The sequence below is a fragment of the Vigna unguiculata genome, chromosome 4 (genome assembly GCF_037176805.1).
Source record: "Vigna unguiculata cultivar grain cowpea cultivar isolate G323 ecotype 2 chromosome 4, ASM3717680v1, whole genome shotgun sequence".
In the NCBI taxonomy this organism is placed as follows: Eukaryota; Viridiplantae; Streptophyta; class Magnoliopsida; order Fabales; family Fabaceae; genus Vigna; species Vigna unguiculata.
The window spans coordinates 19720876-19792964 of record NC_140795.1 but is presented as its reverse complement, the minus strand read 5'-3'; the positions used below and the strand labels follow the sequence as shown (position 1 = coordinate 19792964).

Here is a 72089-nt window from a genome sequence, read left to right as displayed (position 1 = left end):
AATTCTTACTTTTTGAAGCTTTCCTTTTGAACTTGGAATTTAACTTCCTTTTGTTCCTCAAAACTGACTGCAAATTCTTTTTCGCAAACTTCCTCGCTTTTTTACCCAACTTTCCCATTAGGTAGCAATATCAACAGAGATTCTAGACATAAAATAATTACAAAATTTCAAGAAGAGATGCAAATCAGTTTCAAAGCACATAACAGACTTTATCTATAAAAAAAAAAAAGACAGAAGATAGAATCTTTATACTTCTTTGTCAGTCAAGCCTAGTATTTTCATATCAAACACCTATTTGGACAATAAATTGGATATTTAAATGCCCAGAGGTGATTGGAAAACTCTTCATAATAAAGGAAAATGTCTCAGTAATCACCGTAAAGGTGAACCAAAATTTCCCCGGGTCAACGTAGGATTCGGTGTAACCCGGTGTAGCAGATGATTTGTGTTTTCAACATTCTTGAAAATAAATTTTCAATAACATATATAGATTAAAGTGTTAAACTCTTTAGGATAATAGTTGCCCACAAGAAATTATCAGAAGCTTGCAGAATACTCCAAGCAAAAGGATTAGCAGAAGTTCAGAAAGGATCAAAAAGTATTGGAAAAACTGAAATTAATTCTCTTTTAAAGTTTACCAAGAGAGAAGTAACAATGAAACTCGAGTAAACACTTGGTTAGGGATTTAACATGAAAATTTTGTTAGGGATGGAAACTGCGTGAGAATGAGTAAAACTCGTTAGGGATGGAAGCTGCGAAAACATGACAACGAGTAAACTCACACCGTGGAGGCTGCAATGGAGCATCAAGATGACCAGGAGGGCGGGAGCAACAAGAATAAGTTGCGAAGATACTTTAGGGTTTGAAGTTTAACCCAATCTTTCAGTTTTTTATGTGTTACAAACAAATTTGTCTATTTATTAGTATATTATATTACATAAAATATTATATTATGTTATATATATGCAGAGGTTAAAATATTTTGTTAATTTCAAGGTTAAATTAGTCATAATTTTATTTTTATTTTTGTGTGTAAATAATCTTAACTTTTGTCAATTATCTATCTATAATCTATAATAATAATCTATCTATATCTATAATCTATCTATCTATAATAATAAAGGAAATTCCTCTTTTTGTGTCCACATTTCATAATATCCATTTTATCTTTAGTTATTTTAAAAATTAATTATTTTATAAATAATTTACTTTTAATCATTTTTCTAGGTGATTCCTCTTTCTGTGTCCACATTTCATAATACCCGTTTTACCCTTAGTTATTTTAAAAATTAATTCTTTTATAAATAATTTACTTTTAATCATTTTTCTAGGGGATTCCTCTTTTTGTGTCCACATTTCATAATACTCGTTTTACCTTTAGCTATTTTAAAAATTAATTATTTTATAAATAATTTACTTTTAATCATTTTTCTAACAATATAAGGGATTCCTCTTTTTGTGTCCACATTTCATAATACCCGTTTTACCCTTAGTTATTTTAAAAATTAATTATTTTATAAATAATTTATTTTTAATCATTTTTCTACAAATCTCTTTTGTCTTAAATCATCATTTAAATTTTCTTTTTACATACCTTATTTTTTTATATATATTTTTAAAATTATATATATGTTATTGATCTTAACTTTCTTGAAAATTAAAAATCTATCTTCTATAACAATAAAGGGGATTCCTCTTTTTGTGTCCACATATCATAATACCCGTTTTACCCTTAGTTATTTTAAAAATTAATTATTTTATAAATAATTTACTTTTAATCATTTTTCTAGGGGATTCCTCTTTTTGTGTCCACATTTCATAATACCCGTTTTACCCTTAGTTATTTTAAAAATTTATTATTTTATAAATAATTTACTTTTAATCATTTTTCTAGAGGATTCCTCTTTTTGTGTTCACGTTTCATAATACCCGTTTTACCCTTAGTTATTTTAAAAATTAATTATTTTATAAATAATTTACTTTTAATCATTTTTCTAACAATAAAGAGGAATTCTCTTTTTGTGTCCACATTTCATAATACCCGTTTTACCCTTAGTTATTTTAAAAATTAATTATTTTATAAATAATTTACTTTTAATCATTTTTCTACAAATCTCTTTTGTCTTAAATCATCATTTAAATTTTCTTTTTACATATCTTATTTTTTTATATATTTTAAAAATTATATATTTGTTATTGATCTTAACTTTCTTGAAAATTAAAAAACGCGAATACACAGGCGCGACATCGCTTGTGTGTTCTATAATATATATATATAACAATAAAGGGGATTCCTCTTTTTGCATCCACATTTCATAATACCCGTTTTACCCTTAGATATTTTAAAAATTAATTATTTTATTAATAATTTACTTTTAATCATTTTTCTAGGGGATTCCTCTTTTTGTGTCCACATTTCATAATACCCATTTTACCCTTAGTTATTTTAAAAATTAATTATTTTATAAATAATTTACTTTTAATCATTTTTCTAACAATAAAGGGGATTCCTCTTTTGGTGTGCACATTTCATAATACCCGTTTTACCCTTAGTTATTTTAAAACTTAATTATTTTATAAATAATTTACTTTTAATCATTTTTCTACAAATCTCTTTTGTCTTAAATCATCATTTAAATTTTCTTTTTACATATCTTATTTTTTTATATATTTTAAAAATTATATATTTGTTATTGATCTTAACTTTCTTGAAAATTAAAAATGCGAATACACAAGCGCGACAGCGCCTGTGTGTTCATTAGTGTTCAATTAGATCATTTTTTTTGTTAAAACCGTTCAAATCATTAACGGTCATGAAATATGACTGTCACGTGTCACGATTTTTTTTTAATTCTTTTTAATTTTTTAATTTTTCTTTTATTTTTTTAATTGTTTTAAATGTCCATGTGTCATACTATCCGTGTTTACGTGTCAGAGACAATGTTTTATATTCAATTTGGTCTTTATATTTGTTATTTTTATTCAATTTAGTCTTAATTTTAGTTAACATGAACCAATTGTGTCCCCATCGAGGATGAGATCAAATTTAATTTTTATATAAAAATTATAATGATATGAATTTTAATCATTTTTCTACAAATCTCTTTTGTCTTAAATCATCATTTAAATTTTCTTTTTACATATCTTATTTGTTTATATATTTTAAAAATTATATATTTGTTATTGATCTTAACTTTCTTGAAAATTAAAAAATGTGAATACACAGGCGCGACAGCGCCTGTGTGTTCACTAGTGTTCAATTAGATCATTTTTTTTGTTAAGACCGTTCAAATTATTAACGGTCATGAAATATGATTGTCACGTGTCACGATTTTTTTTTTAATTCTTTTTAATTTTTTTATTTTTCTTTTATTTTTTTTAATTGTTTTAAATGTCCATGTGTCATACTATCCGTGTTTACGTGTCAGAGTCAATGATTTATATTCAATTTGTTATTTTTATTCAATTTACTCTCAATTTTAGTTAACATGAACCAATTGTGTCCCTATCGAGGATGAGATCAAATTTAATTTTTATATAAAAATTATAATGATATGAATTTAATATATTATATAAAAATATTTATTTAAAAGTGTGAATTTTAGTATAAAAATTTAATTTAATCTCATCTTCGATAAGAACAAAATTGGTCGATTTTAACTAAAATTTGGACTAAATTAAACAAAAATAACAAATATAAAAACCAAATTGTACATAAAATCTTCACTCTGACACATGGCACATTGTTAGATTGACACGTGGACATTTAAAAAAAATTAAAAAAAATTAAAAAGAAAATAAAAAAAATCACGAAGTGACACGTGGTAGTCATTGTTCATGACAAAAAATGACTTAATTGAATAAAATTGACAAAAATTATGACGTATTTGAATACAAAAACAAAATTAGGATTGATTTGACAAAACTTGACGAAAATTGAGACAAAGAAAGTATTTTAACCATATATATATATATATATATATATATATATATATATATATATATATATATATGTGTGTGTGTGTGTGTGTGAATTTTAATTTAATAGAATTTGTATTTAAAGATAAAATTGAAAAAAATATAAACACTAAACTTTTATTTATATATATATATATATATATATATATATATATATATATAAAAAGAGGATATCCTCTTTTGTCCACAATTCATTATTTTAATTTTACCCTTAATATTAATTTAAAAAGTTAATTATTTTATAAATATTTTATCTTTAACCGTTATTCTAAAAATTTATGGGTTTGAAGTTTAACCTAATCTTTGAGTTTTTATATGTTACAAAAAAAATTATTTATTTATTAGTATATTATATTACATAGAATATTATATATATATATATATATATATATATATATATATATATATATATATATTAAGTTTAGTGTTTATATTTTTTTTCAATTTTATCTTTAAATACAAATTCTATTAAATTAAAATTTATATCTATAACAATATATAAAGAGGATATCATCTTTTATTTTCACATTTCGTTATTCCAGTTTTACCCTCAATATTATTTTAAAAAGTTAATTATTTTATAAATAATTTATCTTCGTTATTCTAAAAACTTATTTTGTCTTTAATTTTAAAAATGTATTGTATCTTACTTTTCTAACTAGTATTAAACTTGTGCGTACTCACAGGTCATTTTTTTTTCTTGTTAAGTTTAGATTAAAAAATTTAATATATTTATATATATATTTTGTGAATTAATTGAAAATAAATAATATTATTTTAATTATAATTTCTTTATATTAAAAATAATGGATTATAAAAAATATAACTAAAATAATAATAATAATTGTAATGGATTATACTAATGTTAATATTATTAATATTAATAATAACAATACTAATAATATAAAAAATAATAAATTTAGATTTATTTGTTTTAGATTATAAAATTCACACTAATTAACTAATTGAGTAGTGATGTGTAGTAAAATAATATTATCATATGATCAAAATTTATAATTAAAGTTTTGAGTTATATATTATATTAAAATGATATATATATATATATATATATATATCGTATATCAACTCTAGTTCTACATTAAGGTTTACACTTATTTATATACCGTGAATTGGTTTTACCTCTAGTCCACGGGAGACCTCCAAGACACCTCATCACATCAAAGCATACACATATGCAACGTGAGACTAACATTAATGGATGGTCTTATAAAGAGACTAAATAGCATGTGGAATAATAGACCTAACAAATAACAATTTTCACTATGATAGACTTTAATGTGACTCTTATACCCTGTTAAGAATTGAATTTTAGGACTCAACTTCACAAAACAAAATTATAAAATGAAGTTTGCACACACTTATATAATGTGAATAATGTCTACAATTATTTTTCAATTTTATCATTTAAATAAAAAAATCTTAATTCAAATAATTATTTTACCAATAACTGATCATTTCTTTAAATTTAACTATTTTTTACTATTTGACCACATTTTTAAATTTAACCATTTTTATAATTAAAAATTACTTGTCGGCCAAAGAAGAAAGCCTGGAAATTTTGAATAATCACCGAGCAAAATTGAAGACAAGTTTTTAATGTTTAAAGTTATCTTGTAAAATAAGTTAATTGTTGTTGTAAAGTAGTTTAAATTAAATTTGAATCAGGAGCATGATCTTCATCTCTGTGGGTTGCCTCATTTTTGTAAAATCCATAGTGATAATCGATTATCCTTAGTGATAATCGATTATCTCCCAGGATAATCGATTATCTCTTCGAACTTTTGTTTTTAGAAAATTCACTAGAATAATCGATTATCATAAATGATAATTGATTATTGTTAAGTGAAAAATGGCAAGTGCACCGGTCGCACGTAGCAAGTAATAAATATCGTTCTCTTCACAGGGACTTGTGCAACACATGACAACTCTCGCAATTCACAACTCAAATAAACTACAAAGCTCACAAAAACACAAAGAAACTCTTTTTGGTATTTTATCAAACAGTTGGTGTGCAACATAAATTTAACATAGATTATATACAATTGTCAATACTAGATTTCATTCACTTTATTCCCATGCATTCACAAACATCCCAATTCCAATTTTATGCCAAAATCAACTCACAAAAATACTTAAATCCTATTTCTAGTGACTTTGAGTCTATGATAACTCATCAAGTTTCAATTCCTTGAATCATCAACAAGTGAAATCATGCATTAAGTTCAAGAGTCTTAAGATTACTAATGAATTATATTTTATCCCTATATACAAGCTCCATTAGGCATTCAATTTTAGTTCTAGGTTCAAAAGACATTTTTCAACACCTCAAGAACCACAAATCATGCATGGGTGGCAAAACCAAAGCAAGCATTAAGCATGGAAATCAAATGCTAACATAGAAATGGAAAAGCATATGGATTAACATCACAAAATACACAAGAATTTAGTTCATTACATATAATCTCAACAAATGCGTTTAGCTCTCCAGGGTGGAGAACCTAGGTTTTATAAATTAGAGAGATAGGGAAGAGATGGAAACCAAAGAGAAGATGAAAACCCTCTCCCAAGGTTCTTAGCAGCTGCTCCATGCTTCAATTGCGCCTCCCCTTCGCATCAACACCTCCAATTTGTAACCCATCTTCCTCTTCAACCCTAAAAAGGGGAAAAACCACCATGAATGGAGGAGAAGACCTAAGGAGGAGTGGGAGAGTTTCGTAACACCCCTACCAACCTCCAAGAGGCTCTCCAAGCACCCAAAAGTGTTTCTCTATTGTGCAAAATGAGGAATGGACCAAACCCTCGCGAGAAACAAGTTTAAAAACCCATTTTTTGACATGTCAGCGAGCCACCGCTCAACCTTGTCTCAACATCTCTCAGCGCCAAATTCTGCAAATTAAATGCCGCTCAGCCCTACTTTCCACCGCTCAGTCTTGTGGCGCTCAGCCATAGTTCGCCACCGTTCAGCCTTGAGCAGTTTGACAACATTATGTATTTGAAGCACTAAGCGTGATTCCAGTGGCACCCGACGTGGGTATTTGCTTCAAAATCAATGTTTTCTTGTCCAATCATGTTCCTTTGAGTTCTTGCTTGTTGTCTTCCACCACAAATGCTTCCTATTAACTTATTTAACGCACTTAAAAGAGAGATTAGAGGCAAAACAAGCATACAACAACTAAGACACAAAACAATACAAAACACACTAAACTTAAGGATATAACAAGATAAAAACTAGAAAAGAGTTGATTTATTCATGACAATAAACACATAAAAAGAGGTAAAAATGGACATTATCAATTATCCTTCGCAGTTGGAAAATGTTTGTTCAGTTTTTAACCTAATTTTCGAAACCCCTATTTAAAGAACTGCAGTGTTACTTTGAAATTACCTTTTTGAGAGTCAAAGTCTTAGTGTTGTGTTTGCAAAGAAGTTCTTTGAGTGTTCTTAAAAGAGCTTTGAAAAGCCTAGTGTGAGTGGAGCGATAACTTTTCCTAAAAGAGGTTTTATGAGATTGAGTATTGTTGTTGTTGCTATAAAAGTTAGGTCAAATTCTCTATGTGATTCAGAGAAATTTACTTTTATCTCTTGTGTCTTCAAGAGAGGTGTTTTCTTTTCCTTATTCTCATTTTATCTGATTGTAATATGATATTTATAGTGATTAAGTTAATCTTTTTGTTTACAGAGATTAACAACTGGACGTAAGATATTTTGATCTAAACCAGTATAAATATTTGTGTTGAATCTTCTTTTTTATCTCTTTAATTTATCTGCAGTTTCATTTAAAGGAACTAAGAGTTTAAATTAAACGGTAAAATTTTGGAAAATTTTTTAAAGTAATAATTTTATTACTAAACCAATTCACCTCTCTTGGTTTTTGTCCAAACCTAATTATTCTGCTGCACGTTTTCAACATGACCTACAATACCTTTTACTATTTAACCATATTTATAATTAAATTATGAAAATAATTTATATTTAATTTTATAATATCTCTTTATTTTATCTGCAGTTGCATTTAAAGAAACTAAGAGTTTAAATTAAACGGTAAAATTTTGGAAAATTTTTAAAATATTAATTTTATTACTAAACCAAATCACTCCTCTTGGTTTTTGTCAATACCTAATTATTCTGCTGCATGTTTTCAACATTACCTACAATACTTTTTACTATTTAACCATATTTATAATTAAATTATAAAAATAATTTATGTTTAATTTTATAATTATAATAATAACAATAATTATTATTATTTTATTTAAAGTAAAATAAAAAGCGTATATGTATTTTCACTAATTTAAATTAATCATACAAATTATATAATTCACAATTTTACATATACTTGACATAACTTATGTACTTTTACATGACTTTATATAATCAATTTATATTTATAATACTACAATTTTACATAGTTTAAAATTTTATATTAATTTGTATAATTTTATAACTATTTTTATATAATTTCATAGGTTTGTTATATAAACTAACTTCATAATTTTATTTATATAGTTTACAATTTTATAATTTGCATCATATTAATAATGTTAAAACAATGTGTATACTTTTGAATATATAAATTATATTGTTTAAGTAATTTATAACTTTTATCATATATATTATTTTATTATAGATTTTTTACTTTATAAATTTATTATAGTTTTATATTATAACATAAACTTAATAAAAAAAGTGTAAAAGTTTGCAATTTTAAAATTTATTATAGGATTAATTAAATATTAAGTTTTTGAAAACTTGTGTACATTCTCTTGAGTTTGTTGAAAACGCGCAACGGAATGATCAGTGTTTCGACAAAAACTAAGAGGGAGGATGAATTGGGTTCTTAATAAAAATTGTACTTTTAAAATTTGTCCTTTTAATATCAAAGATCAATTAAGATTATTTCCTTTATTTTAATAAACACAATAAAATAAAGAAAATAGAAAAGAGAAAATTGCACAAAATATTTATATTAGTTTGGATCAAAAGATCCTACGTCCAGTTGTTAATCTCTAAAAAACGAGATTAACTCAATCACTCAAATAAACCAAACTTACAATCATATTAAGAAATATTATGTTTAGAAAACACCTCTCTTGAATCACATAAGAGATGAAGACACCTCCCTTGAAATCCACAAGGGATGAAAACACCTTCTTTGAATCACATAAGGAATGAACACCTCTTTTTAATCACATAAAGGATGACTGACTTCTCCTAGCAACAACAACAACACTCAATCACTCAAGATCCCACTTGATGAAAGTTATCGCTTTACCCACTTCAAAGCCTTCCCACAGAGAGTTCTCAAATACTCAGACTTCTCTAACTTTTGTATTTGATAATAAAAGCCTATCACTCTATTTATATAAGCCTATTTAGAAATTAGGTTAAGAATATGAAAAGTTAAGTCACAATTTTCATAGATAATTGATTATCATAAGTGATAATCGATTATCACAAAAATTTTTCTAAAAGCATTTTTCTCGCTGTGATAATTTATTATCAGCCAGAATAATCTATTATCAACAGGCGATAATCGATTATCAACAGTAATAATCGATTATCACATAGGCTTTTCTAAAAAAATCAGTTTTAACTAAGATAATTGATTATCACTAAGAATGATCGATTATTCCAGTGAGTTTTGCAAATAAATAAAATTCTCTTGCTGCTCTACTACTTGGGTTTTGCCTTTTGACTTTTAACATACTAATTTAACTATTTTAAATAACATACACATATTACAAGACCTAATAACTAAACCCCTAAGTTTTCAGTGTATCTCTTTGAATCCAAGCATTCTTTTAAGTCTTCAACATTTTTTCATGCATCATCATCAAGTCTTCCATACTTTTTTATAAGTCATCGTCATCATCATTAAAACTCCTTATTGAAGGAAGATGTCCATCTTCTTCCTTTCATCAACAGAGTTTTTAATTTTGTGTTATTTTGATTACCAACAAATTTTATATTTTTCATTTTAGGTAATTAAGTGATGTGACTATTATCTTTTATTCAAATAAGTTTATGCTATATTAGACATCACTCTCATTATATCTTCACATGTTATTTTGTAGTTTTATATTTTGTGATTTATAATTTTATAATTTATAATTTATAGTCTTATAATTTAAAATTTGTTTAATTAAATTTTAAGTTCTTGGAAAATTTAGAAACTTTCAAATGAGTCATTGTCTCGTTGATGTAGTTGTTATCTTGTCTAGCCACCTTCACATGTAATTTTATAATTTTATAAATTATAAATTTGACAAGGTTTAAATATGTTTTTTTGTCACTTAACTTCCGGTGAAAATTGGAATTATTTCATATTTGAAATTTTGGACCAATCCTCCAACTTTAGAAATATGGGAGTTTAGTCATTTTAACCACATTTTTTTTAATTTATTTAATGTACATGTTTGAAGATAACATTTCAACTAACATTGGATCATAAATGTGTTAAAGTCAAACGATGTAAATAACTCAAATGCTATCATGAAATTATATGAATCTTCAAATACATTTAACAAAATTTGGTTAAAATAACTAAATTCAATCATTTCTAAAGATAGAGAACTAAATTAGATAAATTTTTTGAGAAATGACTAATTTTAATTTTGACTGAAAATTAAATGATAAAAAATATATTTAACCTTTTTTATAATTATGTATTTTTATAATTTTACAGTCCAATATCAATAATCCTTAACCTGGGTAGCACTAGCAGAACTTAATTATGACACAGGGGAGACCAAATTTTTTTAATTTTATTTTTAATATATATTTGTATAAATTTTAAAAGTATATTTATATATTATTATATTATTCATAATATATGGGTATACTATAAAAATAGAAAGATAAATCATGTAAAAGAAAAAATTAATTGTATCATTATATAATAATATATTAAAATATTTTTAAATTGTAAACCTTTTGTATATTAGTGCATGATTATGGATTTAAAAAATTATTTAATATAATGTTTAAATTAATGAGGCTTAATTAGTAATTTGGTTTTCAATTTGATTGAAAAGTTTCAAGTCAGTTGCTACATAATTTTTTGTTTAAATTGAGTCTTAATTTTTCAAAAATTGACTCAATTAGATCATTTATAAAAAAATTATAAATTAAGTTCAATTATAACGTATTACAAAATAAAATTAAAATGTAAGTATATTCTGATATATGAATGATCCAATACAAAACAAAATATAACATGCAGATATAGATAGTTAAAATATAAAAAAACTTAGATATATCGAAAGATTTTGTTAAAGTAAATATGTAGGCATATTGTAAAACATGATCACGTACAAAAATGAAAACAACATCAATATAATGTTACTACCAATGCTAATATAACTTCAAAATTCAAATAATAATATTAACAATAATACTAATATTAATTGCAATATCAATAATAATAATAATAATATTATTATTATTATTGTTATTATTATTAATTGTACCTACTCGGCCCAGCTAAAGATTTGTCCCACTTTGGCCCAATACCTCTAGCTTGCTATATTCGGCGAGATATGTGTATAAGTAACACGTATTAACGGAATGAACGCACTCAGGGCACTACGCACTTAAGGCACTACACACTCAAATAACATTCAATAAGATCTCCTATGATATCAGTAGATTGTTAATATCCTCTCATCCGACTTTTCCGCAAAGCTCAAAGGCCAAAAGTTATTATAAATACTCTTTTTCCTTAGCCCTGATTTTTTCCTAAGGTGGGTTTTGTTGGACAATGTTTTAACCTCAAAATAAATAAAAAAAATCCCCTTTAGTTTTCTTTATATTTTCCCCTTTGTTTTTCTTTATATTTTTTCTACTTGTTTCCCTAAGCTCTTGCTATGAATATACACTGAAACAACATCAATGTTAAGCCCTCTTTACTGAGGCACTAAGCCCTTTGCAACGAGGAATCAATTAGGTACTTCAAACCCCTCCACAAGAACCTCACCATAACCACTCGCAACAAGAAAATAAAGTGCAAAAGCGTTATGCGAATGTCAATAAATTTTTTTACTTAGAACAATAATACTTGTTCATACTAATACTTGTTCATGCAAATTAGTACAACTTTAGACCACAGGTGTTGCAGGGGCAACTACACCGTTAACTTCCATATCTCGAGGCCCATGCCCGCCTACAACAACACCCTCCTTGTTGGTCGGTTCCTCCGCAAAACACCCTTTTCGTTGGTTGGTTCCTCTACAGGCCCTTCCTCAGTCAATTCCCCACCCACCACCTCCTTCTCCACATCAAACTTCATCAAATCTACCTTAGGAACAAAGAAAACGACTTGTCTTTTTGCCTTCTCGAAACATGCAACATAGGCTTCTTGCCCCCTTTTGTCAAAGTGGCAGTCTCCTCCCCTAGGCGTAACACCTCAGCCTCGAGATCGGCAATTCTCGCGGTGGACAGGTTGGAAGCCATCTTGACCTTAACCAGGTCCGACTCAAGGCTCTCCATAACAAGCTCAGTCAATCTATTATTTCTATTTAATAGATTTATTCTATTAAATGAAATGTTACAATATTAATTCAAATTATAATACTAACAATGTTACTATAATACTAATTGTGATATCAATAATAATAATAATAACACTAATAAATTTATTATTACTACTAATAATATTAATAATAATAAAAAAAAGTAATTGAAATGTGATCATGTAGTAAATAAAAATAAAATAAATGTACAAAATAAAATTAAAATGTAGGTACATTGTTAACTATGAATGATCCCATATAAAATAGAAATAATATAAATTTGATGTTAAATTTTGTAAATTAAAACCCATGCAGATATAAACAACTTAAAAAGCTCAAAATAAATAGTAATGCCAGTAGTATCAATGTTAATAGTAACTAGTATACTGACCCGTGCGTACGCACGAGACATATATTTGTTTTATTTTGTATATTAAATAATAAAATAGTGAAAATATTATGTAATGAAATATTATGAAAATTAAGTTATATTATTGTAAATGTTGTTATTCAAGTAATGAAATAGTAAATTTAAGTGATGCAATAATAATTTCAATTTTAAATATAATAAATAGAATTGATATTGCAATATAATATAATTAATTGAGCGGACATTTTTTTACTTTTTTTTATTTTTAAATTTTTTAGAATAATAATATAATTGCTATTATATTTATTTAACCATTAAAAATACTAATAATAATATTAATATAAATTATAAATTATAAAAATTTAAAAAATTAAAACTCTATTTAACAAAAGTATTTAGTATAACAACATTTTCTATAATTAAAAAAAAGCACACTTATAATAATAACACCATTATGAATAGTAATAATAATAATAATAATAATAATATCAATAATAATAATAATAATATTTATGTTATAAATATTAATATTAATATTAATATTAATGCTAACACTAAGATTAATGTGAACTATAATAATTTATAATTATATATAAAGATATACATTAATAACAAAACAAATAAAAATGACAAGTAATTGAAATACGATCCCGTAGTAAATTAATTTAAGATGTGTGTCTAACTATAATAATAATAATAATAATACCATTATAATAATATCTCGTAGTGATAAAAATAATAATAATACAATAACTACATATATATATATATATATGTATGTATACATACATATATATATATATATATATATATATATATATTTGTTGTGTCCTCTTTTGTTTATATAATTTTATCCTCTTAATTATTATTTTTTAAATTAAAATAGTTATTCTAATAAAAATTATTTATCTATTTTATCATTTTAATAATTTTAGTAATTATTTTTATAATTCAAATAATTACACAAATATAAAAATAAAATGAACAACAAAACAAATAAAAGGTGCAAGTAATTGAGATATGATCCCGTAGTAAATAAATGTAAAATGTGTATTTAACTATAATAGTAAGAATAATAATAATAGTAACAATAATAATAATAGATAATGATAATAACACTGAAATAATATCGCGTAATGATAAAATATATATATATATATATATATATATATATATATATAATACAATACAACTACATATATAAAGAGATAAATAAATAAACAACAAAACAAATAAAAGGGTCAAGTAACTAAAAGATGATTCATAGATAGTAAGTAAAAGTAAAATGTGTATGTAAACATAATAATAAAAGCAATAATAATAATAATGACTATTATAATAATTATAGTTCTAGTTATAATAATAATAATCTATAACAATATATAAGGAGGATTTTCTCTTTTGTGTCAACATTTCAAATACCAATTTTACCCTTTAAAATATAATTATTTATAAATTTTTTGAAAATTGACAGTTACTTTTACAAACTTTTTTATAAAATCATTTATCCATGCTCTTCTCTTTTTCTTTGTTTATCAACAGTTATTCTCTCATCTTTTTTGATATATTTCACTTTATTTTTAATAAATATAATTTTATTTTATATATTATAACTTAATAACATTGCATTATCATCACTTACTATAATATCATGTATATTTAAATATAATTGTAGTTAATAATAATAATAATAATAATAATAATAATAATACTTATAGTTGATAGTAATACTAATCATAATAATTATAGTTAATAATAATAATAAATTATTATTATAATTAGAGCTGATAATAATAATAATAACTATAATTAGAGTTATAATTGATAATAATAACAATAATATAAAAATAAAATAATAAATATCATGAAAATTAGGTTATATTGTTGTAAATATTATTATCAATGAAATGAATTTGTAAATTCAGTTTTAAATATAATAAATAAAATTAATATCACAATATGATGTAGTTAATTGATTTTACAAAATAATTATAATAATATATGACTTGTGCGTGTATGCACATTTTTTTTATTTATTTCAAATACGTTTAGAATAATAATATAATTGTTATTATATTTATTTAACCATTAAAATAATAATAATATCAATATAAATTTTAAATTTTAAAAATTTTAAAAGATTAAAAATCTATTTAGCAGAAGTATTTAGTATAATAACATTTTTTATAATTAAAAAAAGCACTTATACTAATAACACCACTATAAATAGTAATAATATTAATAATAAAAGTAATAATGATACTAATAATAACAAACAAATGATAATAATAATAATAATGTTTATGCTATAAATATTAATGTCAATGCAAATACCAAGGCTAATGTTGATATACTAATAATCTATAATTACATATAAAGATATATACAAGAGCAACCAAACAATTAAGAATGACAACTAATTGAGATATGATCTGTAGTAAATAAAATTAAGATGTGTGTCTAACTATAATAATAATAATAATATCATTATAATAATAATATCATGTAGTGATAATAATAATAATACCATTATAATAATATCCCGTAGTGATAATAATAATAGTAATAATAATAATACACTAACTAAATATGTAAAGAGATACACATTTTTATGTCCTTTTTTTGTTTTTACATTTTTATCCTCTTAATTATTATTTATTAAATTTAAATAATTATTCATAATAAAAAATTATTTGTCAGTTTTATTATTCTACTAATTTTAGTAACTATTTTTTTACAATTCAAAAAATACCAAGACATAGAGATAAAATGAATAACAAAACAAATACAAAGAGCGAAGTAATTGTAATATGATCTCGTAGTAAATAAAAGTAAAATATGTGTCTAACTATAATAAAAATAATAATAATAATACCACTATAATAATATCGCGTAGTGATAAAAAAAATATTAATACTACTACTACTAATAATAATAATATTATTAATATTAATACAACTACATATATAAAGAGATAAACATCTTTGGTGTCCTTTTTATTTTATCAATTTTATCCTCTTAATTATTATATTTTAAATTTAAATAATTATTTATAATAAAAAAATTATTTTTCAGTTTTATTATTTTATGAATTTTAGTAACCATTTTTTTAAATTGAAATAATTGTTCAAATGGAAAGATAAATGAACAACAAAACAAATAAAAATGATAAGTAATTGAAACATGGTTCCTACATAGTAACTAAAAGTAAAATGTGTAGGGATGTCAAAAAAATATGTACCCGCAGGTATCCGCAACGGTAGGAAACGAATATTAAAAATGGATACCCACGGGTACGAATATTTTGTATACTCGCATGTTAACAGGGCGGGTACGGGTAAAATAGTATCCGTACTCGTGAATACTCATACCCGTTAAACTTTAATTCATAAAAATACCCATATATGTATATTAGTAAAAAACATTTTAACCTAATTTTTTCTAAGTTGCACATCTTGTCTTCTCTTCTGTCTTCATTCTTCCAACTTCAAGTATTGGTGCATTGTCTTCTTTTAGGTACACCCCTTTGACACTATTCTCTTTCCTTTCTCTGAAATTGGGCATATACATCAAACCCTATATAAATAGTGACGTTTATGGTATGTTTGTTGTCAAATGATGGAATCAAAATAAGAATACTTAACACGTGGCAGTTGAGTTTTATTATTTGTTTATTTTGTTTATTTTTCAGGAATCAATCAGAAAAAGTGAGTTTATTGATCAAAACACTAATCAAAGAATTTTCATTGTGTTGAACGTCATTTTATATTTATTTTTATAATTATTTGGACTTGTATGAACTTGAGTTTATTTGAACTTTATTTAAAATTTATGACAATGATGTATTTTATTTTATTTTATTTGAATTTATGATTAAATATTTGTTTCTTAAATAATTTTGTAAATATCTGCGGGTAACTATGGATACTTGCGGATATGAAAAAAATAGACGAGTACCCGACGAATATGGGTACGAATACGGGCCAAATATTTATCCACCAGGTAGAGTATGGGGGAACTACTACCCATACCCTACCCGCCCTATTGACATCCCTAAAAATGTGTATCTAACAATAATAATAAAAACAATAATAATAAAAATAATAACTATTATAATAATTATAATTCTTAATAATAATAATAATAGTAATATAATAATATTACTACTATAATAATAGAAATAATTATAATTAATAATAATGATAATAATATTTATAGTTGATAGTAATAATGATTATTAATTATAATTGATATTAATAACCTGTGACAGATCTTGACAATTAATTTTGGAGGAGCCAAAATAATTTATAGTAAAAAATTTTGAACTCATCAATAATTTATTCGGAATAAAAATCTCCAGTTATTCCTTTTTGAATGTAAATAATCATATTGCATTCAAGAAATTCATCTTTCATCTTATTCCGAATTTTGTTTTGATAATCTTCGTTGTAAAAAATGAAACATTAAGAGTTAAATAAAATGAATTAGCAAATCAATCTAAGTAAAATATCTTTAATTTGTTTATTTTTTGTCAAAGATTGACATAATTCAATAATGGTCGACAAATCCTTCAAATTTGAATGAGTATGAACATCAACAATGAAATATTGTAGTGAAATTTTAAATTAATCATATATTTATCAATATACCTATTTTTTTTAAGTTTAAGACAAAAAAATAATTTATCATAACTAATAAAAATTGAGATGTAATTACTAACAAAAATATATAATAGTAATAATATTATATATTACAAATAAGAGTAATAACTTTACTACTAATAATGTTAATAATACTAATAGTAATAATATATAATAGTAACATATAATAATAATAACAACAATTATTATTATTATTATTATTATTATAATACTAATATTTGTTATAATTTTACTACTATCACTATAAATAATATTTATAATAATATATTATTAATAATTAGAAATACTAATACTTATAAAAATAATAAAAATAATAATATTATTTATAATTAATATTATAGTTGAAATCATACAGTAAAAAATTTTGGACTCATCAATAATTTATTCGGAATAAAAATCTTCAGTTATTCCTTTTTGAATGTAAATAATCATATTGCGTTCAATAAATTCATCTTTCATCTTACTCCAAATTTTGTTTTGATAATCTTCGTTGTAGAAAATGAAACATTAAGAGTTAAATAAAATGAATTAGACAATCAATCAAGTAAAATATCTTTAATTTGTTTGTTTTTGTCAAAGATTGACATAATTCAATAATGATCGACAAATCCTTCAAATTTGAATGGTTATGAATATCAACAATGAAATATTGGAGTGAAATTTTAAACTAATCATATATTTATCAATATACCTTTTTTTTTTAAGTTTAAGACAAAAAAATAATTTATCATAATCTAATAAAAATTGAGATGTAATTACTAACAAAAATATATAATAGTAATAATATTATATATTACAAATAAGAGTAATAATTTTACTACAAATAATGTTAATAATACTAATAGTAATAATATATAATAGTAACATATAATAATAATAATAACTATTATTATTATTATTATTATAATACTAATATTTGTTATAATTTTACTACTATCACTATAAATAATATATTATTAATAATTAGAAATATTAATACTTATAAAAATAATAAAAATAATAATATATTTATAATTAATGTTATAATTGAAATTATATAGTAAAAAACTTTGAATTCATCAATAATTTATTCGGAATAAAAATCTCCGGTTATTCCTTTTTGAATGTAAATAACCATATAGTATTCAAGAAATTCATCTTTCATCTTATTCCGATTTTTGTTTTGATAATCTTCGTTGTAGAAAATGAAATATTAACAGTTAAATAAAATAAATAAGACAATTAATCAAGTAAAATGTCTTTAATTTATTTGTTTTTGTCAAAGATTGACATAATTCAGTAATGATCGACAAATCCTTCAAATTTGAATGGGTATGAACATTAACAATGAAATATTGGAGTAAAATTTTAAACTAATCATATATTAATATACATTTTTTTTTTAAGTTTAAGACAAAAAAATAATTTATCATGAATCGAGATGTAATTACTAACAAAAATATATAATAATAATATTATATATTACAAATAAGAATAATAACTTTACTACTAATAATATTAATAATACTAATAGTAAGAATATATAATAGTAACATATAATATTAATATTTGTTATAATTTGTAATAGTAATAATATTATATATTACAAATAAGAGTAATAACTTTACTACTAATAATGTTAATAATACTAATAGTAATAATATATAATAGTAACATATAATAATAATAACAACAATTATTATTATTATTATTATTATTATTATTATAATACTAATATTTGTTATAATTTTACTACTATCACTATAAATAATATATATAATAATATATTATTAATAATTAGAAATACTAATACTTATAAAAATAATAAAAATAATAATATTATTTATAATTAATATTATAGTTGAAATCATACAGTAAAAGATTTTGGACTCATCAATAATTTATTCGGAATAAAAATCTTCAGTTATTCCTTTTTGAATGTAAATAATCATATTGCGTTCAATAAATTCATCTTTCATCTTACTCCAAATTTTGTTTTGATAATCTTCGTTGTAGAAAATGAAACATTAAGAGTTAAATAAAATGAATTAGACAATCAATCAAGTAAAATATCTTTAATTTGTTTGTTTTTGTCAAAGATTGACATAATTCAATAATGATCGACAAATCCTTCAAATTTGAATGGTTATGAATATCAACAATGAAATATTGGAGTGAAATTTTAAACTAATCATATATTTATCAATATACCTTTTTTTTTAAGTTTAAGACAAAAAAATAATTTATCATAATCTAATAAAAATTGAGATGTAATTACTAACAAAAATATATAATAGTAATAATATTATATATTACAAATAAGAGTAATAATTTTACTACAAATAATGTTAATAATACTAATAGTAATAATATATAATAGTAACATATAATAATAATAATAACTATTATTATTATTATTATTATAATACTAATATTTGTTATAATTTTACTACTATCACTATAAATAATATATTATTAATAATTAGAAATATTAATACTTATAAAAATAATATAAATAATAATATATTTATAATTAATGTTATAATTGAAATTATATAGTAAAAAACTTTGAATTCATCAATAATTTATTCGGAATAAAAATCTCCGGTTATTCCTTTTTGAATGTAAATAACCATATAGTATTCAAGAAATTCATCTTTCATCTTATTCCGATTTTTGTTTTGATAATCTTCGTTGTAGAAAATGAAATATTAACAGTTAAATAAAATAAATAAGACAATTAATCAAGTAAAATGTCTTTAATTTATTTGTTTTTGTCAAAGATTGACATAATTCAGTAATGATCGACAAATCCTTCAAATTTGAATGGGTATGAACATTAACAATGAAATATTGGAGTAAAATTTTAAACTAATCATATATTAATATACATTTTTTTTTTAAGTTTAAGACAAAAAAATAATTTATCATGAATTGAGATGTAATTACTAACAAAAATATATAATAATAATATTATATATTACAAATAAGAATAATAACTTTACTACTAATAATATTAATAATACTAATAGTAAGAATATATAATAGTAACATATAACATTAATATTTGTTATAATTTTACTACTATCACTATAAATAATATTATAATAATATATTATTAATAATTAGAAATACTAATCTATATCTATGTATCTATGTATATATATATATATATATATATATATATATATATATATATATATATATATATATATATATATATATATATATATATATATATATATAACAATAAAGGGGATTCCTCTTTTTGTGTCCACATTTCATAATACCCGTTTTACCCTTAGTTATTTTAAAAATTAATTATTTTATAAATAATTTACTTTTAAACATTTTTCTATGGGATTCCTCTTTTTGTGTCCACATTTCATAATACCCGTTTTACCCTTAGTTATTTTAAAAATTAATTATTTTATAAACAATTTATTTTTAATCATTTTTCTAACAATAAAGGGGATTCCTCTTTTTGTGTCCATATTTCATAATACCCATTTTACCCTTAGTTATTTTAAAAATTAATTATTTTATAAATAATTTACTTTTAATCATTTTTCTACAAATCTCTTTTGTCTTAAATCATCATTTAAATTTTCTTTTTACATATCTTATTTTTTTATATATTTTAAAAATTATATATTTGTTATTGATCTTAACTTTCTTGAAAATAAAAAATCTATCTATCATTTTTCTAACAATAAAGGGGATTCCTCTTTTTGTGTCCACATTTCATAATACTTGTTTTACCCTTAGTTATTTTATAAATAATTTACTTTTAATCATTTTTCTACAAATCTCTTTTGTCTTAAATCATCATTTAAATTTTCTTTTTACATATCATTTTTTTATATATTTTAAAAATTATATATTTGTTATTAATCTTAACTTTCTTGAAAATTAAAAATCTATTTATCTATATCTATATCTTCTATAACATCTATATCTATCTTCTATAACAATAAAGGGGATTCCTCTTTTTGTGTCCACATTTCATAATACCCATTTTACCCTTAGTTATTTTAAAAATTAATTATTTTATAAATAATTTACTTTTAATCATTTTTCTAGGGGATTCATCTTTTTGTGTCCACATTTCATAATATCCGTTTTACCCTTAGTTATTTTAAAAATTAATTATTTTATAAATAATTTACTTTTAATCATTTTTCTAGGGGATTCCTCTTTTTGTGTCCACATTTCATAATACCCGTTTTACCCTTAGTTATTTTAAAAATTAATTATTTTATAAATAATTTACTTTTAATCATTTTTCTACAAATCTCTTTTGTCTTAAATCATCATTTAAATTTTCTTTTTACATATCTTATTTTTTTATATATTTTAAAAATTATATATTTGTTATTGATCTTAACTTTCTTGAAAATAAAAAATCTATCTATATCTTCTATCTATCTATTCTATAATATATAACAATAAAGGGGATTCCTCTTTTTGTGTCCATATTTCATAATACCCGTTTTACCCTAAGTTATTTTAAAAATTAATTATTTTATAAATAATTTACTTTTAATCATTTTTCTAGGGGATTCCTCTTTTTGTGTCCACATTTCATAATACCCGTTTTACTCTTAGTTATTTTAAAAATCAATTATTTTATAAATAATTTACTTTTAATCATTTTTCTAGGGGATTCCTCTTTTTGTGTCCACATTTCATAATACCCGTTTTACCCTTAGTTATTTTATAAATAATTTACTTTTAATCATTTTTCTAGGGGATTCCTCTTTTTGTGTCCACATTTCATAATACCCGTTTTACCCTTAGTTATTTTAAAAATTAATTATTTTATAAATAATTTACTTTTAATCATTTTTCTAGGGGATTCCTCTTTTTGTGTCCACATTTCATAATACCCGTTTTACCTTTAGTTATTTTAAAAATTAATTATTTTATAAATAATTTACTTTTAATCATTTTTCTAGGGAATTCCTCTTTCTGTGTCCATATTTCATAATACTAGTTTTACCCTTAGTTATTTTAAAAATTAATTATTTTATAAATAATTTACTTTTAATCATTTTTCTAACAATAAAGCGGATTCCTCTTTGTGTGTCCACATTTCATAATACCCGTTTTACCCTTAGTTATTTTAAAAATTAATTATTTTATAATTAATTTACTTTTAATCATTTTTCTACAAATCTCTTTTGTCTTGAATGATCATTTAAATTTTCATTTTACATATCTTATTTTTTTTTATATTTTAAAAATTGTATATTTGTTATTGATCTTAACTTTCTTGAAAATTAAAAAATGCGAATACACATACGCGACAACGCCTGTTCACTAGTTCTTATAAAAATAATACAAATAATAATATTATTTATAATTAATATTATAGTTGAAATAAAAAATAAATGAAAAAATAAAAACAAATTGACTTTTGTAGGATTTGAACTCGGGTCCTTTTGTACCATTGTTTTAAAATGACGAAAAAACTAATTTCTATGACACGTGTCAATAAAAGAAAATGGGTATTGTAGTAATTTTGGTGATATCTTCTTTTCTTGATATGTAATAGATTCAAACAATAATACTAATATTAATTGTAATATTAATAATAATAATAATAATAATTTTATTACTATTAACATAATCTATACCAATATATAAAAGGGGATACTTTTTTATCAATATTTCTTTATTCCAGTTTTATCCTTAATTATTATTTTAAAAATGAATTATTTTATAAATAATTTACCTTTAACCGTTATTTTCTAAAAACTTTTTTTTTGTCTTCAACAGCTATTTTAAAAACTTCTTTTGTCTACATATTTTATTTTTTTAATTTTACATCTAAGAACTATTTTAGAAATTAATTATATATTTTTATTGATATAACTCAAATTTTTATTAAAATTATAAAATACGAACAAACAGGTAATCCCGTAATAAAAATTAATTACAAATTTTTATTTAAATTAATAATAAAATTAATTGACATGTTATATCGTAATAAATAAAAGTAAAATTTTTGTATAAAATAAAATTATAATGTAGGTATATTGTGAAAATGAAAATAGTATAAATTTGATGTCAAAAGTTTTAAATAAAAGCACATGCAAATATAAATAGCTTAAAAATACAAAGATAAAGATATGCTAAAAGGTGATGTTAACGTAAAAATATAGACATAGTGAAAATTATGATCTTGTACAAAATAAACAAGACGAATGCAAATAGTACCGATACCAATGTCAATAATAATTCAAATAATAATACTAACATTAGGGTATCAATAATAATAATAATTATTATTATGATAATAATAATACTAGTAATATTAATTATAATAATAATAATATTTTATTACAACTAATGATACTAGTAATAACAATAAAAGAAATTGAAATGTGATCCAATATTAAATAAAAATAAAATGGACGTAAAAAAATAAAATTAAAATGTAAAAATGATCCGGTACAAAATAGAAATAATATAAATTTGATGTTAACATTTTTAAATTAAAACTCATGTAAATTGAATCATTATTATTTAATGTATTACAATTAATTAAAAAAAACAAGAGATTTTTATTGTTCTATTCGAAAACATAACTGTAAGTAGGGATGGCAACGGGACGGGGCGGGGACGGGTTTCGCTATCCCAAACCCATCCCCGCATAAAAAATTCATCCTCATCCCCATACCCAAACCCAACGGGTATCAAACTTTTTTCCCATCCCCATCCCCACCGGGTAACGGGTATAATCTCGTACCCATACCCGTACCCGTGTTCTAACTACTTCAATATTAATTTTTATAAAAGAAAAAAAATTACGGTAAAGAAAACATAATATTATGAAATATTCAATATTAGGAGGATTTTCTTCGATGCCAAATACCTTAAAATAAATTATAATTGTTTACATTTTATATTAGAATACCAAATAAAATTTCATGTGAACCAAAACATTTGTTAAATTTGCAAACTACAACATTGATGAACTTAGTTGATAAAATTAAAAAATATTTCAAAAAAATATAAAAGGAAAACAAATATTTAAATTAAAATATATTTTAAATGTTTGTTTACTTCAATTTTTTAAATTCTAATGAATATCTTTTTTATACACTAATAAAAGTTATAATATATCACTTGATCAAAATGATACAAAGAATAAATAATAAACATAATAATAAAAGGAAAACAAATATTCAAATTAAAATATATTTTAAATGTTTGTTTACTTCAATTTTTTAAATTATAATGAATCTCTTTTTTATACACTAATAAAAGTTATAATACATCACTTGATCAAAATGACACAAAGAACAAATAATAAACATAATAATAAAATTTTGACATAGATTTTGTATCTTTTGAACTTCAATATATGTTGGATAGTGACAAAAAAATATTCATAGCAATTACATTAAATTTTTATATTGTAGTAAATAAAAGTTATTTATACAATTAAAGTGGAAAAAATTACAGTATGATTAATAGTGAGTTATAAAATAACAAATAGTTAGATAGAATATATCGAAATATTATTCTACATGATGAAAATAAACAATAAATAAAAATATTAAAAGACTAACAAATGTGTGTTTTAGAAATAATTTGAGAGACTATCGAAAGAAATCGCACAAAGGAAATCGAATGTATAATTAAGGTATGATAAAATGAAAAATACCTTACAGAACTAATTATTAAATTATGTTTGAAATGGTTAAAATTAAATAGAAATATCATTAGTGACCAAAAAATTTGTCATTAAATTACATATAAATTAGTAATTAAATTGGTCACTAAATCAAGTACACATTCGATCATTGAATCGGTCACTAATTTAGTCATTGATTCAGACAATAAATCAACTACTACCACCAATGACGAAAAATAGTGACTGATATGGGTCACTAAAAAATTTTATATATATATATATATATATATATATATATATATATATATATATAAAATTTTAACCACTTCAAACAGAATTTAAAGTGAAAAAATTACATTATGATTAATAATGAGTTATAAAATAAAAAATAATTAGATAGAATATATCAAAATATTATTCTACATGATGAAAATAAAAAAAATAAATAAAAATATTAAAAAACTAACAAATGTGTGTTTTAGAAATAATTTGAGAGACTATCGAAAAAAATCACACAAAGGAAATCAAATGTATAACTAAGGTATGATAAGACGAAAAATATCTTAGAGAATTAAGAAAACTTTTCAAATATTAACATATAATTAATGGTTGAAAAATAACGAAAATTATTTTAATGAAACAAAAGAGTTCTTCAAATTAAACAAAAATTAATAATAATAATAAGTAAAGAATTTTTTTTATATTATCTTAAATTGAGAGTATAAACATTCTCATGTGAAAGAAAAATTTATAATAAATAAAAATATTAAAAAATAATATAAATATTCAAATGTGAGGCATAATTTTTTTTTAATTAACATACATCATTTTAACATAATTACATAAAGGTTATGATAAGATAAAAAATATATTGGAGATGAGAATGAGTTTCATGACAAATGAAATAATTAAAAGAAATAAAAAATAGAAAAAAAAAATATATATATAGGGGTTACTTGATTAATTGTGAATATTTTAATAATTTAAACGAGAATGGAGATATGGCGGGGACGGGTATTATGGCGGGTATATGTACATCCCCATACCCATCCCCATACCCAATTGAAAAAGTCGGGGATTCCCCATACCCATACCCATACCCAGTCAATGCGGGGATTCCCCGTCAAAACGAGGACGGGTTCGGGCAATACCCACGGGGACGGGTTTATTTGCCATCTCTAACTGTAAGTCCGTTATAAGAAAAATTAAATTAGTAAAAATCGATTAAAAAAATAAAATTTGGTAGTACAATAAATAAAAAAATTAAATAAAAATTAAATTGATAATATTTAAATTTATAGTATACTTAAAACTTATTTGAAATTGACTATTGAAAATAATTAGATAATAAATGCATCTCCCTCTTTAGTTAAGAGCTTAGTGCAAAATTTCTCTCCCACTTTCCTCTTTATTAATATTATGGAAAATGATATTTTAACCCATCTTTTTTGACCTATTTTTAACCCAGTACTTTAATCACCATTAGATAATCTATTTTGATTATTTTTAATGATGTGATGTGATGATCTAATGGTGATTGAAGTGGTGGGTTAAAAGTGGGTTAAAAAAAGTGGGTTAAAGTATCATTGTCCTAATATTATCCCTCTTTCTTCTTTAACTATAATGTACGAATGCGATGTGTGTATCGTACTCGATAGGTTGATATGTTTATTTTGGAGGAAATAATAGGATATGTAATAGATGTGTAGTATATGAATATTGAAAAATATATAATAATTCTTAAAAACATAATAAATATATTATTATTATTGTGTGAATCCAAATTAAAACTATATTACTAAAGTTGTCAACACAAAAAATATAAACTATTATCGTCATAAAAATACTACTACAAGAAAATTATTAAATAATGATCAATTTTAGTAACAAAAAATATGTTAGAGACAAATTTCCTAATTAGAGAACAATTATTTTGGTAGTCAAAACTTTGGTAATTTTTTAGAAGTGAATTCTCGTTACCCACTTAAATAACAAAGGGGGAAAAATTGAATCAATATTTTCGTGCTTCTCAAGAGTAGTGTGTTGTTTTTTCTCGTTCTCAAATTGGGTTATTTAAAGAGTTTTACTTGAGTTTTCTTTTAAAAAAAATAATTCAATTAATTCAAAAATAAAATCAAATAAATTCAAGAATTAATTTTTATTCTTTGCATATAAAAGATGATTTTAAGGAGAAGATATAGTCAGAGAATACTTGATTTGAAAATCAGTTTCAATTCAAAAGATATTTTTATTTTTGAAAATCGATAGAAACATAATTTAATTAATTTAAATAAAATCAAATAAATTCGAAAATCAATTTTTATTCTCTACAAAAAATATGATTTTTGGGAGAAAATATAATCAGAGAATACTTGATTTAAAAAACAGTTTCAATTTAAAAGATATTGTTCTTTTTGAAAAACTGTAGAAACATAATTTAATTATGTTTTAACCTTAATTGATTATGTACATAAAAAAATGATTTCACTTGTGATGAAAGATGATTTGACTGATAATTCCTTTTATGCTTTCTCTTTATCGAGAATGACTTTACTTGACTCCCTAAATACTCTATATCTTTATCTTGAACTTTACTTAATCTTGTAATATTTTTGTTTGAGTATCTATCAAAATCTCTAGCTTTTAAGGAAATAGTGCTGACATCTTTTTTGTTAACAATTTCATCTATATGATTAAAGTACTAATCTTTTATCTATTTTTTTATTGAGCAAATAGTTGTTAAATATTGAATTAATTAATATATCATTAATACTCTCATTTTAATTTTCTTTATTTATTCAATCGTATATAAATGAAAAAAACTAATAAGACTTATTTAATCTAAGCGTTCTAATTATCCTTTATATTTATATGTTCTACCATACATATATAAAATATTACTCGTTTGCTCACATCAAAGATTACTAATTAAAAATTAATAAGAGTTTTTATTCATTAATATGCATAAAATTGACTTTCAATACATTTTCACGACAATCTTAAAAGAATTAAAAAAGAAAACTAAGATAGAAAGAAAAAAAACTCTAATAAATAAATAAACTGAACAAGTCCTTATTTACTTGAAACCTCTAAATCTATTATTTGAACCAACTAATCAAATACAATGAACAAATATATAACTAAACCTTAATATTTAAAAGAATTTAATTTAGATTTAAAAAATAAAAATATAAATAAATATTGCATACGACAATATTTTTAATGAATTGATATTATATTAAACTTTCTTTTAATTTTAAAATAATGTATCTAATTAAAATGTATTTATTTTATAGAATTATAAAATATCTATATCTATATATAATAAAGATTTTTTTTTTGTCTTTGCTTTCCAATTTCACCATTTAAATAAATGTTTTTTAAATTAAATTAATTATTTTATTAATTTTACTTTTTATGTGATTGTTTTCTTAAATTTTACCTTTTTCTATTTGACATTTTTTTTAAATATAACCAAATATTTTTTAATTATAGAACAACCTATAAAATAAATATAAACTTTTCACAATAAAATTACAAAAATTATATTATTTTATAATTATAATAACAATGATAATTTTATTATTTTTTATTATTATAAAAAAGTGAACACATGTCATGCGTTTTCATTATTATAATATAAAATAAATTTATTTTAAAATGAAATTTTGTTTGTAACTTAAATTGTTTTAGTAAGGAAAAAAATTTGTAATATTATTTTCATCATTAAATATTTATTAAATGCTTACAAATATATTAATAAGTTTTGAAGAAAGAATTAAATGCACCTACTATCTCATCGAGATGAATAATCATTTTAAAACAAGATGAAAGAGTAAAAGAAAAGAATTTGGAAGAAATATGAGTATATATTATATACAAAAGTGAGAACGCATTCTTTATATATTTTTCATAATAAAATAAAATTGAAATTTTCAATTTTATTAAATATATATTATTTTAAAAATAGTTAATTAAAAAAAGTCACTTAAAGAATATAATTAATAAAATTAATTTAAAAATAAATATTACTTAAAAGATAAAATAGGAAATAAGATGTAGACATAATTTATATATATATATATATATATATATATATATAATAGTATAAATAAAATAATATAAATAAGTCTAATTACAACCGTGTGTTTTTTTATACAAAAAAGTTCAATATATATCCAGTTTCTATAGTGAAAAATAATGTAAAGCTTCAAATTTATTGAAACTACAAAATATTATTTACAGTTCATTAAAAATAGGTTAAATAAATCCTCTAATTCTTATTGAAAATTGAAATTAGTTCCATTTCAAAATTTTGACCCAATTTGTTTCTCTGACTTTAGAAATATGTGGGTTTAGTCATTTTAATAAAATTTTATTAAATTTATTTGATGTTTCAGATATGTTTCAAACGCGTTTCGTAACTAATATCGAAACAAAAATATGTTAAACGATGTAAATAACTCAATGTGACCCTCATCAAAATTTTGGCCCAATTTAATACCAATTAGTTGAAAAATGCGTTTGAAACGTGGTTAGTCACTGAAATGACCAATTTAGATATCAATTTATAGAATAACAAATTATTAATTACTAAAATAGTCAGTATTATGAATAAGAAATTACTAAACATTAACTACTAAGATCTTGACTATCCAAAAATTTCATAAATTGGTATATAAATTAATCACCATTATTTTTAATAATCAATAATTTTTTATTTTATAATTTGATATATAATTGATCACCATAATATTAATGATGACTAACAAACTATGGTAATTAAGGGAAAGATTTTCTTCTAGTGAAATATGGTCATTAATTAATTATTACAGATAATTTTTTTGGTAATCAAAACATTAACAATTTATGTTTAATGATTTTTTTATTTATAGTGACTATTTTAGTAACTAATAATTTTTTATTTATAATAATTATTTTAATAACTAATAAACTTTTGATTTATAAATTGATATATAAATTAATCATTATAAATTGATATATAAATTGATTATTATATTAATAACTAACAAACTAAACTATGGTAATTAAAATTCATCATTATATTTATAGAATTTGGATTTCAAATTATTATGAAAGAAGATATTTTGTTTTATAAATCTAAATAATTTATTAAGTTCGTTACTTAATATGTTACTTAATATATACCGTTTAAACAAAAGTTAACCAATCACACATATTTCCCGTTTTTTTAGTTTTAGTTTGTTTTATTTAAACGGTAAGTCAACATCATCGATTGTTAAGATTTATTATATAAAATATTTTCTTTTAATGGTAGGAGGGATGATTCAAATTAACTTTATTTTTGTAAAAGGAATTAATAAAAGAAAAAGAAATTAAAATCATGTTCATACATAATACATAAATAAACATAAAAAATATATGATGTAAAACTACCCTATATGTATGACTTATATCCTAATTAAAAGTAAAAAGTAATAAAACAAAATCTTAACTAATAGTTGCCCTAGAAAGGAAAAAATCACTGAACTGTACTGTGCGGCGTCGTTTTGGTAGCCGCATAATTGAAAGGTTACCTAGGGCTTCGTCACGACATTCTCGGGCCCTTCCGCACCGCCAGCGAAAGCAAAACGGATACAACTGGAACTAGGTAAAATACTGAGGGTATTTTCGTCAACACGGGAAAAAACTTGTAGCCTATAAATAAACCCTCTAACCCTCAATCCCTCACTTCTCTTCACTCTATTGTTTGCCTTTCTTCTCTTGCGGCTAGGGTTTTAGCGCAGCTTCTTCTAGGTATGGTCTCTTATACCGATTTAAGAGGTTTATTCCTTAGATTCATGAGTATCATATTGGATTGTGTTGCCTGCAGCTTATGGTTTCTTGTATCTATTGCTGATGTCTTTAATTTATCCAAGTTTTGTTGATGAAGTTTTATTCTTTCACATGAATTTTATGTTCTTTTTGATTTTTGTTTGAGTTGATGATTTTAATCGGTTAGATGTTTTCAAAAAAAGGATTTTTTTTTTCGGATGCTTTTCTAGCTTTGGAACAACTGGATTTGGTTTGATTTTTGTGGATTTGTGTGCTTGGCATATTCAAATCCCTGGATCCAGATCTGGTAAACGTTTTGTTGTTTGGTTTGAGATTTTTCTTATTTCTGATGAATAGATCTGTGAACTTTTTGTTTTAACTGATTAAAGTCGACGATTTTATCAGGTCTTGGTGAGTATTTATGGGATGCCATGTTAAATGTGTGGTTGTCATGAATTATGATTGCATGTGGTGTTGTATCTTATTTTAAACGTGTCTATAATTTGATCTGCGTGAGTATTTAGCTTGTGTTGCGTTCGATTTGCTTTAATTGATTATATCCGCTAGTAGTTTGCTTTTGGATTTGTTTTTAGGTACTATCTGATATTTTTGTATGTTATGCATGTTTTTGTTTTTAGGTGTCATCCAATTTTTTTATGGTTATGCATGTTTTACTATGTAAAATTTTGTGATCGGGTTTTCGATATTGTCCGATAATTTGATGGTTATCCATAGTTTTATTCTTTTACGGGCATTACCCCTTATTTTTTTTTTGTGGTTATGCATGTTTTCATATGTGGAACTTATGTGGTTGGTTTTTAGATATTACCCGATATTTTCTATTGCTATGCACGGTTTGTTATGCAAATGGCGAAGCTCACCTTATTTATGTTAGATGTGGCTATTTATTGATTTGCATTCTAACTCTTGTTTTTGACGGTTGTTTTTTTGCAGATACTCAAAGGCAGTTATGGGTAAGGAAAAGGTTCACATCAGTATTGTGGTCATTGGTCATGTCGACTCTGGGAAGTCGACTACCACTGGTCATCTAATCTACAAGCTTGGAGGAATTGACAAGCGTGTGATTGAGAGATTCGAGAAGGAAGCTGCTGAGATGAACAAGAGGTCATTCAAGTATGCCTGGGTGCTTGACAAGCTTAAGGCTGAGCGTGAAAGAGGAATCACAATTGATATTGCCTTGTGGAAGTTTGAAACCACCAAGTACTACTGCACAGTCATTGATGCTCCTGGACACAGGGATTTCATTAAGAATATGATTACAGGGACATCCCAAGCTGACTGTGCTGTGCTGATCATTGATTCCACCACTGGTGGTTTTGAAGCTGGAATTTCCAAGGATGGGCAAACTCGTGAACATGCTCTTCTTTCCTTCACTCTCGGTGTGAAGCAGATGATCTGTTGCTGTAACAAGGTAAATTATGTTTTGGAATTTAAGCCTTTCAATAATTTCTCATTGATCGTTTACATTGGTTGTTTAATTTATTTTAACTAATGTTGTCTTTCTCTGGATCAGATGGATGCCACCACTCCCAAGTACTCCAAGGCTAGGTATGATGAAATTGTGAAGGAAGTCTCCTCGTATTTGAAGAAAGTGGGATACAACCCAGACAAGATTCCTTTTGTTCCAATCTCTGGTTTTGAGGGAGACAACATGATTGAGAGGTCCACAAACCTCGACTGGTACAAGGGACCTACCCTGCTTGAGGCTCTTGACCAAATCACTGAGCCCAAGAGGCCATCTGACAAGCCCCTCAGGCTTCCTCTTCAGGATGTCTACAAGATTGGAGGTATTGGAACTGTGCCTGTGGGACGTGTTGAGACTGGTGTCATCAAGCCTGGAATGGTGGTGACTTTTGCACCAACTGGATTGACAACTGAAGTTAAATCTGTTGAGATGCACCATGAAGCTCTCACAGAAGCTCTCCCTGGTGACAATGTGGGGTTCAATGTGAAGAATGTTGCTGTTAAGGATCTCAAGCGTGGTTATGTTGCTTCAAACTCCAAGGATGATCCTGCTAAGGAGGCTGCTAACTTCACCTCCCAGGTTATCATCATGAACCACCCTGGTCAGATTGGAAATGGCTATGCTCCTGTTCTGGATTGCCACACCTCCCACATTGCTGTCAAGTTTGCTGAACTTATGACCAAGATTGACAGGCGTTCTGGTAAGGAGCTCGAGAAGGAGCCTAAGTTCTTGAAGAATGGTGATGCTGGTTTCGTGAAGATGATTCCAACCAAGCCAATGGTGGTGGAGACCTTCTCTGAGTACCCACCTCTTGGACGTTTTGCTGTGAGGGATATGCGTCAGACTGTTGCTGTGGGAGTCATCAAGAACGTTGAGAAGAAAGACCCTACTGGAGCCAAGGTCACCAAGGCCGCCCAGAAGAAGAAGTGAATCGTGCTGGGTGGTGGTTCATCAGGGGATGGTTACAATAAATGCTGGTTTCTTGCTTGTACTCTTGTGTCATCGCTAGGTAGATTGTTTTTCGTACTTAGTTTGAAGTTTCCACCATCATCTCCCAACTTTTGTTCCCAGAATTGGGTTCTTGATCGACGGTGGCGGCTCTTTTATTATTATTATTATGTGTTTTTATGTGTTTTTGTGTTTTTGTGAGAACCCCTGATTACATTTTTGTAAGCGCAGCAAGTTTTACCGCTTTGCTGCGTTGTTTGTTTGCATTTTAAATATCAGACTTTTTATATTTGTGTTTTAAATCCTTGCTTTGAATTTTATTTATAGTCTGTTAATTGTTATTGCACTTTTTATATTTTAACTTCATTTCTTTCCTAATTATGTTATTATTTTTATGATGTGGTTGTGTTTCCTTTCCTTTAATTGCAAATAAGACAACGGAGAACCAAGTTTAAGGGGTTTTCGATTTTTCGAGTTCTAAATTTTTTTAAGAAAATGACTAGAAAATTGTTAAAGGGATTTTCTCAACAAAGAATTTGATTTAGTAAACTTTATTTCTTAATGGGTTTTAACTTATATTTGGCGGTTGTTTATAGGTTTTACATACGGTAGTGTTTTTTTAAATGTATGTTTTATTACGTTTAGACGAAATATTTTTTAAAATTATGTCATAGTTTTTTGAAGTGGGTAGTCTTTCGGAAGACCTTAATATTTTTTATGTCTGTTTTTTAAAATTATGTTTTATTAAAACGTAATAGTGATATTTATAAAATTATGTTTTTTAGAATTGGGTGGTGGTATTCTTTTTTTATCATTGTGTCTTGTGTTCCTGTCTTTTAGTTGCAAATTTGACGACGGAGAACAAAATTCAATTTTCAAGTTCTAAGAAAATTTTCAAGTAAACTGACAAGAAATATTTTTTAAAGGATTTTCTGAACAAAAAATTTTATTTAGTAGTAAATTTATTTTTGTTAATGGTTTTTAACTCGCGGTTGTTTATGTTTTACACCAGGTGTTTGTTTTTAGAATTGGGTTTCGGAAGACATTAATATTTTTAAATATTTGTTTTTTAAATTTATCTTTTATTAAGTAAAGATGAGAGGATAGTGATATTTTTAAAATTATGTCTAGTGCTTTTAAAATTGGGTAGTCTTTCGGGGGACATTAATATTTTTATGTTTGTTTTTTAAAACTGTGTTTTATTAAGAGGAAAAATAGTGATATTTTTAAAATTATGTTTTTTAGAATTGGGTGGTATTCTTTCGGAAGAATTAATATTTTTAATATTTGTTTTTAAAATTATGTTTTATTACGTAAATTGGAAATAGTTATATTTTTAAAATAATGTTTTATAGAATTGGGTGGTATTCTTTCGGAAGACATTTATATTTTTACTATTTGTTTTTAAAATTATGTTTTATTACGTAAAGACGAAATAGTGATATTTTTTACCAAGTCTGGATTTGAAGAAAAGTTATGAAATGCGGATCTAAGATTTTGGGAATTAATAAAGGATTGAAGATCCTGATTTTGCGTTTCATAAGTAAACTTATAAACTTGTTACATATTTTGTCAACAAAATAATTTATATTTTTTTTTGAAAAAGAAGACACTTTTTTAATTAAGTATCTAATCTTTAAACATAATTTATTTTGTAATTTTTCTCTGACGATGATAATAAATTCTAATTTTGTTGAATCTTCTGTTCTAGTAAGATAGTAATTTTGTTAAATTGAATTTAGAGAGTTATAAAGATAAAAGTTTGAATCTGATTAATTTGATTAATTTGGTTTGGGTAAAATCGATTCCTTATATAACTAATAGTTAAATTATATTTTTGATTCCTATTTTTGTAGCAAAATTTGAATTGGTCTCTTAATTCTTTTTTATTTCAATCCGGCTTTTATTTTGAAAAATTTGAAGTGTGATGTTGTAACAATGTAAATGAGTTGCTACGTGTCAGTTTTTGAATTATTTGAATTATTTTTATCTTTTTTTTTATTTTTTCAATTTTTTTTTAAAAATTGAACATTTGCCATGTGGCCTGCTGATATCGTGCCACGTGGCAATGACAGTACCACGTGACAATGCCACGTGTCACTATTATGGCATGTGTCATTTTTTCATTCTCAATTTGATTCATGTATTTTAATTTTTGTCTTAATTTAGTCTCAATTTTTGTAAAAATTATGCAATTTTGTCTCTCTCCAAATTGAAACAAAAATTATAAAATGTTATACAAATATTTTTATTAAATTTAATTTTTTTATTCAAATTGATATTTTTATTATATATTATCAATAAAACTAAATTTATTTAAATTTGTTTCACATTCAATTTTACTTAAAATTGTTTTCAAATTTTAAATTTATTTGTTACATAAACTAGTTAATTTTTCTTAAATTATATAATTGTTATATTTATACCAACTAAAACATTTGTATTTTACACATTTTAAAAATATGCAATTATTTAAAATATAAATTCAAATAAAAAAATAATATTAAAATATGATGTAATAAAATATTAATATAATTTATAATGTTTTTTGTTATTAGCATTATTTTCTATTAACAACTTTAAAACAATTTTAAATAAATTTTAATGTAAAATATAAATTAAAATAAACTTAATCTTGTTAAAAATATTTACTTGAAATATCAATTTTGATAGAAATATTTGTGCACATTTATATAGAAATTAAATTTGGTTTCAATTTGGAGAGGGATAAAATTGCACAATTTTTACAAAAATTGGGACTAAATTGAGACAAATTAAAATACTGGGACCAAATTGAAAATAGAAAAATGACACATGGCATAATAGTGACACGCACTATCATTGCCATGTGGTACGATGTTAGCTTGACACGTGGCAAATTTTAAAATTTTTTAAAAATTAAAAATAAAATAAATAAAAAATAAAAAATTCAAAAAAAAAATAAAAAGAAAAATTCAAAAAATCTAGGAACTGACACGTGGCACCCCATTTAACACCGTATTACACCAATAACAGAAATGATTTGATTGCATCAAATTTCCCAAAATAGGGACCAGATTGAGATAAAAAAGAATTGAGACCAAATTCAAATTTTGCTACGAAAATGGAGATCAAAAGTATAATTTAACCTATTTTTTTTTAAATGATTCAATTTGTTTTTTTAATTTTCTTTTGATTTATTTAAGTTCTTCAATTTGATCAAGATGTTGACGTTTTTTAAATTTTTGTTTGTTTGAAGAAACAAATTACTACGTATTATAATAGGTTAGTGGTAATATCACATGATATTGTCTCATGTTTTATTATCAAAAAATATAATATGTTTTATGTAACATCCCATTTAAATAATAACATAATTAAATGAAACATCACACATAATCATAAAAGGACATTGTCATGAAGTGGAAATGTTACTCCTTACAGTTTTATCCATGATATTTGAAAAAAAAGGCACACCACGATGTCATTAACAAAACGGAAAAGAAGTTTAATAATATCCAAAAGCATGCTCAAGGAGCAAGGAAAATACATGGGCCACAACCCTAAAAGAGTAATTGGAACATGGGGATCCAACCCAAGATAAGTTACGTAGCAGTGATGATCACGAGAAGTTCTCACATCTGCTCACATCAATAAATTGATGATCATCACAAAAGGAGAAAACCACACACAAACACACAAGCAAACATAAAGGGTAAACTAGAGTAAAAAGGGTTCTATCATGCAATTGAACATACAGTTTAAAAGTCAAGCATACATAAATCCACCCATGCATTAATGACCGACAAGCAAAACACTAAGACTCAAGACACAATTACTCGGATACATATAATGAGTTAGATTCACTGGATGCTTGCACTTGTGGTGACCTCTACTACTCTACAAAGCCAATTGCCAATGAGTTTCACCCTACCACTCACAAGGTTAGCCTTTAAACATCTAAGGTCATTATCCTGCCAACGACTAGGGCCTCCTGCTACTCTCACCACTTGAGTCAGTACGCTCTACGTGAGACTAACTGACCTTTTAGAGTGCTAGGATGCAATCCTTACTTGAATCCTTACTAAATTATATAATGAGGCACCACCACGAACCTTCGTGGAATTACGTCCTAATCATGAGGCACCACCATGAGCTCCCACTAACAGGGGTTATGGAATTACGTCCTGACCATGAGGCACCACTACGCAACCATCGTAGAATTACGTCCTGACCAATGAGGCACCACCATGAGATCTCACCTACAGATTCATGGAATTATGTACTAACCATGAGGCACCGCCACAAAACCTTCGTGGAATTACGTCATGACCATACCAATATCATGTCTCACCAACCAACATAATAATTATCATGCATAACAATCTCATGCCAAAATATATAACCAACCATCCCATCATGTTTCATATGTATAATCATACCAAGCCCATCCATTCCAAACCAACAAACAGATCATGCATACATACTCATATGTTTTATACTTTAATTAGGGGAAATCCACTCAATCATACACTCAACACGAAAGGACAAGGAAGGAAATAACATTAGAGCATGCACCAATCTCGCTCAAGCTGTGACCCTCGCTCAGGCGAAAGAGACCTTTCGCTCAAGTTACAAGCTCTCGCTTAGGCGAGACTGTTATCAGAAAACACTGCAAGTTTCGCGAGCTTTCGCTTGGGCGAGCTCCCTTCGCCTGAGCGAGACTACCCTTCGCCGAAAAGAGAGACTCCCTCGCTTGAGCTGCTTCTGAAGCGAAACACATAAGGTTCCCACGAGTTCTCGCTTAGGCGACCCCCTCTCGCTTAAGCGAGATGATTCGTCGCTCAAACGAAAGCTCAGAGAGCTCGAGCAGCAACCTGGGCCAGCTTCTGCTATTCTTGCCTAGGCGAGACAAGCTCGCTTGGACGAGAATATCAGTTCTCACCATTATTTCACGCATACAAACCAGGTTCAAACCAAAAACATATACCATGCATTTTTCACACCATCAACAAAACCATACAAATACTTAGGAACACAGAACAACCCAACAACAGGAAAAATAACATAAAAATATGAAATCCTAGATTTTCTTACCTGGACAAAGGATAACTAATAACACGAGCACACTACGGAGGAACACCACAACTCCAGGAACAACTTGGTGAGCTGAAAATACTGACACTAGAAACAAAACGAGGTCACTAAGATGAACCTAGTTGGAAACACGAAAGTAAAGCTAGAGAAGAGAAGTTATGGATTGAAGACAAACTTACGTGGAACCGAAGTGGAGTTCAACCAACTTGATGAAGAACGGGGCCAAACCCTAACAGAGCTCACGAAAAAACCAAGGGAGAAGGAATGGGAAACTGTTTCTGGAAAATGAAAGAATGAGGGGGGTTAGGGTTGGTTTAGGGATTTTGGGTACCTTAGGGGCAACCCTTAGGTCCAATAGTTAAGGACAAACCCAAAATTTTAGTACAGAAAAAAGTGAGTCTTACATTTTATATTCAGTTTAGTTTATATTTTAAAATTTTGATTCAGTTGAGTTTTCATTTTGTTTTTTAATTTAAATTAAAAAAACCATTATTTAAAATATAATGAGAATTGTAATTTTATAAATTTTAATATGACATAATTATATTTCTAATATTATTAAAAATTATAAGTTTAAATAGAAATTTTTTTATTCAAATTTAGAAAGTAAAACATATAATTTATTTGAATATATATATATATATATATATATATATATATATATATATATATATATATATATATATATATATATATATATATATATATATAAAAGTTATTGTGAAACTTAATTACTAATTTGGAAAACTATAAATTTGGGATGAATACCTTTTCAAATGAGTTTGTATACAATAGGGTGGTGGTTCACAAGACCACCAGAGTCTTTCCTTTTGAAGTTGTATATGAATTGAATTCTCTCACTCCTATGGACCTCATACCTTTCCCAAATCCTAGTCATTTCATTCATAAGAAAGGGGTATCAAGTTCCAAATTTGTGAAGAAATGCATGAGAGGGTGAAGTCTCAAATACAACACCAAATCGAGAGATATTCTAAGCATAATAATAAAGGTAAGAGGGATGTGATTTTTGAAGGAGATTGGGTTTGGCTCTATTTGAGCAAAGATAGATTTCCAAAACTCAATTCTCGCGGTGATGATCCTTTTAGGGTGGGTGATTAAAAAGATTAACAACAATGTATATAGGCTAGAGTTGCTATGTGAGTATTATGTGAATACCACACTTTCAATGTGTGTGAGCTAACCCTTTTTGTAAGAGATTTGGAGGATGATGAAGATGAATAGCCTCTTTCAGATTGAGGTCAAATCATTCTCAAGAGGGAGGGAATGATGGAAAACCTCTAGCCAATGGCTCAATCAAAAGAAGCATGGCCAAACATATTCAAGAAGATCTAGAGTCATTTATGCAAGGTGAAGTAAAACTCTTATTATCTTGGGCCATCATGGAGCATCTAGTAATGTAGGAATTTGTTGATGAAGGATTATCTTGTTTCCTTTTAGATTTATGAATATGGTGAAGTTGTTTAAGAAAGCTTTTCGAAAATTCTCACTGGACATTAAGATAGCAAGCTATCTAGATGTGAAGGTTCATTTCTCAAGCTCATGAAAGGGAGAAGAGAGTTGGATTAAAATTCAAAATAGCTCACGGTTTTAGCAATACTTAGAGAACAAAAATGAAAGAAGAAACAAAGAAAATGGAAAGCATAGAAGGTGGCGCAATGGAGGAAGCACGTCACTCATAGGGGGGGTTCTAAGTCAACCAAACCCTAGAGATGAGTGATGGTGCCACCACTTGCAAGCAAGATAAGACAAATGTGAGTTCACTTCATGGAAGGAGAGCTCACGGTTTTTGGATGGTTGAAACACAAGTGTATAACATCAAAATGATCAACCCTTTTACAAGATAAGGAACCCCCTTTAAACAGAAGTCCATAGGGGTCCTTTAGCAAAAACATAAACATGAAATGGATCAACTAGCAAACCTTAATTTCCTATGCTAGAGTGCCACACGGCCAAAATGAGAAGCATTGGTTGGTGGATGCATTTCTATGAGAATTCTAGGCCAAAAGAGGAAGGAGACCAAGTAGCCTTCAAAGGAATCAACCAAAAAGGCAAAAGGAGACAAGGTACATGTCGACTTTTGCTTTTACTTTATGCTTTTTGCTTTCCTCTCTCTTCCACATCATCCACATGCTTCAATCACCATGCGACACCTAGCATGCTCTACTTTCTTTTAATTACCTACAAAAATAAGACAAACAAAGATTAACATGTTGGTTTAAGTTAAGCTAATCTTGGTCAAAGGTCAATTTTGCGTCAAAGTCAACAAGTCAACCAAAATAAGTCAACTAAAACCAACTTAGGGAATTCAAACTAAAGTAATGAAAAACAAAGATAAAGGTGATGGAATAGAAGACTCCCCTCTAGACATGCTTCTAGTGATCCTTCTTGAGGGTGCTTCTATGGAGGTGTCATGGTTGGTCACAACTTCATCATCCTCCCCTTCTTGGAGAGAATTCGACCACGAATTCTTAAACCCTACATCAAAAGGAGAAAGATCACAAACATTGAATGAGTTACTTATGTTGTAGCTTAGGGGTAAGTCTAACTCATAAGCATTGTTGTTAATCCTCCTAATGACTTGAAAGGGGCCATCCCCTCTAGGGAGAAGTTTAGACTTCCTTTGAGTAAGGAACCTTTCCTTTCTCAAGTGAAGCCATACCCAATCTCCCTCTTAGAAGATGACTTCCTTTCTTCCCTTGTTACCATCCTCTTGTTGTTTCTTAACTCTCCTCTCAATGGTTTCCTTGACTTGTGAATGCAAGTCTTAGATGTACTTGGCTCTGGCCTCACCATCTTGGCAAGTCCATGCCTCATGAGTGGGTAGGAGAAGGAGGTCTAAAGGACTTAGGGGATTGAATCCATACACTACCTCAAAAGGGGAATGAGAAGTTGTGGAATGCACAACCCTATTGTAGGCAAACTCTATGTGGGGAAGAAGTTCCTCCCACTCTCTAATATTTTGCACTATCATACACCTCAACATTTGACCTAGGGTTCTATTAACCACCTCGGTTTGACCATCACTTTGGGGGTGGCAAGTGGTGGAGAAAAGAAGTTTGGTGCCAAGTTTACCCTACAAAGTTCTCCAAAAATGGCTTAGGAACTTGGTGTCCCTATCACTCACAATTGACCTAGGTAGGCCATGTAGTCTCACAACTTCCTTGAAGAAGAGATTTGCAATATAAGTTGCATTATCAATCTTATGGCATGGAATGAAATGAGCCATTTTAGAAAACCTATTCACAACCACAAAAATGGAATTCCTACCATTTTTTGTCCTTGGGAGGCCTAAGACAAAATCCATAGAAATGTCAACCTAAGGCTTGGAAGGGATGGGCAAGGGGGTATAAAGACCATAGGGTTGAACTCTAGACTTGGCTTTCATGCATGCTATGCAACTCTTGCAATGCTTATCTACATGCTTCCTCATGTGGGGCCAATAGAAATGTTCCTTTAAGACTTCCAAAGTCTTGTTTGGCCCAAAATGCCCCATTAAACCTCCCTCATGTGCCTCTCTAATGAGTGATGCTCTTAAAGAATCTTGGGGAATGCAAAGTCTCTTACCCTTGAAAAGATATTGATTGAGAAGGTAAAAGTCTTTGTAAGCACCTTGGTGGCATTCACTAAGAATGGGAGAGAAATCAACATCCTTTGGATACAACTCCTTAATATGATCAAAACTTAGAAATTTAGTTTCAAGGATGGAAAGGAGGGAGTGCCTTCTTGAAAGCGCATCCGCCACAATATTAGCCTTCCCTTGCTTATGTTTGATCACATATGGGAATTGTTCCAAGAACTCTACCCACCTAGCATGTCTCTTGTTTAACTTGCCTTGACTTTTCAAAAATTTGAGTGACTTATGGTCACTATGTATCACAAACTCATTTGAAAGAAGATAGTGTTGCCAAGTTTGCAAAGTCCTCACAAGAGCATAAAGCTCTTTGTCATAGGTGGAGTAGTTGATGTGACTCCCTTTGAGTTTCTCACTAAAATAGGTTATGGGGTGTCCCTCTTGGAGAAGCACGACCCCAATACCTACATTGGATGCATCACACTCTATCTCAAAAGTTTTGGAGAAGTTATGAAGGGCTAAGAGTGGTGCATTGATCAATTTTTGTTTTAAAGTTATAAAAGCCTTTTCACAACTCCATCAAACACTTTTGATGACTTATTCACTTGCTAACTGAGCTTGCGTGTGAGCATCATTGAGTTTAGTATCTTTTAGTTCCATTTCAGCTGAAATTGTTTAGGTCATGTATGATTCAACTTGTTTGTGCTGGAAAAGAAAATTTTGATGGCCTGTTGAGTAAGAAGAAAATGATAGTGCATTTCACAACTCCATCAAACACTCTTGATGACTTATTCACTTGCTAATCGAGCTTGCATGTGAGCATCATTGAGTTTAGTATCTTTTAGTTCCATTTCAGTTGCAATTGTTTAAGTCATGTATGATTCAACTTGTTTGTGTATTTTTGATTGAGTTTGGTTTTGTTAATCATATTCTAGACCTATTCCTTAGGTTCATTTTGGTGTGCCATCTTTCTTGATTTGCCTTATTTTTCTTGCTTGTCTTTATTGGCTACCCTTTGAGTTTGTCTACTAGATCCATCAATTGATGTTATCCTTGTCTCAAATTTGAGCTTTTCTTGTTTTTTGATTTTACTCTCAAGTGGCAGATTGCTCATTTGCTCTTGTTCCTTTTTGGAATCTGGTAACTTACTGTCTTGGCAGCCCTTGTAAGTGAAGCCTCCTCTTGAAGGTGGAGTTGTGAGTGACTACCCGAGAGGAATTGTGGAGTGAGCTGGGACTTGGAGTACAAGATACACTTGAGGGATGTTCGTTATGTGGCTGGACCGAGAAAGAGAATAACAAAGAGAATTGCAGCCCAAGGTCTTTTCTTTTATTTCTTTTTGTGTTGCTTCTATTTTGTATCACAAAATTTGATGTATTTTCCTTTTTAGTTTGCTAGCTGTTTTTCCTTTCATTTGGCTTAGGTGGGAAAATGCTTTAGAGCAATCCCATCCTTAGCTTGGTTTATAATAGTTTTAATCGTGCAGTGAGGTTCAAGGGGTTCCAAAGGCCACTTGTTTCTTCATTTAGGCATTTTTGTCTAATTTATGTTTTCTTGTTCTTTATGTTTTCAATGTCTAGGTTCTGCGTGTGATATGCATGCTTGATTTTTGTTTTAAGTCTATGTGGTATTTAGGACATGTGTTTTAACTTGTAGATGACCTTTCTTTGGTCTTAGGAATGTTTCTTTTCTTAAATTTCAAAATTGTTTTTTTCGTGCTTTAGTTGTCTTGAGATTTTTACTGAGAAGTTTTATGAAAGCTAACTACAGATTTCTGGCTACGAAAGGTTTGGTTCCTAAGCTTGTCTAAAGTGACTCACCTTCCTTTCCTGGGAATATCTTTAGAAAGTTTTCATTTTCTTTCTTTTTAGAAATTTCACTTAAACTTTGAGAAAATTATTTTTCACACTTTGTTTTTACAATGAGTTGTTCTTTGTATGTTAGTTCTTCTAGGTTGCATTTAGGTAGGCATAGTAGTAATGAGTTGCATCATACGATTCATAGTGACATTCCATTCTTTGGGAAGGATATAAGACCCATATCATTTAGATATTGGATGTGGGGTACAGAGAAGTTGGTGCAACCATTGTTTTGTAAATATAGTCAGTCTAACATTCTTAGGCATATTATTTCTAGGTTTATAGGACGTGCATCTGAGTGTGGCAAAAGAGACAGTCTAGAGTGAAAAAGGGAAGAGAATCATGCATGAACACTTTTTATGAGTTGAAAGAATGCATGTGGAAACAATTTATTCCTTCATTTAGGATAACTCGAGAGCAACAATCTAGATTAGAAAACTTCATTGACATATGTGATGCATTCATCCAAAATCTTTCCAGGTTTTTTAGACAAGAAAAAGATTTTAAGAACAATCTTGAAGGCACTTGAGTAAGCAAAGAGAGAGAGCATAACATAAGAGAGAGAAAGAAAAGTCTGAAAAGCTTAGAGCTTTTGAAAAGAAAAGAGAAAAAGAAAAACTTGAGAAGCTTCGTGCTATTGAAAAGAAAAGAGAGCAAGATGAATATGAGAAAAATGTGAGGAAAAAAAGAGATGAAGAAGAAAAGGCAAAAATGCAGAACTTAAGAAAAGAAGAGAATGAGAGAAAACATTTTGAAGAAAGAGAGAAAATAAGACAAGAGAAAGAGTTTGAAAGAAAATCAAAAGTGGTAGAGTTAAAGATCAATTCAAACGCAAAAAGGGAACTCATCGAGGGATTTAATGTTCAATCCTTCACTACTCCCTTCCATGAAGACCCATTTTCCAAAGGGAGTAATCCCATCTTTAAACTCTTCTTCCTTTTTCATTAAATCTTCTATTTTGTTTCCCTCTCAAACATTTTGTTCTCCATCTCATTCACTTATTTCATACTCCTCAACTTATAGTGCCAAAACACACTTTGACTTTAAAATAGAAGTTCAACAATCATCTAAGTTAAAGTGTAAGACACTCTTTTTGTGAAGTGGGTCCAATATCATCTTTTTTAAACTTTAAGAGCCCATTTTCACACATTGAACATTCAAATATATTGCATGGTCATAATAATTTTAGTGAAATTTTGTTCGATGACTATAGCAGATTTGTTTTTGATCCTGGTAGAACTTCAAATTTAATTGCTATGAGCCTTCAACAATCCTCTTGATCTAAGGACATATCCTCTTCAAAAGGGAGGGAATGATGTGATCCCAACAAGGCTTATAGCTTGAACCATTAGTTAAGCCTATTTTTTTATTTGTTTATTTTTAATTAAATAAATGTTCGTTCTAAATTGGGCTTTTATTAAATGCAGCCAATTTTTCCAGGCTTGGTCCATGTGCACATCAATTGCATATTCCTATGCGTCTTGGGCCTTTGATTGCTGCGGCCCAATTCCCACAACACCTTCATTGTCACACGTGGAGGCCTCCTTTTGGGCTTCAGAATGAATCTGGAAGGGAGCTGCCCAATTCTTCTCCACACCACGTGCAGCATCTGCCGGTGTATTTTTTGGGCCAGCGTCTTATGAATCCAACATCACTTACGCATACAACCGCTAGGGTTCCTCAACAACGTTGCCTCTCTTCCTTTCGAAAATCAACCTTCACGCTAGGGTTCCTTTCCCGCTTGGCTAGGGTTCCTCAACATCACTTATACACATACACACACACACACACACACACACACACACACACACACACACACACACACATATATATATATATATATATATATATATATATATATATATATATATATATATATATATATATATATATATATATGTCGCTAGGAATGGCAAAATGGACCGGGCCCGACGGGCCGGCCCGCCAGCCCGATAGAAAATACATGGGCCGGGGTAAGAAATTCAGTCCGTCAATCCGAAACAGCCCGGCCCGTCAAGCCCGCTGGCCCGTCGGACCAGCTCGCGGGCCAAAACGGGCCAGCCCGCGCCCCGTATTACTTAACAAAACAAATAACCCGTGCATAACTCCCTCCCTCACACACTGCACCCACCAGACCAGACACCTCACAAAACACTCTGCGCGACTCTTCTTCTCGAATCTCTTCTCTGCGCCATACACATACTCGCTTCTCATCCACCCACGTCGCCGCTGGCCACCACGAAACACGTTGGCCACCACGTCATCGCTGACTATACCCGCTTCTCCTCCACCGTGACATCCACCACATCGCTGAAAACAACACAGTGCACGGAGAACGCAGAGCCACCATCAGACTGCGATTGGCGGACGATTCCGACCGCCACGACCACCGCCAAGACAGGTTTGTTCGTAATTTTCGTTCTGGTTCCCTTTCTCCCGATTTGTAACCTAAATTCTTGATTTTCGTAACCCTAGATTTCTGATTTTGTGATTTCCGACCACAACGACCCATTCTGTGAATCCTAATTGCTGTAGCTACTTCCATTAATCGCTGTTCATCCTTAAGTTTTCCCCAATTTCAATTTCGTAGCTGCTACCATTAATCGCTCATTTAGATTTGAGGTAACCATTTCGATCCATTTCTTTTAATTGAGATGAACGATTGGTCTGGATTTTTGTTGATGTTTGTTGGACTGTTGTATAATGGTATTGTGTTGCTGTTTTGAGCTCCTAATGTTGATGTTTTGTGCTGTTGCTATTTTAGCACATGGTTTTGTGCTGAAAATTGTAGCTATTATAGTAGAAATTTGTGTTGTTATATGGGTTGCTTTGCTGCTTGGGTTCTTCTTGTTTGTGTTTTTTTTACTGAGTTTTTTTATTCTATTTGTTTACGACACTGTGGACACGTTCCTTCCAAGAGGGAGCAAGCAAAGGCAATGGTACGAAGCAGACATTTGCTGGAAGATTGAGAACGTGATAGCGCAGGAAGGGGTTCAGAGGGGGAGAGGGTTGAGTCTAAGAACAGGTGGGAGCAACGAATGAAGAACGTAAACTTTCAAGCGGTGACTTTCAGTGAGGACTCTATTACGGAGGTGAAAGGCATGCTCGATGAGCACGCTGCGGGGTGGGGATTGAAGAGGGAAGATGAACACATTGTCCTCACTTGGAAAGGACACATCGTGGTGTTTGCCTCTGCTTGGTTACGTGCTTGAACTTCATTTTTTTTCCGCTTTGTACTTTATCAATAACAGACATTCATTATTTCCCTACTTAGTCATGGACTATTGTATTAATGCAGACCACCTTGACTATTATACTCACTACTGCTGGTAGATTTATATACTGCAGACCACCCTGAAGCTGAACTGAATCAGTTATGTTATTGTATATTGGACCACAAATTATACATATGAGAAAAAACTGGCGGGCCAGCCGGCCAGCCCGCCAACCCGTCAGCCCGCAGGCCGGGCCCAGAAATGCAACCCGTTTTACACTGTCGGGCCAGCCCAGCCCGGTCTGTTTAATACGGGCCAATAACGGGCCGGGTCAAAACGGGCCGGGCTGGCCCGTTTTGACACCCCTATATGTCGCTAGATTTCGAAATTTGATATATATTCATTTCTAATAAGAATTTCTTTCAAATGGATTTTCAATCCATGTTAGAAGGTATGTTTTAATCCGTGTGGCCCACACAACTTTTCTCTAAAATTTTCATTCTTTTGCATTGGAACAACTCGTCTATTCCATCCTCTGCTTCTGTACTTCCAAATTATCGAATACCACAAATCTCAATTAAGTACGAAAACACAACAATGAATTATATCTATATAGAGATAAGAAATTAAATAACATAACATCAGTATAAATTACACCTTCAATAACTTATATAAGACATCCTTTTATAATTTGTTCATTGAATTACATTTTTTAATCACTATGTATTACTCTTAAACTATTTTATTATCCTTTTATTGCAAGTTATAGCATTACGCTGACATAGAATCACAGAAATACAAACAGATGCTTATAGCACCTTCTAATACTCTTTCGCACACCCTATTAGATAAAATTCAAGCAATTCCCATTAAACATGGAGGTTCCATTAATGAAATGCTTATTAATTTCAACATGTTGGAAAAATATTATTAAAAAATAGGCTGCTAACATTCATCAAATATGAGAAAGGCAGAAGCATTCCAAATAAGAGACATGTGTAACAAAATCTAATTTAGACAATAATAAAAAATAGAGTCGAGATAAGATAGAATTAAACAAGTCCATAGTGTCTCAAAATAACGTTTGGTTGGCAACAAGCTGCAGATTAGTGTCCTTGATTGCCAGCTTTGGTATGCTGTGTGGACCGTGTTCATGAAGAAAAAAACAAGACAATCTTGAGCATTCATCATGTATAACAAAAAGCTTGCAAAAATACCAGAATTTGCATAAAATACTACTGCTACTAATTAGTCAGCAGACTTAACGGTTTATGGTATCAGAAGACGAGATCAAATCTCAAGAGTGTAAAACAAAATTCCATGCGCAGACTGAAACTAATGCAGGGTCATACCTTAATCTTCTAATGCTATCAGTAAAATACCTGAAAGCTCAAAACAGTATTTTCAGATCACAAGTTTTTGAAAGCTGAATCATGAGTCCCTTTTTGTGGGGTGAGTCTAGCCAGAAGCGCCTTATTATGACAGTGCTCTGCGTCCACAAAGTAAAAGTTCCCATTGGCCTTAAATGTGACAAAAGGCCTTTGGGTTTCCGGTGGTCGAATATCGGAAAACTTGATAGTCTTTGGAATTGAAGTTGCCAGCCAGGACAGCATCTCCACCTCGAAGCTGTCCGAACCCGGCTGCCACCTGAGTTTGTGAATATACGGGCTAACGAACCAATGAAGGGCAGCAGTTGTAGAGGCACTGAGGAATATTACAGATGATGCCACTGCACCTTTGAGGATGACATTCATGTCGGGGGATGTCATGAAGGTTATGACCGGACCGAGGGACACCGAGAGGCAGCAAGTTGAGAGAGACAAAAGTTTTACTTTCTTTATGGTGTTTGAGATCGGGCCATGATAAACAATTCCAGTTTCCTTGTCGGGTTCCACTGATTGTCCTCCACCACGAGGTCCAATGCTAATCTTGTCATCTTCCTCTGCAGCTGGGGCTGGTGATGCCCATCTTCTTTGGAAAACAGCAAGATGGGACGAAGTTTTATGAGATGGATTGGGTGTAATGGGCCGTCCACAGGTTGAGGACCTAAAACATTGGTATGCTGAACCATGGAAACAAAGGTATACAAGTAAAAATAAAAATTTTAGTAGCTATATTCTTTTGGAACAATAATAATTAAGAAAAAACTCTGATAGGCATGGAATTCTAACAAGATGCAATCAGAAACATCCAAGAGCTCTATACGAATTATAGAACATAACCAATTTAGTTTTGCTAAATAAGAATCATTTTAAGGGGGAGGAGCGACGCACATTGCAAGACTAAAATGGAAAATTAACAACGGATTTCTTCAGATCATACGAAAAATTATGTAAGGGATGCTTCCTCCAGACAGCACTACGTGAAGGAAGCACATGGGTTTGGTGTTTAAAGATATTTATTGGATCCTGATTTGAACTAACGTATGAAGTACTGTTTTTCTGTTACTTGCTACTACTTTGTGTCATTTGACGGCTTTTGTTATAGCTAACAGAGTATTAGCATTTGGCAAGAACTGAAACATTATCAACCATGGCTTGGAAATAAATCATGCCATAGCAAATGATTCAATTGAAGGTGTCAAAATAACCTTATAACTCTGTTAGTTGGTAACAACAATTGTACAGTAGGCCGGCCTTAAGCAGTTAGAAAGAGTAGGATAACAAATGTAGAAAATAATATAGACATAAGGAAAGGATGATAATCTTCTCATTTGACAAAAGGATTGGCCTGGATAAGACTAGATAGAAGGCAGGATCAAACACCTAAATTCATCTTTCATTCTACTCCAGAGAATTGTAATAGAGAATAGATGTTTTTTTTTTTTTTTTTTACACAAACTTCTATGTTAGCAGAAACTTAAAAAGAAAAAGAGAGATGAAATTAGTTTTCCAAAAATTAAAACTCACTTATCTTAAAACTAATTTGTAGAAGTTATCCCAATTAATCAGTCCTTATGAAATATGAATTTAAACTTTTGCATAAATTGGTTAGGTAGAAGTTCATCCAAACAAACCCTAATTCACACCGAATCACTTTGATTTCCGAAATTCAGAACCATTAGGGACCAGTTTCGTACCAGTTCCATTAAAATTAAACCTCAAAATCAAGCAACTCAGGTGCCAAACAACTCTAGATCCGTAAATGGGATAAATAACCTAAAAATGGATATTCAGCACGCTTCACAAATCTAACATAACAAAATTTGAGGCAAAGTTTCTCTTTCATTCGATAAAAAGGTGGAAAAACTATAATCTTTAGGTTGAAAGCAAGATCTTTATGGTGCCCATATAACCCGGTTTAAGGGATACCACAAAAAAAAAAAAATGAAGACCCCACAAAGAGATCGTGATAAGTTTACAACTTTTGGGGTTGGTCTGCAAGGTCTCGTGGAGAATGCAAAAGACTGGCGAAAGGGAGAACAGAAATAGCGATAGCAAAAGAAGAGAACCTGAAGGAGTGGTTCTGCAGAAGTGGCGGGAACTCTGTGATCGCAGCAAGTGAAGGAGAGAGGTTCTTGCCATGGCTGCGCTTACGAATTACCGTGCCACAGACACTCTGAGTTTAGGGCCACATTCATGGGTGGGGGAAGCTGAATAGTCCGACCCGTTTAAGATGGGGTTAAGGTCCGCCAAGTCAGTTATTCAATCAGGCTATTTATGAAATAAAGACATAATTAAGTTTTGAATTGCAGCACTTGTAAGAAGTTTTTGTTTCATTAAATGTTTAATTTTTTTACTTTTTGAAATATTCTGTTATTCGAATGAATAAAATGCTCTAGTCATTATTTTTTATTTTTACTTGTTTTAAACCTAAGATATTAAGATATGTTGATGTTTATTTATATGTTTATTAAAAGAGATTCAGAGATAAGAAAAGAAAAAATAAATATTTTTAAGTTTATAATTAAGTTTTGAATACAATCTGTAAGGTACACTTTATTTTCTGTCTTTAATTAAAAGAATGTCCCAAATCAATTGGGCCTAGGGCTGGCCCAAAGGGATCCAACAACCCTAAACTGTCCTAATCCTAACCACTATGCTCATCTTCATAAAACAGAACTCTTATTTCCTCTTTGAGCAGCTGCGAAGCTCTGTTAGGGTTCAACCAATGTTTCTCATCAAGTGAGCCCAGACCAGTTTTCTACTCTTCATAAGTCAACTTCCAACTCGTGATCTTGCTCCATTCTGTTCATTCTTCGTAGTTCCAACTAGGGTTGTCTTAATGATCTCGTTTTAAGCTCGTTCCACAGTTTTCCAGCCTTCAAAGCTATTCCTTGAGCTATTGTTCATCACGGGTTCGGGTGTCGAAGTCCTCTGCTAACCCCTTTCCAGGTAAGGGAAGCTAGGGTTTATGTTTTTAAAGTTATTTTGCCGATTTTTGGTTTGTTTTATGGTTGTGATGCTTGAATGAGGTTGTTGGTCGAATAAAAATGTATGGTGTGCAAGTATGTTTGATTGATGTGGCACTACTATTTTTCTACACTGCACACTTTTCGTAAAATGACGATTTCTACTACGTTAACCGTTGGATCGAGCTGAAATTTTAACAGCTGATCCTTAACACACAATTCTTGACTTTGAACGGTCGAATCTTTAATCGAAGCTCTGTAGTGAGAGCAGTTTTTATCGCAAGATCGCTGTAGTTTGGTTGTTTCTCTGATCTTGAATGGTTATTATTGGCTTGAATCTAATTGTTATGTGATAAATGATCATGCATGAGTGATGTGATTCATGGATTGTGGATGATGGGTTTGGGATAAATCTTGGCATGTGATTTCAAGGAAATGGTTGGTTATATATGTGGTCATGAATTCGGTATGAACAATAATGTTACATTGATGACATGGTATTGGTATGAGGTGAAGTTCTATATCCCCGAATTAGGAAGAATGTGATGGTATGAAATCAACATGGAATATGAATGAGGATGGGTTACAAAGGATGGCGTGAGGTGTTAAATGCATGATCAATATTATTTGTTTGTTTGGAATGTGATGGTATGTTGTCAGTACGTAAATCCACGAGTCTCTAGGTGAGACTTCCTGGTGGTGCTTCAGTGGTCGGGACGTAATTCCATGGCCCCTGTTAGTAGGAGTCCATGGTGGTGCCCCATCTATATGGTCTGGTAAGGATTCAAGGTAAGGTTGCATCCTGACACTCTAAGGAGTCAATTAGTCTCACTTAGAGCGGACTGACTCCTGTGGTGAGAGTAGCAGGAGGCCTGAAACTCATTAAGGGCTAACCTTGTGTGTGAGGGAATTGATTCATTGTAACACTTGTAACACATAGCTCGGGGGTGAACAGCTCGAGGGTGAGCAGAGGTATCCACCACAAGTGCAAGCATCCGCTGAATCCGACCTGATTATATGTAATCCGAATGAGTTGAGTCTGAGTCTAGTGTATTGCTTGAGAAGTCATAACATGATTGATTGATGAATACTGTTTTGGATTGTGTAATAGCATATGACTACTTAATAAACTGTTTCTACTCTAGCTTACCTTGTTTGCTTGTTTGGTTGTCTTGTATATGGTCCTTCTCCTTTTGCGATGATCATCAATTCATTGATGTGAGCAGATGCGAGAGGCACTCGAGGTCAACATGGAAGAGATGATTTCGCTGCATAGTCTACTTGGGCTGGACTTCATGTTTTATTTGGGCTTTTCTTTAGGGCCATAGGCCATGTACGCTTTGCTCTTTAGTATTCTATTAACTTTCGTTAAGTCCTTGGATTCTTGGTTGTATCTGGCATCATGGTGTGCCTTAGTTTCTCCTAGCATTTTTGGATATTGTAAGGAGTAACGTTTATACTCCAGGACTTGTCTCTAAATTTCTATCTGTGTGGCATTTCATTTAAATTAAAGTTATTATTTAAATGGGGTGTTACACAATCGATTAAAAAATAATTTATAAGTTTAGAAAGTCAATGTGTCTATAAAAATGTAAATAGTAGATTTTATAAAAATATAAAGAATAGAGCATGTACAAAAATATATAGTAGATTCTCTAAAAATAGAAAGGATATGTATAAATAAGTAGAGTAGACTCGCTAAAAATACAAATTAGTGTATGAACATGATGGTCTAATATGTATTGTTAGACTTGTCTAATTAGTGCACTGACAATCTCGACTAATATGTAGTGTTAGACTCGTTTAATGTGTATTGTTAGACTCGTCTAATCAATATATAGACAATTTTGTCTAATTTGTATTGCAAGACTCGCCTAATGAGATAATGGATAGAGTCGTCTAATGTGTAACGTATATTGTTAGACTCATCTAATTAGTGGATAGATGAACTCGTCTAATATGGGTTGTAAGACTCGTTTGATCGGTGTATGGACATACACGTCTAACGTGTATTCTTAGACTCATCTAATCAATATATGGAATGACTTATCTAATATTTTATGCTATACTCATCTAATCAATATATGGACAGACTCGTCTAATGTGTATTACTAGATTCATCTAATTTTTTTTTGTTATACTTATATAATCAGTGTATGAATAAACTTGTCTAATGTGTACTGCAAGATTCATCTAATTAGTGAATGAACAAACTTGTCTATTTTGTGTGTGGAAAGATTTGTCTAATGTATATTGTTAGTGTCGTCTAATCAATATATGAATGATTTGTCTAATGTGTATTGCTAGACTCATTTAATCAATACATCGACAAACTAGTCTAATATTTTTTATCTTACCATATAGTCAATGTATTCCTAGAGTTGTTTAATAACTTTTGTTATGCTCGTCTAATCAACGTAGGGGATGACTTGTCTAATATTTTTTTTTATACTCGTCTAATTAATGTATTAACAATCTCGTCTAATATGTATTGTTAGTCTCATGTAATTTGTTTACTATAATTGTATAACCAGTGTATGGAAAGACTCATCTGATGTGTATTACTTGACTCAACTAATCAATACATTGACAAACGCTTCTAATATATATTGCTAGACTTGTCTAATCAATGTATGGACACACTTATATAATGTGCATTGCAAGACTCATCTAATATGTGTATGGACAAACTTGTCTAATGTATACTGTTAGACTTGTCTAATCAGTGTATAAATATACTCGTCTAGTGTTTGTTGCTAGACTCGTTTAATTAGTGTATGGATAGAATCATCTAATCAATCTATATGCATACTCGTTTATTGTGTATTGCAAGACTCGTGTAATCAGGGAATGAACAAACTCATCTAATGTGTATTAATAGACTCGTATAAGTTGTGTATGGACAAACTTGTGCAATGTATATTGTCAAGCTTGTCTTCTAAGTGTATGAATAGACTTGTCTAGTGTTTGTTGCTAGACTCGTCTAATTAGCATATAGAGAAACTCGTCTAATGGGTAATCCTAGACTTGTCTAATTAATATGTGAAATGATTCGTCTAATATGTTTTGTTGTACTCTTCTAGTGATTATATGAAGAGACACATTGATGAGTTCATATTTATGCCTTCATTTAATGTTTAATTATGGATTTTCTAAATGGATTTTGGTTCTTAAAAGATTAATTTAATATGGATTTCCTATAATTGGGTTTATCGAGCATGAGATACAAAAACATGTTAAAAATAGCTTTTTAGTTGCATAAATGTTTTTTTTGATATTTTGAGGTGTGTTAGTGCAGCTGCAGCTAAGTTGAGCTCATGGAGGTGTGAAAATAATTTGATTAAAACTTCATGACACATTAAAGATAAATCCAAGAATAGGAAATTATCAAAATCACAAAATCTAAGCCAAGCATTTCATGAAGACGACAATAAAAGCATGAAAAAAGTGAAGAAGTTTGGCTAAGGCAAGAAGAGGGAACGTTCAACAAAAATTGGACATTGCAGTTTTCTCTATCTTTTTCCAGATGAAGGGCTTTGATAATTCATAAATATTTATGATAAAAGATAATTTGGGAAAATATATCTTTAGATATTTTATTTCATATTTTTAAATAATTATCTTATTTAATTATATCATAAAATATCAAAAGATAATAACTACCAAATCTTTTTAAATATGGCCAGATTTTCTTGAACCTTTTTAGATCTCCACAACAAACAAATATATCTTGAAGATATTGGATTATTTAGAAGATATTGGGAGGAGATTACAAGAGGGGCTGAATTGGAAATTGGACAGAAATTAAGTTGTTGAATAATTAATTAAAGATTTTTTTATTAATTATCTTTGATATATCTCAAATTATCAACAAAGAAATCTTTCAAATATTTTAGAAACTAATAAAATCTGTTAATTATTTGAGAGATATTATATCAAAAGATAAAAGATTTTAGCAATAGAAAATATAAGATTCAAGTCCAATCAAGGCTTATATAAAGAGACCAAGGGAAGGGAAGCTCGACACTTCAGAATTTAGGAACCGTTTAGGGGGGGGGGGGCTAATTTCATCCTCTATCTCTACTTTCTTCTGTTATTTTTATTTTACCTTTGCATCCAATGGAGGAATAAGCTTCTTGGGTTGATTCCATTATAATTTCATTATGGATTCTGAGGTTAGAATGAAATAATTTCTTTGTTCTTTTCTGTATTGTTGAGGTTTTAATTCATCTATATCTTTTATCTTTGAATCACGTGAAAAGTAATGATTTTTAGATCACAGCTAATTAGTGAGATGTTTTATTTTATATGCATATCAATCATATGAGTTCAACAATTTTTAATTTTAATCGAGAATTTACTTTGATTAAATTTAGAAACTTTCATGTGATTAGATGAATTTTTGCCAATGATTGAGAATGTACTTTGATTACAAGTGAAAACTTTAACTAGAACTAATCACGAATGTACTTTGGTTAATTAGCTTTTTGCTTGAGTTTAGAGGTAAAAGAATGAACATGATTAAGGATAGTAATATTTAATTGAGAATGTACTTTGCTTAAATTTACTATGATTAATCTATAAAGTTCTTGCTTTTGATCGAGAATTTACTTTGGTTGATAATGAGAACGCGAACAAATTAATTGAGAATTTACATTGATTAATTTGCAAATCTACAACAATAATTGATTTAGCAATAATCTTTAGATTATCGATGATGGATCTATTTTGAAAAAGCAGTGAAATCAATTTATTTTCTTTACTATTGTTTTTATATCTTTTTATTTTTTAAATTTTATTTTTTTCTTTGTTTATCTTAATCCTCTTATTATTTTTTATATTTTATTTGACTAACTCTTTTGTATAGTTTTTATAAGAACTAATTTGTTAAAAAGAAATTTTGTGTTCATTGGGAGAGAACTTTGGGTTACTTTACCATTTCTATTTTGTTGACTACTATCTTAGCAATAATGATGTTGCTATAGTTTAGTAGTATTAATTTGATCGCGTCAATGACAACGTTATCAAATTTGGTGCTGTTGTTGGGGAACACAGTTAGAACTTTTATTTGGTTCTTTATTTTATTTTTCTTATTTTATTTTCCTTATTGTGATGAGGTCACTCCGTCGTGGGATTCGCTGGAAAGCCTCTCCAATCGGTGTTCTACCGATTGAAACTCGCAGAATGTGAGGGAAATACAACGAAAGACTCTGAGAAGAAAGAGGGGGGGGGGAAACTCAACCACTCTCATTCATCCAAGCTGAGTTGCACGAGGTTGGCCTGCCTTTATATAGGTGAAGGCAGCCAGAAAACAGAAAAGAAGAAAGGGACGCCGTCTAACAGGTTCCTAACGGCCAGAGAGAAGAAGGAAAACAATTTTGGCCAACAATTCCTAACAGCCAAGGAACGACACATTTGACGGGAGAAGTAAACCCTAACAGCTAAAGAATTGGGTTTGGACAGAAACCTAAAGAAAGGGGAGCAACCCTCTCATGAACCCTAGCAGAGAAACTGAAACAAGGCCGAGAGGTGTGATGCGGAAATGAAAATGAGCTTTCTCTGATGTTGGTGATGCGGAGGTTTGGAAGAAATGGGCTTGGGCCCAATGAATGTGATGCTTGGAGCATGTCCATGGTTAAAGCTCAAACGGTGAGTCGTGAGGCTTAAACACGTGTGCATCACACATTGGCAATTGGTATGTTAAATGGTGGTGTGCGTGAATGAACTGGAAGAAATTAGACCGTGGCAGTTCCAATATTATGGCCCAACAGAGCATGATTATTGCATACCAATATCCAAGACGCGGTGATGCAGAAATATGGGCTGCACTTGAAAATAGCCCAATTAGACAAACATTTATTTAATAAAAGAAATAAATTTCATAAAAGAAATTAAAAGAAATGGGCCTAGCCAATGACCCAAGCTATGAGCCTTAATGGGGTCACATCATATTGTAATTATTATTTTTTATTTGTAACTAACATCTTATTTTTCTTTATTTTTTTAATATTTATTTTATTTCTTTAGTCATTTTCATTTTTTAAGCATAATTTTTGTTTGAGAAAATTTGTGAAACTAATTTGGGAACACTTTGGCTAAGGAAAAATAAGGTACTTAAGTTGTCCATTGAGACACACATCTCTTTCCTAGAAGTTTACTCAACAAGCTTTCAACTTATTTCTTTTCAGAAAACTTCTTTCAAAAATGAAAAATCATTTTTCGTATGAAAATAATCAATAGTGTGATTTTCAAGTGAACTATAATTATTATCCACAACAACCACATGATCCATACGATTATCAGCAGCAAATTGTTACACCTACTTATGCACTTGATGTAAGTAGGTTAACTATACATCAATTTAATGATCTATATCCTAGATCATCATTTTTGGAATATGAGCAACCACCACACCATGGGCAACAACCATGTTCTGAGTATCCACTCCAGCCATCATATGTTCCATTTGGTTCTCAACAACAATAATATACACCACCACAACAAGTTGCAGCAACCAATGGACCATCCTATAGGGAAGTTGTGTTATTAATGGATGGACTGAGAGAGAAATTAGACACCATAGATGAAAGGTTGCGAGCTGATCAATGATGCAAAGATATTGAGCAAGAATGGTATGAAAATGATAAAGTATTATACGACATGATGGAGGATGTAAGTAGCAACAACTTTGTAGAATTACTTGGTATTGTTAATACCACCCTCCAATGCCATCCGAGATTTGCTGAAACCCTAGAATTTAGAGCACTTTGTCATGAAATAGAAGATATGCTTCTAAAGTTGGCCATTCACTAACACAAAAAAGCCCTATAACGTCATCCATATAACGTCTGTCCAGAAAAAGTCCCACGTTAAAAATGACCGGTGGCATTTTTGTAAATTATTTGACTTTTTTAACGTCTGCCCATTCCATCACAAACGTAATTTAACGTCTGACCCACAGTACCCCGATGTTATGTAAAAATTAACGTTTGAGCTCTCTGCCCCCGACTTAATTTAACGTCTGACCCACTCTGCCCCGACTTAATTTAACGTCTGACTCACTCTGCCCCGACTTAATTTAACGTCTGACCCCTTCTGCACCGACGTTAAGTAACGTCTGACCACACAGCCCCGACGTTAATTTTTGGGTTTTCTCTATGGGAAAAGCATAAACCCTAATTGTTTCGTCGCGCCACCAATTTTTCGCGAAGCTTCTTCGTCGGCAACCACCATTCCGAGCTCCTCCAGGTAATTTTTGAACGTTTTTCATCACCAAACTTGTTGGGATTTGATTATGGATTGATTTTAGGCGTTTTGAATCGAATATTTTCCGTTTTCATCCTTATTTGCAATGTTTCGCGATCCTTCCCGTCGGTGACCATTATTCCGACCTCCTCTAGGTGAGTTTCGAACATTTTTCACCACTAAACTAGTTGGTATTTGATTGTGGATTGATTTTAGGCGTTTTCAGCCGAATATTATGCGTTTTCATCCCCATTTGCATCGTTTTGAGATTATTTTGCTTGTTATCTCTTTTTCATTGTATGTATGTAATTGCTTGTATTTTTTTATTTGCAATTATAATTTTTATCTTAGACTATTTTTTTTAGTTTTTTTGGCCTATTTCTTTTTTTAATTGAATTTTTATAATAATATTTGTAAAATTACGAAATAAAATTATATTTATTTTTATTTGTAAAATTGGACTAATTGTATTTGATTTTTTAATATTATTGTTGCATTAATTTTTATTTTATGTATGTAGATTTATTATAGATTCATTGTGGACCAAGGTTGATCTGCCATATATGGATTCATTGAACCTCAAACCATTCAACCTCCGGGAAACTCACATGACCACATCAAACTTTATTTGCAAACATGGATGGTTGAGTCAAATAGAGAGATCTACTTTGCGCCATACATTGATGCGTATATTTTTTTTCTAGTGATATTTTATGAAGTATTATTAATTATTTCTGCTAAGTACTTGTGATTGACGGTAGGTATCATTGACAACTATGTGTCATCATTCCAAGACAATGCACGGTTGTATGGTTTTATTTATGCCATAGGAAGATTCCATCTGCTTTGAAAAACATGTTATAAGAGTAAGTATTAATTTTTTTCAATAACCTATGTATCTACTTAGTTATAAAAACTAACATATGTTTTATGTTTCCAAAATTTCATTAGAATTGTGAGTAAGCCTAGAGGCCAACAACTTAAAGTATTATATTCAAAGGTTAGAACTCATTTAGTTTAAAGTTATTAATTTTTGTATGTCAACTTATAACTTTGATATGTGTTTATTTTATTTGTAATGTTTAGTGTAACAAGCAAGAAGATTAATGGGAATTGTGTATATTAGTTTAGAATATATGTTGAAACTTAAGTGTTATTAGATATAACTGTAACTCCATAATTGTGCTGAAATTATTATGAAACTGTTATGGAAATTTGCTGATTTTCAGGTGTGGGAATGTTGTAAAAACAACCAAATTAAAAAAAAATTAGAGCAGATTGACGTCTGGTGGTGCTCTGACAGACGTTATTTAACGTCTGAGCTTACTGTGGCCGACGTTATTTAACGTCTGTCAGAGCCCAACAGAAGTCAAATTGCTCTGTTTTTTGGTTCCATTTAGCGCGAAAATTGACGTCTGTTGCTTTTGGTCCCGACGTTGGATAACGTCGGACCCTTATTGCCCCGACGTTAAGTGACGTCTGTTTTGTTTTTCGACGTTATTTTAACGTCACCCAGTACGACGTCGGTGTTTGGGCAGACGTCAAAGGTCGAAAATATCGGACGTTAAAAAACTTTTTTGTGTTAGTGATTATAGTTGAACAAATGTCGGAAAATTTAAGTCAACTAATGAAAGACAAAGGTACGAAGGCACCTTAGAAAAATTTATGAAGACGATAGTTGAGCAAATGGATGAAATGATAATGTTAAGGAGCATGAATCAAATGATGGAACAATTGAGCACTGATGTGATTGAGTACACGATTCAAATGTTAGAGATCAACCAACACCAGAATCACATCACACTGATATATCTACTTCTCGCAACCGAAATCGCGACGGGACGACGAAAATAATTTAAAAAAAATAGAGGAGTTGCCACCATAGTTTATTATGGAAAACTATAGAAAAACCTTAAAAAAAATAATAGTCTTTGAAACCAAATTTGGGTTCGGGAGTCGGTTACGTGTGGGGAAGGTATAACACCCAACAACGTCCGTTCTAAGACGGTTCCCTTTAATTAAGTATGAGAGATAAAATTAAATTTTTAAAATATTTGTCGTTGCCAAAAAAAAAACATATAAAAAATAATAAAGATAAAAAACAAAATTAATTTTTTTTTTATTTTTTTGGCCCGACGAGAATTGTACCTCACTCCTACATATTTCCATTTGGAAAATCAGGGATAACATAGTTCTTCGTAAAATATTTGTTGTTTGATATTATTTTATTTTATTTTTAATTTTAATATTATGAAGAGAGTTTGAGATTCAACATGATTAAATTATCATGCAAGTCCAAGACTTGACATGATTTCCAAAAATGATAAAAAATAAGTATAATTTATAACATAATTTTTTTATTTTAATTTTTTTAATATTTTTTTATTATCACGAGAATCTGAGATTCAATATGATAACAGATTTAGTTATCAAGTAAGTCCGAGACTTGACGTGATATTCAATAATTATATAAAAGAAATAATTTATAATTTATATTTTTTATTCTTTTAAATAAAATAATTAAAAGCCTACGAAGGAGTATTTTAATTATCAAGCAAATCCAAGACTTGATGTAACATCTCATTTTAATAGATAAATCTATTAAAATAGAACATCATACATATTATAATATCCAAGGATACGAGACTTAAAGTATAAGGATTTCGCAGCCATCCAAGTATTCAATAAGGAAAAACTAAGGCACACCACTGTATCCTTAACAAAAAAGAAAGATTCAACAGATGACCAAAAGCTCGCTCACAAGCAAAGGATTACAATATAATAATAACTCTTCAACGTGGGCTCAACAGCGGCCCAACACTAAACCATGTCCAACTAAGCTACAACATCCCCGTTGCCACTACGATCACCAGGAGTTCCCACATCTGCTCACATCAATAAATTGATGATCATCGCAAAAGAAAAAGGGGAAAACCACACACGAGACACAGAAGCAAGCAGAAAGGGTAACCTAGAGTAAAAGGTTTTTATCATACAATTGAACATACAATTTAACAGTCAAGAGCCACATAAACCAAACAAACATGTAATAATAGACATTTTAAGACTCTAAGACTCGATTATCCGGATACATATAATCAGTCGAATTCATTGGATCCTTGCACTTGTGGTGGCCTTTACAGCTTTGCAGAGGCATTGCCAATGGGTTTCACCCTACTACGCACAAGGTTAGCCTTCAAGCATCTAAGGCCATTATCCTGCCAAAGATTAGGGCCTCCTACTACTCTCACCACTTGAGTCAGTACGCTCTACGTGAGACTAACTAACTCTTTAGAGTTTCAGGATACAATCCTTACTTGAATCCTTACTAAATTATATAATAAGGCACCACCACAAAACGTCCATGGAATTACGTTCTAACCATGAGGCACCACCATGAGCTCTCACTAATAGGGGTCATGGAATTACGTCCTGACCATGAGGCACTACCACGAAACCTTCGTGGAATTACGTCTTGACCATGAGGCACCACCATGAGATCTCACGTAGAGATTCATGGAATTACGTCCTAAACCATACCCAAAATCATGTTTCACCAATCCAACATAAAGTTATCATGCATACCAATCTCATGCCAATATTTATAACCAACCATTTAATCATGTTCCATACGAAATCCATACCAAGCTCATCAATTCAAATACCAATACATCACGTAGAACATACAAGGCATCATACTTGAACTGTTTAAAGCAACCAATCATTAGATCATGTGAAGCATACATGTATCCAACCAATCTTGCCAATCTTGCTCAAGCTACCATCTCTCGCCTGGGCAAGACTGCATACAGAGGACACGTCGAGGTCTCGCTTAAGCTAACCCATCTCGCTCAAGCGAGACTACTCTCGCTCAGGCGAGTGGTCTTCGCTTAGGCGAGCCCTCGAACCAGAGAGAAAAGTAGGTTGCAGCTGTTCTCGCTCAGGCTAGAGCTCTTCGCTTAAGCGAGAGCTTTTCATTTTGTGCGACCAACAGCTCGCCTGGGCGAGTTCAATAGAACCTCCCCTGCTATCAAGCGTACCAAGCCAGATTCAATCATATTAACAACACAAGCAATGTATTTTCATACGACAGAAACATGAATCAAGCATCCATAATGTAAAATAGGCAAAGTATGTGAAAATGACTTAAAACAGCGAAACCCTAGCTTCTGTTACCTGGAAAACGCTAGCAAAACTGCACAAGCACTCGAAGAAGAGCACCACGTAAAGTGGCAGCTTGTAGAACTGAAAAAGCAACCAAAGAGAACGAAACTGAGTTCAAAGTGGAACTAGAGCTTCCAAATAGAAGGGGAAACGAGAAAGAAATAAGGGTCTAGAGTTTGACTTACCTAGAAGTAGAGTTGGATTGCCCGACGGAGGAACTAGCTCAAACCCCAGCAGGGCTCTAAAAAATAGAGAAGAAAGAGTGAGAAAAGGAGCTATTTCACAAATGGAGGCAAAATGATGGATATTAGGGTTGGAAAAGGGTTTTGGGCACCCTATGGGCTGACCCTTAGGCCCAATAGTTAAGGCTAGTCCCTTAAACATAAGAGCAGAAAAAAAGTGGGTCTTACACTTGACATGATATTCAATAAAAAAATATAATTTATTGTTTTTATTTTTTATTTTTATTTTTTTTAAAATAAGAGAATTAAAAGCTTACAAAGGAGTGCTTTAGTTATAAAGTAAATCCAATACTTAACATGATATTCAATAATTATATAAAAGGAATAATATAATTTATATTTTTTATTTTTTTAAGTAAGAGAATTATAAGCCTACGAAAGAGATTTCTAATTACCAAGATAAAAGTAATGGCCTCCTAAGAGATGGAAAGAGAAAGGTCACACATATCAATAATGAATCCAAACCCAAAATCACCTAACATTCGAACCCCAAACACATTTAGCCATATAACAAGTCAATCAATCATACACTTGATATTATAACAGAGTCTTAGCAATACATGAGTAATATTAGGAGCAAAAAAAGAATTTACCTTTCAAGGTCACGAATAGAGCAAATCCGACTGAGAGGACAGTGAGATGACCCCCCTTTGCGTGTTCCTCTGGTAATAAAAAAAAGAAGAGAAGTTTTTTCAAATTTTTTTCTGTGTCTTGCATTGGAGAGGTTTTGTGCTTATATAGAGACACCTTGGATACCACTAAAATCCTAATCTTTAATTATAATGAGATATATGAGGAAGAAATTGGTCCCGATGAAACATATTATAGAAAATAAATCGTCGCATAATATCCAAGGTATTGATTATAAGGGTTAAATATGTTTTTGGTCCCTTAACTTTCAGTGAATTTTGGAATTAGTCCATTTCAAAACTTTTGACCAATTTAGTCCTTCATCTTTCAAAATACATGTATTTAGTCCGTTTAATTAAATTTGTTAAGTTTATTTGATATTTCAAGTGCGTTTCATAATAGTATTTGACTTAATATTAAAGCAAAAATGTGTCAAACAATATAAACAACTCAAATATAATCTTGAAATGCGTACGAAACATCAAATAAACCTAACAAAATTTGGTTAAAAGGACTAAATCTGTATATTTCGAAAGATGAAGAACTAAATTGGTCCAAAGTTTCGAAATGGACTAATTCCAAAATTCACTGAAAGTTAAGGGACCAAAAACATATTTAACCCTGATTATAATTACTAAAAAATATTGCCCGTAATTATTAGAATCATATATTTTCCAGTACATGAATATCCTGATGCAACATCTTATGTAAATCAAATCATAACATAATATTCATATAATTGATTCTAATTATTACCAGAAATATTTGCTTCTAATTATTAAAATCGTACCTTTCTTTGAAAAACATTATTATCGAGAATATTTGCTTCTAATTATTAAAATCGCACCCTTCGTTAAAAAAACACAGATCTTAAAATATTCTGACATGTCATGTGAGGAGTGTAAATAACAAATAGTGGGGGTGAAGATATGTATAAAACATTTAGGCTCATGTAAAAGGTGTGACAATTTAAAACAAATTGGATTCTTCGTTCTTTTTCTCTTTTTTTTTTCATGGTAAAGATTAAAGTTTGAAAATTTAAAAAACTTATTTCACCTCTTTTTTCTTACCTACCATTAATCAAAAACATATTTTTTATTTTATTTATTTATTTTTAAAAAACAAATGCATTAACCCGGACGAAACTGGGTGTTGACACTACTGATATGTATAATGATGCTCATAGTAATATGTCTACTAATGGACATATTAATTTTACTAAAAATGTTGCTGATGAAGAAATTGAAGATTTTCACACTAACATATCTGCTGATGGATATGATGTTGCTCAATGCGAATATAAATGTTTTATCTATTAATGAGGATATGAGTATAAATGATCTTTTTCATGAGAAAATTTGTGAGAATAATACAATGGAGGAATCAAGTGAAGTTGAAGAACCAACGATATTTGAAGATGCAACTGAAGCACTACTACTACAGCTAGCTTGATTATTTTCTTTGACTAACTCTTTTGTATAGTTTTTATAAGAACTAATTTGTTAAAAAACAATTTCGTGTTCGTTGGGAGACGACTTTGGATTACTTTACCCTTTCTATTTCGTTGACTACTATCTTAGCAATACTGACGTTGCTATAGTTTAGTAATATTAATTTGATCGCGTCAATGACAATTTATCACTCATCTAATGTGTATTGTTAAACTTGTCTATTTAGTGCATTGAGAAACTCATTTAATATCTTTTGTTATACTCGTCTAATTAGTGTATTCTTAGACTCACATAATCAATTTATGGAATGACTCATGTAATGCTTCTTGTTATACTCATCTAATTAATGTATTAACATATTCATTTATTGTGTAATACTAGAATCAATTAATGATTTTTCTTTATACTTATCTAATCAATGTATGGATAAACTCATCTAATGTGTATATTACTAGACTCATCTAATATTTTTTCCTATATTTGTCCAGTGTATGTTTTGCTAGACTCATCTCAATGTGCGTCTCATATATGTTTCGAGACTCATCTAATGATAATATAAATACATTAGTGGTATATTTTAAAACAATTAGTTTGTCAGTTTTAACTTTTGTTTTACTCTTACTAAAGTCTTAAGCTCTACTTTTCCAAGTTGAAAATAGTAAGGCTTAATACCTAACTTGGTCCTCTAAGTTTATTTAAATTTTCAAAAAGACCTATAGTTATTTTTTTTTTCCAATTTAGTCCTCCAAGTTTTAAAAAATTTTCAATTTGGTCATTTCCGTTAGATTGACGTTAGTACCGTGTCCATAAATGCCACATGACAATTGGTGGAATTTTCAATTTTATTTATTTATTTATTTTTAATTAAAAAAAAACACCACGTGTCAGCTTATGGTCGTACCATGTGGTAGTGATAGTGCTAAGTGTCATGTCATTTGTAAAACTCTCTTTTTATTTCTGCCCTAATTTAAAAAGGGCTGACCCAAATCAGTTGGGCCTAGGGTTGGCCCATAGGGAACCAAAGACCCTAAGTCTGCCCTACCACACTCATTCTACTCGCTTTCAGAATCAACCCCTTTTTCCTTAGAGCTTTAACCGTCCCCCTCTGCTAGGGTTTGGTACCACCTTGGTCAGGCAAGTTCGAACCAGTTCATTTCTTCTCCACGTAAGTGTTTCATCATCCGTGCTTGCATTTTCTTCTACTGTTACTCTGGGTAACTTATGTCCCCACTATTCCCTTAAATTTTTCCAGCTCCTTAAGTTGTTCCTTGAGTTGCCGTGCCCACTGCTTAGAGTCAAGGTTCTGTTCTAGCTATTTCCAAGTAAGGGAAGCTAGATCCTTTTGTATATTCCGTGAGATCTACTTGTTGTACGTTTATTTCATGATTAAATAAATTGTGTGTGAATATGAGTTGCTGGAATACATGTTTGAACTGTTTGGAGCGTGTTTAGGTGACTATTGCACGAGAGAACAGTGGTGAGCGCTGGTTTTCTCGCCCAAGCGAGCATGTCTCGCCTATGCGAGATTACAGAGGCTCGCCCAGGCCATTTCATGCGAGTTGTCGCTCAGGCGACTAACCACGCTTTGAGCGAGCGAGTGTCTCACTCAGGCGAGGGAAGTCTCGCCTAAGCGAGAAAGAGCTGAAGGCCACTGTTCTTGATGTCGAGCTCTTGCCTAGGCGAAAGGAGCTCGCCTAAGCGAGAGTCCCTCTCGCTTGAGCGAGGCATTTCTGCCTGAGCGAGAAGCTGGGCGAGAATGCGGCCTGGTTGGTTGTTTCTTTATTCTGAATTGTTGGCTCTATGTTTGTGTTGATCTTGCTCTTAAAGTATGAATAGGGTGATTATGTATGAATGAGATAATCTATAGTCTGTAATGGATGAGTTCAATATGATTTGGGCATGTTACATGTATGGTTGGTTTCACGGATTGAATATGATGAGTTGGGTATGGATTTGATATGAGATATGGAAAGATTCATTGATAAGAAAGGATGACTCTTGACATGGTATCGGCATGAGGTACAATTCTATATTTGTGGTTTGGGAAGGATGAGTTATTATTGATTCAACATGGAATATGGATGAGGAATGGGTACAAAGGTTGGCATGAGATTTAAATGCTTGATTATTATTAGTTGGTTGTTTGAATATATGTGGTATGTGGTCAGTACGTAAATCCATAAGTCTGTAGGTGAGACTTTCTTATCGTGCTTCAGTGGTCGGGACGTAATTCCATGACCCCTGTTAGTGGGAGTTCATGGTGGTGCCCAATCTATATAATTTGGTAAGGATTCAAGGTAAGGTTGCATCCTGACACTCTAAAGAGTCAGTTAGTCTCACTTAGAGCGGACTGACTCTTGTAGTGAGAGTAGCAGGAGGCCTGAAACTCATTAAGGGCTAACCTTGTGTGTGGGGGATTGAATCACTGTAACACTTGTAACACATAGATCGGGGGTGAGCAGCTCGAGGGTGAACAGCTCGAGGGTGAGCATGGTAATCCACCACAATTGCAAGCATCCGCTGAATCTGACCAGATTATATGTATCTGGATGAGTCGTGTCGAGTCTTAGTGTATTGTGTGGAAGGTCATAACATGTTTGGACGATGTATGTATAGTTGACTGTGAAAAAGTATATGATTGCATGATAACACTATTTTTCGGCTCTAGCTTACCCTTGCTTGTTTGATTGTTTTGTATGTTGTTCTTCTACTTTTGTGATGATCATCAATTTATAGATGGGAGTAGATGCGAGAGGTACTCGAGGTCAACAGGGAAGGGATGGTTCTGCTGCATAGTCTACCTGGGCTGGACTTCATGTTTCTTGGGGCTTTTCTTTAGGGCTATGGCCCATGTACTACTTTGTTCTTTAGTACTCTATTAACTATTGTGAAGTTCTTGGATTTCGTTTGTATCTGACATCGTGGTGTGCCTTGGTTTCTCCTAGCATCCTCTGGATATTGTCAGGAGTAGCGTTTATACTCCAGGACTTGTCACTAAATTTCTATCTGTGTGGCATTTCATTTAAATTAAAGTTATTATTTAAATGAGGTGTTACATCATTGTCACATGGTAATGCTTCATTTCAATTTAGTCCCCTATTTATAATTTTTGATTCAATTTAATCCCTTATTTATAATTTTGATTCAATTTAGTCCTCATTTTTCTTTAAATGAAGCAATTTGGCTAATCTCCAATTTGAGACCAAATTAATAATGAAACTTAGTTACAACTTATATATATATATATATATATATATATATATATATATATATATATATATAATTTATACATAAAAACACTCCACCTAAATATTCAATATTTTTTTTATTTTTACATAAAAAAAATCCCTACTTAAACTTATAACTTTTTTAAAAATATTAAAAATGTAAATATAAAGTGACACTTGTCTCATTAAAAAATATTTGTTGTAAGATCCCATTTAATAGTTATAAACTACCGAACACAATATTATATAATGATACGACAAAGCAGAGAGTGAAAACAAATATAATAAATATTCATACAGTCATTGTAACACCCCAATTTTTGGGTGTCATAGAAAGTTAGAAAACGAATGCGTTTGACGAAAAAGGATTATCAATGAAAAAATACTAATAAAAACTTTTAATTTAATTTAAATTACATAATTCAAACGTGACTTTGTCAAAAACTTCCAATAACATTTGCGAACACCAAAATCCAAACAATCATACAAAACCAAACATAGCATCACTTTCATCTAACATCTTCAAACATAGTGATCTAATCAATCTTTGGTTTTCCGTGGCCTCTCACCCACAACAACATCTAGTTTCCTAGAACAAATTGTTCGATGTGTCCCACTATCGTAGCCAGACTGTCTCCCTCATTCCTCAAGGAATTATGAGTAAAAATGTCGATGCATCGCACACCGGGCACAATACTCGCAATGAGCCGAAATAAGGTGAAACATCTTTCCCCTCCCCACTACTTCACACAGGCGAGTGGGTACAACAATCGAACCAATCCTCTACCACTACTTCACACAGGCGAAAAGGACCCCTTTCCACTGCTTCACACAGGCGAAAGAGTCTTCACTGGGTTCCTAGGTACGGAAAACCTCACACAACATTTAATTCCACCAAGAGCTTTCAGGCAAGGCAAAACACTCCCAACATACAACCCATGAGAATTACATATTGCCAACAAAATATACACCATCACATCATGCATGGGAAATAAACCATAACATAAACGCATCAACTTATCAAATAATACATTCATACAATGAACCCAATGAGTGACATTCATTCAAACACAGTATAAAATCACACTCAAGTAATTATCCTCAAACCACCACTTAAACTACATAAGCATGCAACCCATGAAAACCAAGAAAACCACCAATCACATAACCCATTTATTCACGTCACTCTCCCATTGTGAATCACATCCTTGCACACCTTCATACCTCAACATCCTCACTTACATCTCTCACTCTCTTGGAAAATAACTAATTCTTATAATTTTTATCTAATCCAACTTAACAACACATTATGCAAACGATTTGGGATTTTAGAAATCAAACTGCAGCTTGTATAAACCTCCAAAAATTATGTATTTATATTCAAATTAAAGATGATTGAATCAAGAATCAAATTCAACAATAACCAACTTAATTGAATAACTATAGAGAACGTTATGCACCAAACAAGCAACAAAGGTCAATGCTGTCAACAACCAAACTACAAGGACCTTGCGATATAAAGTGCTCTCACTACAGAGCTCCAATTCAATATCCGACTGTTCAAAGTCAAGAACTATGTGTTAAGGACCAGTTGTTAAAATTTCAGCTTAATCCAACGGTTAACGAAGTATTAACCTTCATTTTACGAAAAGTGTACAATGTAGGAAAATGGGTAGCGCCACACCATATGCTTTTAAGATGAAAACTTTGCCATTGGCGTTAAAATAAAAGAAAACCTGCACCATGGATAAAAGGAAAAGAGAAGTCCTATAGAATGGAAAGAAAAGAAAGAAAACAAATTAATCCAATCAAGAACCCAAAAGGAAAAATACTACACCACGATGCAATAACTGTAACACATTTTTTTTTCAAATATCTCATCAAATTAAATGAATCCCAATGCACAAAGCCAAAAGAAAGAATGGAAAGACCATGCACACATAAAACCATGCAACAGAAAACGCATGGCAAGGTTTTCAAAAGGTTTCATTACTAAGCAAAGATAGAAAAAGGAAACATGGTCAACTTCATTCATCAAACAACAAGAAAAACAAGAGAAGAAAGCAAGGTTGGCTTCCCCTACCTTGTTAGCAACCTCCAACCTATGTTCCCTTTCTTCCACAGTCTCTTCCACGGTTCATCTCTCGTCTACTCCTTTCCTATTTTTTTCTCACATTTTAGAAACCCTAAAACTGTTATATCTCCTTCCCTAAAACATTACCTTTTAATCTATAACTAATTCATCTGAATCTTTTCCGTTAAAATCTTAGAAATAAAACCAAAAGCCATTTTTGTTGCCTTTAGAATAAGTAGCAACCAAGCAAATAATAAAAAAAAGAAGGTAGAGTGAATATTGCTGCAATCTAACAGAAAGAGAAATAAAAGAAGAGAAAAAAAAGGAATGAAAATAAAACTGTGCAGCATGTAGTTTTCGTATGGAAACAAATTTCAGGAGAGAGAAAACTAAAGAATTTTTCGTGGGCCCCACCAGAAAGAAGAGAAAGAAAAAGAATCCCAATTTAGTCATTTTAAAGCTACCTGAAAAATCAAACCCTTGTACCTTTGCACAACATCACCCATATCAACCACCAAGCTACATGCTTTCTCATATCATATTAAAATTTAAAATAAATAAAACAATAACTTACATCACTTAAATAATTATTATAAATACAACAATAACTTAAATAACTCAAACAACAATTATTTCATATTTCATAATTTAATAACCTAATTAAATTAAATAAATCAACAATATTAATCAAGCCATTAATTTTTTTCCATGTGTTTCCTTTTAGTCTAATTTTTTGCGGGTCTTACATTCTCCCCAACTTCAAAAATTTTCATCCTCGAAAATTGTGTACTAAAAAAGTAACACATCATGCATACCTAAAATTTTGTGCACTCACATGATGAAATTAAAGTCTCATACCAAATCAATTTGTACACATAAAAATTCACTACACACATAAAATAAAAACCTCATAGCTCTTAAAGAAATATTCTTACCCAAGAAAAGAAAAATCTTCCATGAATTAACGAAAGTAAAATATTGTTCATAAAATAAAAATAATCTAAACATACAACCTTTCTTTTCTTTCCACATATAGCTTTAGACCTTATATATTTTCCTAATATTTTTAAACAAAATTGCGTAAAGCGTTTTAGGGTGAGGCATTGAGAAGTGCAGTGGACTTGATTAATCTTTCTCCATTCATTCTTCTTAATGGTGATGTTCCTGAGAGGGTGTGTGGAAGACCCGAGAAATGTAAATAATTAAATAAATAATTATTTAATAAATACGGGTAGTAGAAGCATTTATCACATTTAATGTTAATTGTTGTGACATGGAAAAGTACTAGCTCAAATGGTTGAGAGTACTTTGATTGTATAAGAGGACTTGGGTTCGAGTCTTATGTATGCCAATTGTATGATATTTTATTATGTGCTTTATTTTAAGGTTATGATTGAATGTGAGAAGTGATAATGTAATCCTAAAATTATAGGAATTATCACCAAACATGAATTGGTTGTGCAATTACCTTGTGATTGAGTGGTTGTGGGTTCAAACCTCGCTGAGAATGAAATTAATTTCTTTATTTTTACTAAATAGAGTTGTGGTTTGAATGTGAAAGGGTGAATA

The 72089-nt window shown here is 29.4% G+C and overlaps 3 protein-coding genes and 1 long non-coding RNA gene across 10 annotated transcripts in view; 2 read left to right on the top strand and 2 right to left on the bottom strand.

Annotated features, from left to right (window-relative positions):
* Positions 1 to 892, bottom strand: part of RBL (Noc2p family) — a 10562-nt gene extending 9670 nt beyond the window's left edge. For 3 of the 4 annotated variants that reach the window (XR_003604031.2, XM_028068868.2, XM_028068870.2), the window contains exons 1-2: positions 783 to 892; positions 10 to 142 (exon numbers count right to left, since the gene is read on the bottom strand). Coding sequence is in view for 3 of the 4 variants with exons in the window: in XM_028068868.2 (XP_027924669.2) it covers positions 10 to 118 (109 nt within the window). In the remaining variant the exon portion in view is untranslated. Of the gene's footprint in view, positions 1 to 9; positions 143 to 638 lie in introns of all 4 variants that reach the window. The other variant, XM_028068869.2, reaches the window with a different exon arrangement.
* Positions 893 to 30823: 29931 nt separating this feature from the next.
* LOC114181869 (elongation factor 1-alpha) lies at positions 30824 to 33696 on the top strand. Its single transcript, XM_028068482.2, has 3 exons — positions 30824 to 30942; positions 31915 to 32392; positions 32495 to 33696. The coding sequence occupies exons 2-3, from the start codon at positions 31931 to 31933 to the stop codon at positions 33374 to 33376; spliced, it is 1344 nt and encodes a 447-aa protein (XP_027924283.1). The 5' UTR covers positions 30824 to 30942; positions 31915 to 31930; the 3' UTR covers positions 33377 to 33696.
* A 6954-nt stretch (positions 33697 to 40650) lies between these two features.
* LOC114182715 (uncharacterized) lies at positions 40651 to 50804 on the bottom strand. Of its 4 annotated transcripts, none has more exons than XM_028069648.2 (3): positions 50588 to 50804; positions 48519 to 49198; positions 40651 to 40669 (listed from the first exon to the last, which is right to left on the bottom strand). In XM_028069648.2, the coding sequence occupies exons 1-2, from the start codon at positions 50658 to 50660 to the stop codon at positions 48546 to 48548; spliced, it is 726 nt and encodes a 241-aa protein (XP_027925449.1). In that variant the 5' UTR covers positions 50661 to 50804; the 3' UTR covers positions 40651 to 40669; positions 48519 to 48545. The 4 variants fall into 4 exon arrangements, with proteins under 4 accessions (XP_027925449.1, XP_085528756.1, XP_027925448.1 ...); XM_085672630.1 differs by lacking the exon at positions 40651 to 40669 and adding an exon at positions 40950 to 40966; XM_028069647.2 differs by lacking the exon at positions 40651 to 40669 and adding an exon at positions 48134 to 48272.
* On the top strand, positions 45826 to 47308 carry LOC146886910 (uncharacterized). The gene is made up of 2 exons (XR_014994588.1): positions 45826 to 46322; positions 46397 to 47308. It is a non-coding gene; the product is annotated as an uncharacterized LOC146886910 (long non-coding RNA).
* Positions 50805 to 72089: the final 21285 nt, after the last annotated feature.

What these genes read in the sequence shown, in the direction of transcription:
- LOC114181869 (XM_028068482.2), top strand. Translation starts at nt 31,931, where the DNA reads ATGGGTAAGGAAAAGGTTCACATCAGTATTGTGGTCATTGGTCATGTC. An exon ending in TGATCTGTTGCTGTAACAAG is followed by an intron (nt 32,393 to 32,494) that starts GTAAATTATGTT and finishes TCTCTGGATCAG; the next exon opens with ATGGATGCCACCACTCCCAA.
- LOC114182715 (XM_028069648.2), bottom strand. Translation starts at nt 50,660, where the DNA reads ATGGCAAGAACCTCTCTCCTTCACTTGCTGCGATCACAGAGTTCCCGC. An exon ending in CTGCAGAACCACTCCTTCAG is followed by an intron (nt 49,199 to 50,587) that starts GTTCTCTTCTTT and finishes TCCATGGTTCAG; the next exon opens with CATACCAATGTTTTAGGTCC.